This window comes from Musca domestica, unplaced genomic scaffold, assembly GCF_030504385.1.
Source record: "Musca domestica strain aabys unplaced genomic scaffold, Musca_domestica.polishedcontigs.V.1.1 56, whole genome shotgun sequence".
NCBI classification, from domain to species: domain Eukaryota; kingdom Metazoa; phylum Arthropoda; class Insecta; order Diptera; family Muscidae; genus Musca; species Musca domestica.
In genome coordinates this window covers 5,443,751-5,515,839 of record NW_026712356.1, presented here as the reverse complement: position 1 = coordinate 5,515,839, position 72,089 = coordinate 5,443,751, and the positions used below count along the sequence as shown (strand labels likewise).

The window sequence follows — 72,089 nt, the reverse complement described above, 5'->3', positions numbered from 1 at the left end:
TATGTTCGCCCGTCTGTTCATGTTAATATGTAATCACGCTACAGGTCGCAATTACGGCCCGATCCTCACGAAATTGAAAATGGCTTTAGCGTTATGGTCAGAATAGAAGCCTATTGTTTGTGGAGATAATCGCAAAAAACTTGCAGTTGCTCTACATGTCGCAAATATAGACCCATCGATCGGAAGTTAGCATGGAGCTAGAGCTTAGGGCTTGGAAGAAGCTTTCCAATTTGGATGGTTATTGTGTAATAGTAAGTGGATGAAATAGACCATAACACTTGTGTTAAATAAAAGTCAAAATTTCCATTAAACCGTGAATATTTTTATTCCGGCGAAATCACAAATAGACGAAAAGGTCAATTCTGACTGTTACGTAGAAGCCGAAAGCAAATATAGGGTGAGATAAAAAAAAAAACTGCAACCAACTTCAGACTGTTGTCATTTCTAAGTCTCTCGTCTGACAGCTGTTAAAATTATTCCAGTGACAGCTCATTATATTGTTTACAATCGTACAAAAGCATTTGGGTGAACATTTTTCAAAAAAAATAGTTATTCCTGATGGAATTCAAGCGTGATAGTATGATTTCTTTATATTTGTCTAGAAAACCACAAGTGGCTATTGCTACAGCACTCCAGCATTTAAATGTGAATAAATCTTTAGTATCTCGCACCATCGCTCGTTACAGTGATACTGGTAGCGTAGCCCGACGTCAAAAAAGTCGACGGAAAAAACAGCAACATCAGCAAAATGAATCGAAAAATAAAGAAGCGACTTGATCGAAACCTGCGTCGCAGTGGCCGAAAAATGGCTTGTAAGCTGAACATATCGCAATATTTCATTCGGTAAATATTGAAAAATGAGCTCGGGGTAAAGCCATTGAAAATGAAAAAAGGTGCAAGAACTATCACCGCAACAGAAAGAAATAGACTCAAAAGAGCTAAAGAGTTGCTTCGCTTGGCCCATAAGTGGTGAACAGCCGAATTTGGTTTTCTTCGGTGAGAAAACATTCGTCGTCCAGCAATTTGTAAACAAACAAAATGATCGTGTTTACTTGCCAAAGACTTCAACTAAAAATGTGCACCTTCGGTTGGCCACTAGAACTCAAGCGCCGGCCATGGTGATGGTGTGGGCCCCCATAACAGCCGATGGTCGCTCTCCGCTCGTATTAATCAGAATAAATGCCGAATGCTATCGCGAAAATATTCTGGAGGGTGTATGAAAGCCTTTGGCACGCAAACATTTTGGCCGCAGACCTTGAACATTTCATGGTCATGGTGATGGTGTGGCCCGCCAAAACAGCCGATGGTCGCTATCCGCTCGTAGTAATCAGAATAAATGCCGAATATTACAGTGAAAATATTCTGGAGGGTGTATGAAAGCCTTGGGCACGCAAACATTTTGGCCGCAGACTTTGGACATTCCAACAGGATGCTATTTGACATTTTCTGCTATTTCCGACATTTTTTGTTGTCATTCGGGAGGTACCGCTATATGGGGCCTATACGAAGACGTGGACCTACACAGACAATTTTCTGTCTTAGGCTGTAGTATCCGTTACGAACTTCAAATACCAAATTTGAAACAATTCCGGTGAATATTGTATCATCAAATATACCGAATATCGGGAGATACCGTTATATTGGGACTATATCAAAAAGTGGACCTGCATGGTCCATTTTCAATACCAAAAATCCTGCAGACATAATATACATTTGAGAAAAAAATTATTAATCCACTTCAATTCGTTCTGAAGCTAGAGTGATTTCCACAGACGGATGGGTATCGCAAAATCTACATAGAATTTTATGCTGAATATATATACTTTGTGGGGTCTAAAGTGTATATTTCGAGGTGTTACAAAAGGAATGACAAACTTAATATACCCTCCATACTATGGTGGGCGTTTGACTTTGTTGCAGTTTTTTTATCTTACCCTGTATAAAGGTGGATCCACTCAGCTCGGCGAGATAGGAAGTTCCATAAATAACATCTTAAGTTTTGGACCAATATTTCGAGGTGTTATATAATTTTTGGCCCAATCAAACTTATACCCCCAACACAAAGTGCTGTTGGGTGTGAAAACCACACATTTTTTCTATACTACTTGAAATTAGCTGTTGCTCTAGTTTCCTTCTTTTAGAAACCATCACTCACTGCTGTGTAACAATACAACTTAAAATAATTTTACTTAACACATAATTTTCTTTCATTGTTTTTGCCAGAGGCAATAAAAGGCGAATCCACAATTATGATCCTTAGTCACACCATAACAGCAAGGAAAGTACAACACTTGGAGTCTTTAATTTCAACACTTTTTTGTGAACTCATTTAACTTGAAGTTTCCTGCGAATTACTTGAGCGCTGTAAAAGTTCCAGTAATGACCGAGCGACCAAGTTGCCTAAAGGATTGCATGTCGTTGGTTGGCCCGAGTTGTTTTGTTTTGATGATGTTTTGTGGGTCATCTTAACAGCTGTGTTTGGAAGTGTTAAACATTTGTATTTCACCACCACCACTACTAACAACATCAGCAACAAGAGCACCCTGATAATCATAAACATTTATCAGATTTTTATCTTAATTATGTTGCAACATAACAATAAACGCTGAAAAGGGTTCTTTCTTCGGGGTGTCGTCCTTGGCCAATTGTTTCGCAGTAAATGTTTCTGTTTCTGTTGCTGTTTTCCTTTTCACCATCAGAAAAGAAAGGACGATAAATGCCTCAGGACTTCTTATTGTTTACGAAGTGTTTAAAAACAAGGATAAGGATTTCTAACTAATTGAGGTTAAGTGTTAAAAGATAAAGGCGATATTTTTGAGTTTATTTGTCTTTTTTTATTTCTACTGACCCGAAACAGTGCTTTTGAAATATTGAAGGCTTTAACTCATATCTACCGGTATGTCACTACTTGTTTCAGCATATGTGGTGAGTTGAAATACACATGATATTGAAGGACTACTCATGAGAATTGAACGAAACAGAAACATAAACCCACATGGACATGGCAAACCATATTTGTTTGACTCTATTGAAATTGGTGATAGTCAGATCAGATTGAGATATAACTCCCATATATCTTCAACCGATTTAGGGTTAATTGTGCACCAAATTTCCAACATAAGTCCTAATGACCTGAATTTTGATACAATTTGGTTCAGATATAGCTATAGCTCTCATATATATGTTTCATCCGATTAGTGGTTTTAAGTCCCTCACTTGCGTAATATGCACTGCAGAAGAATGATATTTGGTACCGGTCAACATATACTGCTCGAAAATACCTCTGTCATATTTTATCGAGATCGGTGCAAATTAGAGTATAACTCCCATACATATATTTCTCCGATATCAGGTTTATTGGGCACCAAATTGTAAATATCGGCCCAAATTAACTGAATTTTGGCATTTACGACTGAATTCATAATATAAACAAGTAAGCAAAGGCTATAGTCGTTCGGGACCGACCATGTGATACCCTACAACACTACAATATGTTAGAAGGCCCCTTATGTCCACAACCATTTTGGGAGATTTTGCTTTTGAAATTATATCATGGAGGATTGACAAGATATTATCCATAGCATTTTGACCAGCGACATTTGCCCAACATTTATGCACTCCGTCGTGCTGTTAGTTGTTGTGGTCCATTTTACAGCTAAATAGAATCAAATGGTCATCAAAAATTTTTGAATTCTTCCCTGTCCTTAACTCTCTTCTCAGGCGTGTCGAATGGCTTCAATTTTGGGATCAGGAATTTTTTCTGTTTTTGGTTCATTTGAATCCCTAAATATTTCGCGATCATCTTCAAAAGCAAGTGCCCCCTCTGTATCTCCAAATTTAGACTCATCTATATGATTTTCTTGTCTACGATATTTGGCTATATTCGTCAACGAAATCGGCATAAAAAAGCCAGAAATTCGGATATCACCTGTAAGTAATGTTGGTATTTTTCAGACAGAAATAGTGGTCCATTCTACCCAGTGTCCTAAACTCTAACTTCATGCGAGATTTCGTGTCCTTTGGTTTATATTTATGACCTTTATAACAGATGCAAAATCAGGAAAATTTTTAGTTGTTGGTCCATTTCAACCCCTAAATATATTGCGGACATCTTTGAAAACAATAGGTCTAGCCCTTCTGAGCCTAACCCTACCCTTTTCGTGAGGATCGGATGATAATTGCAATATGTATTTAATATCCCCAACCTGTGTTGTAAGGTGAAAAAATATTACAAAATATTATAAGTCAAATTAAAAAAATCGCATGCGATAAAAAATATGAACAACTAAAAATATGTCACAAAATACTACAAAATCTATATTAACATATTTATTGGCATATTTTTCTGCGATTTTTTTAGATTTTATACTTTTATGCAAAGAGGGCATTCTGAATTTGTCATAATCGGTCCAGCCATTCTTGAGATATGAGCATTCTAGCTAACATCCCCTTCCTTTGAATATATACATTGTATATATTTCGCTATATATAACCCATATATTTACTATCGGCTTCTACGTAACGGTCAGAATTGACCTGTTCGTCTATTTGTGATTTCGCCGGGATTAAAAATATTCGCGGTGTAATGCAAAATTTGACTTTTATTTAACACAAATGTTGTGGCCTATTTAACCCACTAAATATTACCCGATGACCATCAAAATTGGAAGGCTTCTGCCCAGCCCTAAGCTGTAGCCCCATGCTAACTTTGGTTTGGTCTATAATTGCAACCTTTAGAGCAACTGCAAAATCAGGATTTTTTTCAGTTTTTGGTCCTTTTTGACCCCTAAATATTATGCGATAATTTCCAAAAGATATAGGGTTCTATTCTGACCCTGGCCCCACCTCCATTCTAAATTTCCTGAAGATTGGGCCATAATTGCGACCTGAAGAGTGATTACAAATTAACATGGACAGAAGGACGGACTGACATACATAGCTAGTCCGACTCAGCTCGGCGAGATAGGAAGATCCATATATACTTTCCTATGTGGGAAATCAATATTTCGAGGTGTTACATAATTTTTGGCCCAATCAAACTTATAATACCCCCAACACATAGTGTTGTAGGGTATAACCAGTACTTCAAATTTGGTGGAAATCGGTTCAGATATAACTATAGCTCTCATATATATGTTTTATCCGATTTGGGGTTTAAAGTCCCTCACAAGCGTAATATGCATTCCACAACAATGACCTTTGGTAGCAGGTATCAAATACAGCTCTGAAATAAGTGTATCAAATTTTGTCGGTTCAGAATTGTGCACCAAATCGCTACTATCAGCCCAAATGGACTGAATTTCAGCATATCCGACAGAATACAATCTAGAAGCAAGTACATTAAATTTGGTGAAAATCGGTTAAGATATAGCTATAGCGCTCTTATATACGTTTCATCTCATTTGGTTTTTAAGTCCCTCAAATTCGTAAAGTGCATTCGACAAGAATGATATTTGTTACAATATATTTTACAGAGCTCGGAAATACATCTGCTAAATGTTATCAAGATCGGTTCAGATTTGGATATAGGTCACATATATATCTTTAACCGATTTCGGGTTAATTGTGCACCAAATGGCCAATATCTCTCAAAAAGTCCTGAATTTTGGTACATCCGACCGAATTCAGTCTAGAAGAAAGTAAATCAAATTTGGAGATTTGGACAGTCAAACTGGTCAAAAAGCTAAGGGTAAAATCTTGGCAGTGCTCTATGACATAATTTCAAAAGCGAAATCTTCCAAAATAAATTTGTACATAAAGGAACTTCTAACATATTGCAGTGTTGTGGGGTATCACATGGTCGGCCCCGCACGACTATAGCCTTTACTGACATGTTTTTTAATATATTTCCTCTATTTTTAATAGCAATCTTATAATAAGTGGAATTCATACACATTAAGCCTTAAACTAGGAACCTTAGAAATCTCTTATAATCTTTAAAAAAATTAAAAATGAGATATGGAGCTCTTAAGGATGACATCCACGGTATGCTCTTTAAGACAAAACAAGTAAAAAAGCTGTAAGTTTGGCCGAGCTGAACTTGGAATACCCCTTCACTATTTAGAACGAATTTGAAATTCTCAAAAACAATAAAATCAGTTAAAAATTCTGTTAAAATCTTATAAATATCGAATGTAGCTGTTATATTAGGGTCTATACGACGACATGGACCTGCATAGGTAATGTTTGTCATAAGTCATTACGATATTCAAAACTTAAAAAAACTTCAAGTACCAAATTTAAAACTTCATATCGAAATACCGAATTCCGGTCTGTTCGTTAAAATCATCAAAATCCCGAATATCCGGAGGTACCGTTATATGGGGGGCTATACCAAAACGTTGACCTACATGGCCCATTTCCAATATCAAAAGTCCTGCAGACATAATATACATTTGAGTAAAATTTTATCAATCTACTTCATTTCGTTCGGACGCTAAAGTGATTTCCAAAGACATACAGACATAAATACAGGGCTAAATCATCTTAGAATTTTACACTGATAATGAACACATATACTTTGTTATGTGAAAAATGACTATTTCGATGAGTTACAAACTGAATGACAAACTTGATATACCCACCATACTATGTATGGGGAGGGTATAAAAAGAATTACCCAACATAATATCGTTATTTAAGAAATACCATCAATTTGTACGACTTTGGATATATGACTCTTTTTTACTCGTTTATATTCTCTTCTCAATGTACTCTTTCCTAGTGAACCATATTTTATCCGTATGATTTTTAAATCAAAAATCTCTTTCAGCGAACTCTCCCCACAATCTCTTAAACATTTTATACTCATGGAAATATGCTCCCCCCAATTTGTGGCTGTAAGAGCCAAAGTATTTTTGTTGTTCAAGAATTTCTCTTACAATTCTCTCTCGTTCCCTTTAACAGCAATTGAAGTTAGTTCTATTTATCCACCCCGGGAGCATGTAATATGTCACAGGTGTTACAAACCACGTGCTATTTATTTACTTTTCTTTTCATGCAGCTTAATTATGCTAAAGCTTCTTGATGAGCATACAATCCGTTGATTTTTGTGTCATGTCTCGTTCCGCTTCGGTGAACACCAACAACAATAACAACAACAGCAACGTAAAGGGGTAATATAAACATTAGAATACAAAAGCAAATCAGTTCGAAAGAATCACTTTTGTAAAGAAGAAAAATAAACAGAGTATCAAATGAACAAATGAAGAAGTACTCGATTGGGAAATCATCAACAATGTATGTACGTTGATAAGCAAATCAATTAAAGCGTGGGGGGAAATATATACAAGCGTTAGTGTGTACATACATATGTATCTACTTGTGTGTTGTACAAATACTGAGAAGTTGTAGTCAATAAATCCGTTTAGCAAACTGTTTGCAAAGAATAAGGACGTTGTTTGTTTTTGCCCATACCAGATTTAGGTTGGCTTCACATGAACTTGACCTACATGGAAGAATTCTGGAAATCAATATTTTCAAATAGGGTATTTTAATTTAAACACACACATACAAATATATGTTCTACATAAATCTTTTCAAGACTTTTCACAATATTTTATCGGAGGAAAAACTGTTAAAAAAGCAAATGAGCGGTAATCAATGTGTTCAGACTATTGTCGTAAATCTATATATATAAAAATCAATTGTTGTTTGTTGGTAACGGAATCAGTTGAAAACGGCTGGACCGATTTGCATATTTTTTTGTACAAACGTTCGTTATACCCCGAGATAGGTTTTAAAAGAAAAAAATATTGACCACGCCTCCTTTTACGCCCACTATTACGATTTATCTAAAATCTTTATATTTGCCAAAATAGTGAAGATATCGGTTTGAGAATTATTACACGAGATGCTGTTGGCTTTCCATCCAACCCTAAGTACTTATTTAGGGGCTGCTGAACGCGTCTACTTTTAAATCTATCTCTCTATATGTAAAAGAAAGTTGTGTTAGTTACTACTCTTATAACATAAAGACCGCCAGTCTGATTTTAACGATTTAGACAAATTCGGAATTGCCTCTTGGCAGAAAAGAACAAAATCCAAAAAAATCGCGTAAAAATTTGAAATTTGAATATTTTCATTTTGACTTTTAAAATGTACAATAGTAATGTTTTATATTGCATATTTTTTTCCATTTTGACTTACTATTTTCGAATGTACATTTGTAGTGTTTTTTGTTTTGTTTTTAGGAATTTTAATATGATGTGTAGGTTTTTTTGGGTAGTATAAAGCGACAACGGATAAAACTGTTATTTGTAGATTTTAGGTATTCATTGGGTAATACGAATAATATTTTTTCAGAAGAGAACAAGATATGAAAATTCTAAAATCGAACATTTTTCAAAGGACCTCTTAAAGTTTGCTGTAAAAAAATCAGCGAACCAGTTGAAGATTCTTTTTCTTTTTTCAATTCTTTCTTTTTTCTATATTGAAGTGTACATATCTTATTGTTTTCAATTCTTAATGAATAATATTAAAAAATGAAATGAGTACGATGTTAAATGGCGATTTTTCATGTATAAAATTGGCATCTAGCTTTCAACTCCAGGACCTTCTGCTGGAAGATGAAAATTACCGAAAAAGCATTATGGGGTTCATTTCAAAAAGTGGACCTGCTTCTTTCATATAGACCCAATGTATTTTGCATTTTGAGTTCTTATTGGACGAATTATACCAATAAGAACTCAAAATGCAAAATACATTGGGACTACAATCAGTGAAATACCGACTATAAAGGACGCAAAATTGTAGAGCGAATTCCTTCCAGAAATTCTTCCTAAACATTCAATATACCTTTAATCACTTTGGCAGGTCATGATATGAGTCATAACCCCCGATAACGGAACAACCCGATTTCAAGTATATTCTACATTTTAACCTTATGTTGATAATTTAATAAAAAAAAACCATCCTTGTAAAAAATGATCAAGTTTTGGTATCACCATCAAATTATTTAAGGTATTTTCGGGGTCTTGGCCACTTCTTCGATTTTTTTGGCTCTTATTTGACATCTTTGTTTCTAGAGGGAAGAAAACCTCTTCTCATAAAATTTTTGTTTTTCGGAAAAGGGCCCATCTCAGTCTATAGGCTACCTGGTGTAAAAAACCCTGGGGTAGAAAACCTTCTTACAGATAATTATCCACATAGGCATTTATTTAAGTATAGTCCCCACATTAGTACACCCAAGTCCACTTTCAAAACCAATGTGTGGTTAGGAAAGAAAATTTGGTATTCTATTGAATTTGTAACCTCCAAGAGAATATTGGTTGGGAACGTAGATTTGGGATGTACGTCTATATGAAATAAACTCCGAAATGTCAATCTGGGACTCATTCAGTCGGAAATTGTAGCAGAAACATGAAAAAAATACGAAATCAAAAAGTAACGCGGGACCGAAAATTTTTATAATCGTCATTGAATTATACTATGATGAAAAATGCGGACTTTATTGGATCTCCACCGCACAATTTAAATGACAAAAAAAATTAATGCCAATCTTATGGCAATGGGAGCAAAAGAGTAATTTTTTGGCTATTCTGACAACATTCTGCTTTCAAGTATGAGGTGGACAAAACTAAATACCACGTAGTACAGGATTTTAAACATTGGAAATACAAATTCCAAATTATGGATCATTTGAATGGAAATGTTAAGCTTTTTACAATACAAAATCGAGCTGAATTTTCACATGGGCCTATTATAGATGTTCTTTATCACATAGGTATTTAACACAAAAATTTATTTCTATTAATCATGGAGTCATTGCTTATAATCAAGTCATTACTTATAATCAAAATTGGAGACATTATAATGAAGTCATTACTTAAAATCAAAATTGTGCCGCTTGCATAAGTGAGATCTTTGATTTATTAGGCTTTAAAAAATTCGCATTAAAGACTAAACGAACGGGCCGGCAACGCGGACCGGGCCAGCTAGTGTATTTATGTTTACAAAGGTTTATAAACTGGCAGAAATCTACTGCTAGGTGCAATAGCTGAAGCAAGAATTTTAAAAATTTTCTTGTAAATCATTATTAGAGCGTAGGTATAAGACTGGCACGTACTAAAATGTGCCGAAAATTCTAAACAAAAAATTGTAGCACTGGTATACGACCAAAGCTTAAGTTCTTAAATTCGTAATTTTCTTCATTTATAATAACTAACAACATAGAACTGAATTTGTTGGGCGTCACGTGAAACATAAAGCTTTTCCAAATAGAACCAGTAAAGAAAGTCTTAAAGTCGGGCGGGGCCGACTTTATGATATACTACACCACTTTGCTGATTTAGTAGAGCTCCGCATAACAATTAAAAGTGTTTATAGGAGAATTCAATCATACACTCTATGATTATAATTATAATTTAAAGTTCAAAGGACATTTGTATCTTTTAAATTCGGACTTGTTTTGCCCATTTGGTGCAAAATTGATTTGAAATTACATAAGTATATATATATGGGAGCTATATCCAAATCGAAACCGATCTCGATAAAACTTGGCAAAGATATTTCTGAGCTGTATTTCATATATTTCCCTGAATATCGTTGTTACGGAGTGCATATTACGGCTGTGGGTAACAAATATGACAAATCGGATGAACAGTATATATGGGAGCTTTAGCTATATCTGAACCGATCTTCTCCAAATTTGGCAAACTACCTTCTAGACTCAATTCGGTCGTATGTGCCAAATTCCATCGCATTTGGGCAAATATTAGACGTTTGGTGCACAATAAAAGGTAAATCGGACGAAGTTATATATGGGAGCTATATCCAAATCTGAACCGATCTCGATAAAATTTAGCAAATGTATTTCTGAGCTGTATTTGATATATTTCCCCAAATATTGTTGTTAGTGCATATTACGGCTGCGAACGACAAAAATAGCAAATCGGACGAAAAATATATATGGGAGCTATAGCTATATCTGAACCGATTTGGATCAAATTTGGTATACTTATTTTCAGGCTTAATTTGGTTGTATGTGCAAAATTCCATACTATTCGGGCTGATATTACACGTTTGGTGCACAATTAAAGGCAAATCGGACGAAGCTATATCCAAATTTTGACCGATTATCTCCGATTTCAATAGGGTTCGTCCTTGGGCCAAACAAATGATTTGTGCCAAATTTCATCTGGATAGGGCAATAAATGCGATCTGTACTTTGTATACAAAAATACATGGACAGACGGATGGACGGACATGCATAAATCGACTCAGAATGTGATTCTATGCAGATCATCTAAAGGAACTATGGGTCTATCTTGTTTCCTTTTGCCTGTTACAAAAAAATGCACAGACATAATACCCTGACCACCTTGTGGTGTAGGGTAAATTTTAATTGAAACACAGCTATTGAAAAATATGAAACTTTATTATACAGGTATAATGAACAATATCGTGCAGATGTCCAGCTTTGCTGGCAAACACCCGATCTTTTACTGAAATTTTCAAAGGCCATCTTGCAGAAATGCTGCGGCATTTCATTAATGCCGTATCCAATTTCCTCTAAGGCTTATTAGTGCAAACCATAGACTTCAAAAAAACTCCACAGAAAAAATATAAAGGTGTTAAATTGCATGATATAGGCGGCCAATTCTGGTGTCCAAAATGCGAAATAGCACGATCGGATTAATTGTTTCTATATCTACAGGGTGAGATGGAAAAACTCCAACCAACTTCAGACTGCTGTCATTTCTAAGCCACTAGTTCAACAGCTGTTAAAGTTATTCCAGTGACAGCTCATGTTATTGTTTACAAACGTACAAAAGCATTTTGATGAGAATTTTTCAGAAAAAAAAATTATTCGTGATTGAATTCAAGAGTGATTTCTTTATATTTGGCTGGATACCCACAAGCGGTTATCGTTAGAGCACTCCAGCATTTAAATTTGAATAAATCGTTTGTGTCTCGTATCATCGCTCGTTACCGTGATACAGGTAGCGTAGCCCGACGTCAAAGAAGTGGACGGAAGAAAACAGCAACATCAGCAGAAATGGTTCGAAACGTAAAGAAGCGACTTGATCGAAACCCGCATCGCAGTGGTCGAAAAATGGATCGTGAACTGAACATATCGCTATATTCCATTCGCAAATTTTGAAAAATGAGCTTACCCCGAACCATTGGAATTGATGAGAAAACATTCTTTATCCAGCAGTTTGTAAACAAACAAAATGATCGTGTTTACTTACCAAAGAGGTCAGCTGAAAATGTGCACCTTCGGTTGGCCACCAGAACTTAAGCGCCGGCCATGGTGATGGTGTGGGCAGCCATAACAGCCGATGGTCGCACTCCGCTTGTATTAATCGACCGTGGCATCTGGAGGGTGTATTGAAGCCTTGGGCATGCAAACATTTTGTCTGCAGACCTTGGACATTCCAACAGGACTCAGCACCATCGCACTAAAGAATGATTTCAAATTTCCAGCTCACAATGGCCACCTAAATCTCCGGATACCAATTAGTTGGACTATTATGTCTGAAGTATTTTGGAAAGCAAGGATGGCACAAAAAATTTCAAAATGTCGATCACCTCAAGCAAGCGCTTCGCCGGGGATGGACCAAAATACCGCAGAGCAACATTCGGATAGCGTGTGACGGCTTCATTGGCCGTTTGTAGGCCATAATTGCTGCCAAAGGTGACCAATTCGAAAATTTGATGCTATTTCCGGCATTTTTTGCTTTCATGCAATAAAATTAAAAAAAAAATGTAACAATTATGGCGTTTAACATTGTTGAAATATTTTTATCTCACCCTGTATATGACATGTTGCGGCTTCTTGAAGGAACCACATGCCCTCCACATTCATTATACCCTAAACCACAAGATGGTCAGGATATTATGTCTTTGTACATTTGTTTGTAACAGGCAAAAGGAAACGAGATAGACCAATAGTTCCTTTTGATAATCTGTATAGAATCACATTCTGAGTCTGAGCATGTCCGTGCGTCCGTCTGTCCATGTATTTTTGTAAACAAAGTACAGTTCGCATTTATTGCCCTATCCAGATGAAATTTTGCACAAATCATTTGTTTGGCCCAAGGACGAACTCTATTGAAATTGGAGATAATCGGTCAAAATTTAGATATAGCTCGTCCGATTTGCCTTTTATTGTGCACCAAACGTGTAATATCAGCCCGAACAGTATGGAATTTTGCACATACAACCAAATTATGCCTGAAAATAAGTATACCAAATTTGATCGAAATCGGTTCAGATATAGCTATATCTCCCATATATATTGTTCATCCGATTTGTTATTTTTGTCCTCCACAGCCGTAATATGCACTCCATAATAAAGATATGCAGGGAAATATATCAAATACAGCTCAGAAATATCTTTGTCAAATTTTATCGAGATCGGTTTCGATTTGGATATAGCTCCCATATATATCTTCATCCGATTTCAAATTAATTATGCACCAAATGGGCAATACAAGTCCGAATTTAAAAAATACAAATACTTTGGCATATTTAGTCCTTTAAACTTTAAATTATAATTATAATTATACTTTCTTTACTGGTTTTTGTTTTTTTTTTTCTTTTTTTTTTTTTAAATTAGACACAATAAAAACTGATTGTTATTTCACAGTACTGTTTTCCGATTTCACGATTGCATTTTATTCGGGACACATTTTATATAATATTTTTACATCCTACAACACTATGTATTGTTTATTGAGCCAAAAATTATATAACAGCTCAAAATATTGATCCTGCACATGGCATGTTAAACATAGATCTTCCTATCTCGCCAATCTGAGCCGATTTACCTATGTGTACGTCCGTCTGTCCATGTTATTTTTAATCACACTACAGATTAAAATTATGGGCCGATCTTCCTGATATTTTACATGAAGGTAGGGTCAAGATGTTCGCAAAATATTTAGAGGCTAAAATGGACGTTATTGCGTTATAGTATTTAGTATGAAAAAAAAAACTGTGATAATTAATTAAATGTGTATTTATTGTAGATCATTTATCCTGAAAATGCAATTCAAGTAATTTGCGAAATATCGATACAAATAAAGGATATTTATAACAATCTGACCTCGATTCAATTAGTTGGAAGACAAAAGGTCGAACAATTTCTTAATAATTTTTTTCATTGCATTTAACGAATAGGTAAAACTAGAATTTTATGGTACTACTGAGGTATCGATCAAATTGATTTAGATATAGCTATAGCTGCCATTAATGTTTCACCTGATTATACCCTACAACACTATGTGTTGGGGGTATGGGTCAGAATAGAAGCCTATTTCTTTTGGAGATGATCGCCAAATGTTTAGGGTTCGAAATGGACCAAATACTGAAAAAATTTCGGATTTTGCAGTAGCTATAGAGGTCGCAATTATAGACCAATCGACGCGGAATTTCGCATGCAGTTAGAGTTTAGGGCGGGGAAGAAGATTAGCAATTTAGGTGGTCATCGGATAATATTTAGCGGGTAAAATAGACCATATCTTTTGTGTTGAAAAAATTAAAAATTTTTCATTAAACCGCGAATATTTTAAACCCCGGCGAAATCACAAAGCCATGACAAGGTTACTTCTGATCTTTACATTGATGTTAACATCCAACAAATCGGATATATAGCAAAATATGTGCGATATATATGTCTATCAAAGAAAATATGCTTGAAAGATCTCTTATATGTCGAGAACGGCCGAACTGAATTCGACGGTTCTCATTAATTCAGAATGGCTTCTTGGCAGGAAAAATCGCATAAAAATATTTTTCTAAAGACGAAAATATTGATTAATATTTTTCAATTTTGTCATATTTTTGGCATATTTATACCCTACAACACTATGTGTTGGGGGTATTATAAGTTTGATTGGGCCAAAAATTATGTAACACCTCGAAATATTGGTTTCCCACATAGGAAAGTATACATGGATCTTCCTAGCTCGCCGAGCTGAGTCGATCTAGCTATGTATGTCCGTCCGTCCGTCTGTCCGTCTGTCCATGTTAATTTGTAATCACTCTACAGGTCGCAATTATGGCCCGATCTTCACGAAATTTAGAATGTAGGTGGGGCTTGGACCAGAATAGAACCCTATTGCTTTTGGAGATGATCGCCAAATGTTTAGGGGTTGAAATGGACCAAATACTGAAAAAATTTCGGATTTTGCAGTAGATATACAGGTCGCAATTATAGACCAATCGAAATTTCGCGTGTAGATAGAGTTTAGGGCGGGGAAGAAACCTACTAATTTGAGTGGTCATCGGATAATATTTAGCGGGTAAAATAGACCATATCTTTTGTGTTGAAAAAAATCAAAATTTTTCATTAAACCGTGAATATTTTAAATCCTGGCGAAATCACAAAGACATCACAAGGTTACTTCTGACCTTTACATTGATGTTATTATCCAACAAATCGGATATATAGCAAAATATGTGCGATATATATGTCTATCAAAGAAGATATGCTTGAAAGATCTCTTATGTGTGGAGAACGGCTGAACTGATTTCGACAGTTCTCATTAATTCAGAATGGCCTCTTGGCAGGAAAGAAAAAACGTCTAAAAAATCGCATAAAAATATCTCTCTAAAGATGAAAATTTTGATTTTGTAAAATTTTCTCATATTTTTTCAATTTTGTCATATTTTTGGCATATTTTCATTTTGAATTAAACATTTGGTAATATTTCTACAGCTAACAAAACTAAGTAGTTAGGATATCAGGATATCATATACAGATCTCATTTATGGCCCGATCCTTACGAAATTTTGCATGGGGATAAGACGAGGGTCAGAATAAAAGCCTATTCTTTTTGGAGATGGTCGCCATATATTTAGGGGTTGAAATGGACCAAAAAACTGCAAAATTGTCGGCAGGTCGTATTTATTGTCCGATCCTCACGCACATTTGAATGGGGGTTACCACACATTGCAAAAGCCAAGCAGTTTCGGATGGCCATCCAAAAATATTCAATGTGTGAAGGAGTTTGCCAACTTTTATAGACAAAATACGAAAATGTCCATTCCAGTGACTTTTTGGAGAATTCACAAATACAGGAAATACGCACTTCCGACTATTTCGTTAACGCTGATTTCGTTGAAGAATATAGTCAAATGTCTGTATCTCATATAGATGCGTTTCAGTCAAAAACCAAAAATAAATGTTAATCTTTTGCCACTTCTGAGAGGTTATAGGTCTTTGGGAAATATTGGTTCCAGATCTAGGAAGACCATTTACATGCAACATCTACCAATAAATTGGAAATGAGCAAATTCGTTTAAGTTGCTATTATTCGAAAATTAGAGAACGGAACCTGATGGTTTTCTTTTATTATTTGTCACAAAACCTTGTGGAATTCTTTCGAGTATCTCGCTTATATAAACTGTATCGTTTATTATAGTGTTGTAGGGTATTCAACGGTCGGCCCGCTCGACTGTAGCCTTTGCTTACTTGTTTTTTATTTAAATTTTCCCAAAGGTCAGAGAGGTCACAGGCAGCAAAAAAATCTTCGTCAAATTCATGACAATGTTCTTTTTAACAACGTTGTCACCAATGCAATAATTAGGAGTGCGTATTTCATTGTTAGCTTAACCCCGTCGGCGTGTAGTTTTATTAAACACTTTTGCAGTAAATTTGCACTTTTTTTAACTTTTGGTTTTTATATTTTTATTTATTTCAAGATCTTATGATTTCTTATTCAAAAAAAAAAAAAAAAAAAAAAATTGTGTTTGAGTATTACAATTAAGCTTTTCTGATATTTTACCTTTAAAGATATAATTATTCTCTTATATTTTAAGTTTTACTTTAACTTTCTTAGTTGAGAGGAGAATAGGAAATGCAAAGTAGGTTTCTAAAAAAATAAATTTCAACTATCAAGACGTACCAAATACAAATCATAGTGTTGCCATTAAGATGTAAATTAATAAAACCGATTTTATGAGTAAGCATTTCTGGTCGCAATAAATATTCTAAGGTCTAAAATTTAAATATGAATGTAACAGAACTGATATTTCAATACAATTCTTGAAAAATTACATGGAATAAGGTGGGAAGACAATATTTTTGTTTTTACAGGGTGAGATAAAAAACTGCAACAAAGTCAAACGCCATGATTTTTACACTTTTTATACCCTACACCACATAGTGGTAAGGGTATTATGTCTTTGTGCATTTGTTTGTAACAGGCAAAAGGAAACGAGATAGACCCATAGTCCCTTTTGATGATCTGCATAGAATCACATTCTGAGTCGATTTATGCATGTCCGTCCGTCCGTCTGTCCATGTATTTTTGTAAGCAAAGTACAGTTCGCATTTATTGCCCTATCCAGATGAAATTTTGTACAAATCATTTGTTTGGCCCAAGGACGAACCCTATTGAAATTGGAGATAATCGGTCAAAATTTAGATATAGCTCCCATATATATCTTCGCCCGATTTGCCTTTTATTGTGCACCAAACGTGTAATATCAGTCCGAATAGTATGGAATTTTGCACGTACGATCAGATTGTACCTCAAAATAATTGACCCAAATTTAATCGAAATCGGTTCAGATATAGCTATAGCTCCCATATATATTGTTCATCCGATTTCTTATTTTTGTCCTCCGCGGCCGTAATATGCACTCTGCAACAAAAATATTTGGGGAAATATATCAAATACAGCTCAGAAATACATTTGCCAAATTTTATCGAGATCGGTTCAGATTTGCATATAGCTCCCATATATAACTTCGTCCGATTTACTTTTCTATTGTGCACCAAACGTCTAATATTTGTCCAAATGGGATGAAATTTGGCACTAACGACCGAATTGAGTCCAGAAGCTGGTATGTCAAATTTGGTAAAGATCGGTTCAGATATAGCTATAGCTCCCATACATATTGTTCATCCGATTTATAGTATTTGTTACCCACAGCCGTAATATGCACTCCGTAACAACGATATTCAGGGAAATATATCAAATTTAGCTCAAAAATATCTTTGCCAAATTTAATCGGGATCGGTTCCGATTTGGATATAGCTCCCATATATATTTTTATCCGATTTCAAATTAATTGTGCACCAAATGGGCAATACAAGTCCGAATTTAAAAGATACACATGCTTCGGCATGTTTAGTCACTTGAACTTTAAATTATAATTATAATCATAGCGTTTATGATTGAATTCTCCCATAAACACCTTTAATTGTTATGCGGAGCCCTACTAAATTAGCAAAGTGGTGTAGGGTATCATAAAGTCGGCCCGCCCGACTTTAAGACTTTTTTACTGGTTTTAATTTTGTTGAATGAAAGCAAAAAATATCGGAAATAGCATCAAATTTTAGAATAAGTTTAGATTTGTTCGTATTGGTCACCTTTGCCACGAATTATGACCTTCAAACGGCCAATGAAAACATCACACGCTGCCCGAATGGTGCTCAGCGGTATTTTGGCCCATTCGCGGCTTTGATACACCCTCCAGAATATTTTCGCGATAATATTCGGCATTTATTCTGATGCCACGGTCGATTAATACGAGCGGAGAGCGACCATCTGCTGTTATGGCGGCCCACGCCATCACCATGGCCAGTGCTTGAGTTCTGGTGGCCAACAGAATGTGCACATTTTCAGCTAACCTTTTTGGGAAGTAAACACGATCCTTTTGTTTGCTTACAAACAGCTGGACAACGAATTTTTTTTCTCATCGGAGAAAACCACTTTCGGCCAAACGAAGCAACTCTTTAGCTCTTTTGTGTCTATTTCTTTCTGTTGCGGTGTAAGTTCTTGCTCCCGAGCTCAGTTTTCAATATTTGCCGAATGGAATATTGCGATATGTTCAGCTCACGGTCACTGCGACCCGGGTTTCGACCAAGTCGCTTCTTTATTTTCGAACCATTTCTGCTGATGTTGTTGTTTTTTTCCGTCCACATACTTGACGTCGGGCTACGCTACCAGTATCACGGTAACAAGCGATGTTACGATACACAAAAGCTGTATTCACATTAAAATGCTGAAGTGCTCTAACAATAGCCACTTGTGGTTTTCTATCCAAATATAAAGAAATCACCCTATCACGCTTGAATTCCATCACGAATAACTGTTTTTCTGGAAAATTCTCACCAAAATGCTTTTGTACGCTTGTAAAAAAGATAATGATCTGTCACAGGAATAATTTTAACAGCTGTCGGACGAGTGGCTTAGAAATGACAAGGGTCTAAAGTTGGTTGCAATTTTTATATCACCCTGTATGCCAAAGAAATAGATGTTATTAATTCTGCTTATAAGTCAAATTTCACAATTCTAATCAATTCGGAATGGTCTCTTGCCAGAAAAGAATAATATCTAAGAAAATCACGGGAAAATATACAAATTAAAAGTGAAATTTTTTGTTCCATTTTTTTTATATTTTTTATCGCATGCGATATTTTCAATTTGACTTGACTAAATTGTAAATTTTCTAAATTTTTGATTTTGATTACATTTTGAGGGTATTATATATATGTCGCAATTTTCGTCCGATTCTCACGAAATTTTGAATGGGGTAAGGTCAGAATTAAAGCCTATTGTTTTTAAGATGTACATTTAGGGGTTTAAATGGAGGCAAAAACCTAAGGGTAACATCTGGGCAGGGCTCTTTGACATTATTTTGAAAAACAAATTTGGACATAAGGGGACTTCGAGCATATTGTAGTGTTGTAGGGTATCGAATGGTCGGCCCTGTACGACTATAGCCTTTGCTTACTAGTTTTTCTATTGATTTTGCTGATATTGAAAATTCGTTTTTGGGATACAGTTAAAAGTTGTTGTGTCAAACATTGTCAACATTAGCCATTTTTTGTACCCGATTTAAAGAATTTTAATAATTTTGACAAAAATTATCATCCAACAAAAATTATACAACACTACATATGTTAAAAGCCCCCTTTTGTCCAAATCCATATTGGAAGATTTCTCTTTTGAAATTAGGATTATGACCTTTATAATGGCTGCAAAATCAGGAAAATTCTTAGTTGTTGGTCCATTTCAACCCCTAATATATTGCTGACATCTTTGAAAACAGTAGACCTAGCCCTTCTGAGCCCAACCCAACTCTTGTGAAAATTTTTGTGAGGATCGGACGATATTTGCAATACCTATATAATATCCCCAACCTGTGTTGTAAGGTGAAAGAATATTACAAAAAATTATAAGTTAAATTGAAAAAATCGCATGCGATAAAAAATATGAAAAAATTAAAAAATGTCACAAAATATTACAAAATCTTTATCAACATCATTATTGGCATATTTTTATGCGATTTTTTTTTGATCTTATACTTTTATGTTAAGAGGGCATTCTGAATTGACAAAATCTGTCGAAATCGGTCTAAATACATTATACATACATTCTAAATACATTGTATATATTTCGCTATATTTATCCGATATAGTTACTATCGGCATCTACGCAACGGTCAGAATTGACCTGTTCGTCTATTTGTGATTTCGCCAGGATTAAAAATATTCGCGGTTTAATGGAAAATTTGACTTTTATTTAACACAAATGTTGTGGCCTATTTCACCCACTAAATATTACCCGATGACCATCAAAATTTGAAGGCTTCTGCCCAGCCATAAGCTCTAGCCCCATGCTAACTTTTATTTTTTTCAGTTTTTGGTCCATTTCAACACCTAAATATTATGCGATCATCCCCAAAAGAAATAGGGTTCTATTCTGACCCTATCCCCACCTCCATTATAAATTTCGTGAAGATCGGGCCATAATTGCGACCTGTATAGTGATTACAAATTAACATGGACAGACGGACGGACGGACATACATAGCTAGATCGACTCAGCTCGGCGAGCTAGGAAGATCCATATATACTTTCCTATGTGGGAAATCAATATTTCGTGGTGTTACATAATTTTTGGCCCAATCAAACTTATAATACCCCCAACACGTAGTGTTGTAGGGTATAATGAAATATGAATACATGAATACGCCCCTCAACTTGTTTACAGCATATCAAAATTATTTCGAGCCACTGTGCCGAAGCCATTTAGAATTTACAAAAGGAATAAAATACCTTCTAAATTATTCATCGTTTAGATATGTTTACAATTAAATGTTTCTTTAGATTTTATTTTATGCTCACGCATAAAGGCGCTCACAGTGAGCTAATTAATTTTTCATTAGTCCTTAAAAGGATATTTCTATTTATGGACTGCGGATGTAATTAAAATATGTTTTGATTTTTCATTTTCAATATTTTAATTATGATAAATTATTCATACTACATAATTACAGTGATATATTAGAAGAAAAAAAAAAAAAAAAAACACAAAATAAAAGCAAACAAATATCTAAATATCAAATATCAAAACTAAAAACTATTAATCATTAAATGCATTGTTTGTTTTTCATTGAAATAAATTATTTACTTAACATAATTAGAGATTTTTAAGGTATAAAATGTTTTATGTCCGCACCAAAGACGTCACATAAAAAGTGACTTGTATCAGCTAAAGTTCAATAAACAAACGCATCGAAATGGGTTTTTGGTACAAACCAAATTGTCCATTCGATGAGAAATTTTCATTTGTGTCGGATTTTTATGTACATCTCATAATTAACGGTTGCTGGCCTACCGATGGTGACCCGAAGAGTTTATCCTATCGCATCTGTAATGCCTTGTATACGCTTTGGAGTTGTCAGGTGATATTCTCTTTGAATTTCACCCTATATGCCGAGTGCATGTATGTCTACGAAAATAGTGCCGATTTGGGAAAAGTTGTTGGAAATATGTGCCTGATTATGATTGCTTTAATGGTAAGCCTACGATTGCTCTATTTCCGTGGTGACATATCTCGGATGAAGCGACTCCTAACCATGTTTGCTGAAAAGATATGGATTGACAGGTGAGTTTATTTGTATGATAGTTAAAAACCAGTAAAGAAAGTCTTAAAGTCGGGCGGGGCCGACTTTATGATACCCTACACCACTTTGCTACAAAGGCATAGAAGTGTAAAGATAGGACAAGACAGGGTCAAGATATGGTAACCCTGTGAAAATAACTCTGTTGTTACGATATCATGACAACATAGTTACCAATGTTGACTGGTTTAAACCGCTAAGGTAATGTGCAAATTTTCGAAAAGGTCCATGGAATAGAATTTGAAACCAAAATTTTGGATTTTCAAATATTTATTTGTTATTTGTTTCTGTAATTGTGGTTTTTATATTAACATGTCTCTGCCATGAGCTGTTACTCTATGTATTGTAGACACAAACCCTTTGCTCAAAATGCATTTTGTCTAGTCTTTACCATTTTAGGTGTTTGTTTGCTAATTTAGTAGAGCTCCACATAACAATTAAAAGTTTTTTTATGGGAGAATACAATCATACACGCTATGATTATAATTATAATTTAAAGTTCAAAGAACTAAATATGCCGAAATTCGGAATTGTATTGGCCATTTGGTGCACAATTAATTTGAAATCGGATAAAAATATATATGGGAGTTATATCCAAATCTGAACCGATCTCTATAAAATTTGGCAAAAATATTTCCGAGCTGTATTTGATATATTTCCCTGAATATCGTTGTTACGGAGTGCTTATAACGGTTGTGGGTAACAAATATAACAAATCGGATGAATAATATAGCTATATCTGAACCGATCTTCACCAAATTTGACACACTACCTTCTAGACTCAATTCGGTCGTAAGTGCCAAATTCCATCCCATTTGGACAAATATTAGACGTTTGATGCACAATAAAACGTAAATCGGACGAAGTTATATATGGGAGCTATATCCAAATCTGAACCGATTTCGATCAAATTTGGCACAAATATTTTCAGGCTTAATTTGGGTGTATTGCAAAATTCCATACAATTCGGGCTGATATTACACGTTTGGTGCACAATAAAAAGCAAATCGGACGAAGATATATGTGGGCGCTATATCTAAATTTTGACCGATTCTCTCCAATTTCAATAGGGTTCGTCCTTGGGCCAAACAAATGATCTGTACAAAATTTTATCTGGATTGTTTACAAAAATACATGGTCAGACAGACGGACGGACGGACATGCATAAATCGACTCAGAATGTGATTCTATGCAGATCATCAAAAGGAACTATTGGTCTATCTCGTTTCCTTTTGCCTGTTACAAACAAATGTACAAAGACATAATACCCTGACCAACTTGTGGTGTAGGGTATAATAATACAGCTACATGTTATTAGATATTTCCAAAATGACTGGGAGTATCGCATTTCCGATTTTTTAAAATATCTGTGCTTCACTGAATTTTTAAAATTGCTTGTTAGTCGGGATACCCTTTACGAGTATGTAACAAATAAAAAAGTCTCAAAGTCGGACGGGACCCTATACGACTTTGAAATTTTATTAGAGCTTCAGATAACAAATAAAGGTTTTTATCCGGAATTTGCGAGAATTTTATGATATCAACTATTATTATAGATATAATTTGAAGTCCAAAGTAACCAGTATATGAGGGGAATATCCTCCTTTGAATCGATATTTAAGGCGTTATGACCATTTAAAAATATTCAATAATAATGGCCATTCAATAGTTATGGCCATTTTAAAATATTCAATAGTTCATGCCTTAAAAAGTGATCACAAATAATAGCTAAAAACGGCGAAAACTCATTATTTAAGGAGTTACGGCCATTTTAAAATATTCAATAATTCATGCCTTTTAAAAGTGATCGCAAATAATAGCTAAAAACACTGAAAACTCAATATTTAAGGAGTTATGACCATTTAAAATATTCTTTAATTCATGCCTGAAAAAGTGATCACAAATAATAGCTAAAAACTCAATATTTAAGGAGCTATGACCATTTTAAAATATTCAATAATTCGTGCCTTATCGATTATCGATTTAATATTTATATTCAAACTTTCCGAGACATTTGTGCCTTTTCCGATCGGGCTTGTATTACCGATTTGGTGCACAAATAACTTGAAATCGGATAAAGATATACATGGGAGCTATATCCAAATCTGATCCGATCTCGATAAAATTTGGCAAAGATATTTCTGAATTTTATTTGATATATTTCCCCGAATATCGTTGTTACAGATTGTATATTACGGCTGTGGAGAACAAATATAACAAATCGGATGAAAAATATATATGAGAGCTATAGCTATATCTAAACCGATTTTCACCAAATCGGCCACACTTATTTCTAGACTCAATTTGGCCATAAGTGCCAAATTCTATACCATTTGCGCTAATTCTACAGGTCTGGAGCCCAATAAAAGGTAAGTCGGACGAAGAAATACAGGGTGAGATGAAAAAACTGCAACCAACTACAGACTACTGTAATTTCTAAGCCACTCGTCCGACAGCTATTAAAATTATTCCAGTGATAGCTCATTATATTGTTTAGCAGCGTACAAAAGCATTTTGCTGAGAATTTTCCAGAAAAAAAAGTTATTCGTGATGGAATTCAAGCGTGCTAGTGTGATATCTTTATATTTGGCTGGAAAACCACAAGCGGCTATTGTTAGAGCACTCCAGCATTTAAATGTGAATAAATCTTTAGTGTCTCGTACCATCGTTCGTTACCGTTGTAATGGTAGCGTTGCCCGACGTCAAGGAAGTGGACGGAAGGAAACAGCAACATCAGCAGAAATGGTTTGAAAAGTAAAGAAGCGACTTGATCGAAACCCCCGTCGCAGTGGCCGAAAAATCGCACGTGAGCTGAACATATCGAAATATTCCATTCGGCAAATATTAAAAAATAAGCTCGGGGTAAAGTCATTGAAATTCCAAAAAGTGCAAGAACTGATACCGCTACAGGAAGAAAATAGACTCAAAAGAGCTAAAAGGTTGATTCGCTTGGTCGAAAGTGGTGAACTGCCGAATTTGGTTTTCTCCGAAGTGAAAACATTCGTTGTCCAGCAGTTTGTATAGAAACAAAATGATCGTGTTTACTTGCCAAAGAGGTCAGCTGAAAATGTGCACCTTCGGTTGCCCATCAGAACCCAAGTGCCGAGCATGGTGATGGTGTGGGCCGCCATAACAGCCAATTGTCGCTCTCCGCTCGTATTAATGGACCGTGGCATTTGAATAAATGCCGAATGTTATAGCGAAAATATTCTAGAGGGTGTATTAAAGCCTTGGGCACGCAAACATTTTAGCCGCAGACCTTGCACATTCCAACAGGACTCAGCACGCGCCACCCAAAAATGGTTACAAAATGAGATTAATCGCTTCATTTCCAGCGCACAATGGCCACCAAAATCTCCGGATACCAATCCGTTGGACTATTGTGTCTGGAGTATTTTGGAAAGCAAGGTTGGCACTAAAAACACCAAAGTGTCGATCAACTTAAGCAAGCGCTTCGGCGGGAATGGGCCAAAATACCCCAAAGCAACGTTCGGGCAGCATGTGACGGTTTCTTGGCCGTTTGATGTTGCCAAAGATGACCAATTCGAACAAATCTAAACTTATTCTAAAATTTTGATGCTATTTCCGATATTTTTAGCTTTCATTCAGTAAAATTTAGAAAAAAACAAGTAAGCAAAGGCTACAGTCGAGCGGGCCGACCGTTGAATACCCTACAACACTATAATAAACCATACAGTTTATATGGGCGAAGTACTCGACAGAATTCCACAAGATATTGAGACAAATAATTAAAGAAAACGTTTTCTAATTTTCGAAAAATAACAACTTAAACTCATTTGCTCATTTCCAATGTATTGGTAGATGTTGCACTTAAATGGTCTTCCTAGATCTGGAACCAATATTTCCCAAAGACCTATAATCTCTCAGAAGTGGCAAAAGATTAACATTTATTATTGGGTTTTGACTGAAACGCATCTATATGAGATACAGACATTTGACTATATTCTTCAAGGAAATAGTCAGAAGTGCGTCTTTCCTGTATTTGTGAATTCTCCAAAAAGTCACTGGAATGGACATTTTCGTATTTTGTCTACAAAAGTTGGCAAACTATTTCACACATTGAATATTTTTGGATGGCCACCCAAAACTATTTGGCTTTTGCAATGTCTGGTAACCCCCATTCAAATGTGCGTGAGGATCGGGCGATAATTACGACCTGCCGACAATTTTGCAGTTTTTTGGTCCATTTCAACCCCTAAATATATGGCGATCATCTCCAAAAAGAGTAGGCTCCTATTCTGACCCTCATCTTATCCCCATGCAAAATTTCGTAAGGATCGGGCCATAAATGCCATCTGTATATGATATCCTGATATCCTAACTACTTACTTTTGTTAGCTGTAGAAATATTACCAAATGTTTAATTCAAAATGAAAATATGCCAAAAATATGACAACATTGAAAAAATATTAGAAAATTTTACAAAATCAATATTTTCATCTTTAGAGAGATATTTTTATGCGATTTTTAGACGTTTTTTCTTTCCTGCCAAGGGGCCATTCTGAATTAATGAGGACTGTCGAAATCAGTTCTGCCGTTCTCGACATATAAGAGATCTTTCAAGCATATCTTCTTTGAAAGACATATATATCGCACATATTTTGCTATATATCCGATTTGATGGATGTTAACATCAATGTAAAGATCAGAAGTAACCTTGTCATGGCTTTATGATTTCGCCGGGATTTAAAATATTCGCGGTTTGATGAAAATTTTTGAATTTTTTCAATAAAAAAGATATGGTCTATTTTACCCGCTAAATATTATCCGATGACCACCCAAATTGGTAGGCTTCTTCCCCTCCCTAAACTCCAGCTACATGCGAAATTCCGCGTCGATTGGTCTATAATTGCGACCTGCAAAATCCGACATTTTTTCAGTATTTGGTCCATTTCAACCCCTAAACATTTGGCGATCATCTCCAAAAGCAATAGGGTTCTATTCTGGTCCAAGCCCCACCTACATTCTAAATTTCGTGAAGATCGGACCATAATTGCGACCTGTAGAGTGATTACAAATTAACATGGACAGACGGACAGACGGACGGATGGACATACATAGCTAGATCGACTCAGCTCGGCGAGCTAGGAAGATCCATATATACTTTCCTATGTGGGAAATCAATATTTCGAGGTGTTACATAAATTCTGGCTCAATCAAACTTATAATACCCCCAACACATAGTGTTGTAGGGTATAATGAACAAATTATGGCGTTTGACTTTGTTGCAGATTTTTTTATCTCACCCTGTAAAGTACTAAATCGTACAATATTTGGTATTGGGTCAAGGGATAAAGCTTAAATTCTGAAATTTGATATTATGATTAATGAAATGCTTCCTATATTTGTAAGAAAGTACTAAATGGTACTAAAATTAGTATTGTGTGAATGGATTGGCCTGGAATACTAAAATTTGATTTTGAGGTCTCTGTTGGTATCCGCAATTGAGATATGGAGGTGGTTTTGGAAGTTGTACTACAAGAGCAAGATATGTGTACTACAAGTTTGGAAGCGTGTATTACAAGTGGACGAAAAGTGCTAAATAGTAATAATATTTTGGACTTTGGTGAACAGATAGTGCTTGAAATCTGAAATTCGGTGTTAGGGTCACTGTTCATGTGTAATCTGGATAAGGGGAGTAGGTTCTGGTAATGCGAACGAAAAGTACTGAATTTTACTATTAGGTAAAGATATAGAGCTGCAATCCCCAAAGTTAATATTGAGGTCTTTGTTGGTATCTGAAATTGAGATATGGAGTTGGTTCTTGGAAATGTCTACTATAATGGTTCGAAAAGTAAAGTAGTTTACAGATTGTGCTAATCTAAAATTTGATATTAGAGTTGCTGTTTATGTGTATCCTGGACAGGGTGAGATAAAAAACTGCAACAAAGTCAAACGCTATAATTTTTACGTTTTCTTAATTTTATTGAATGAAAGCAAAAAAATTCGGAAATGGCATCAAATTTTAGAATAAGTTTAGATTTGTTCTAATTGATCACCTTTACCACCAATTATGGCCTTCAAACGCCCAAGGCTTTAATACTCCCTCCAGAATATTTTCGCGATAATATTCGGCATTTATTCTGATGCCACGATCGATTAATACGAGCGGAGAGCGACTGTTATGGCGGCCCACACCATCACCATGGCCGGCGCTTGAGTTCTGGTGGCCAACCGAAGATGCACTTTTTCAGCTGAATATTCGAAAAGTTCCAAAAAGTTCTAAGTTTAGTATTTGGAGAATAAATAGAGCCGCAATCCTGAAATTTGATATTGAAGTCTCTGCTGGTATCTGGAATTGAAATTTGGTGTGACTTTGCAAATGCCTAACATATTTGTAAAACACTAAATGGTACTAAATTAGGTATAGGGTGAAGGAGTAGGGCTGAAATCCTCACAAAAAAGTCAACACTTTCGAAAAATATGAAATTATTCAAAGTTCGCACATTGCCATATTTCTACCAACATTGGAATAATAGGTCAAATGCTAAGATCATGAATCTGTCAGAATACCGACTGAAACTTTCTAACTTCTTTTTATTGTTTTCATTTTCAGCGAAGCCCATCCCAAGGCATACGAGCGGGCTGTGCGCCGTACCAAACCCACATTTTACATATCCCTATCGCTGTGGATATGTTTGGTACTCTATCTGTTGTTCCCCATAATATTCAACCTAACGCAAGGGAAATCGCCAGATTCTAACGATAAGCCTTTGCCTTTCCCCACTGTGTTTCCCTATGACACCCAGACACATTGGGCTTATATTTTCACCTATATCTTCCTGTCATATGCCGGCTATATTGCTGTGTCTCTCTTCTATGCCATGGATGCCATATTGGCATATTTCATTAGTTTCGTCGTTGGACAATTCGAGATTTTGCACGCTGATATTGCCCGTCTCATACCGGAGTGTCATGCCGAGTGGCTGCGACGATATGGCGCTGGGGCGGCAGAGAATGGCGTAAAATTGAATTATTTACAGGAAATGTATGCGAAACGTTTGCATGGCATAGCCAAGCGACACAAGGATATCATTGCGTAAGAATTTTAAATAAACTATGTATGTACGTATGTGTTCGTTGATTTAATTCAATTTTATTATTCTTAGATTTTGCAAGGAATTGGAGAAGTTCATGTCATTTCCATTATTTGCCAATTATGGCACCTCAACATTTTTAATCTGCTTCGTGGGCTTTCAGTTTATGATAGTAAGTGCTTAATTCGATTTGCTTTGATGTCGGATTTATTTTATTAAAATGTCTTCCAAAATTAAGGCTGGCCTAAAATCCTTTGGCGATTTCATGCGATTCTTTATGTTCTTCATGGCCGTAACCGGGCAATTATTTATAGTATGTAAATTGGGAAATTTACTGATAACCCAGGCAAGTAGGATCACAGGATTTATAATTAAATTTGAATTTAAAATAATCTCTCCTCCGATACAGTCAACCGATACAGCCCACTATTTATTTGCCTGCAATTGGGAAGGTGGTTATTTATCTAAGAATTCGCCACTTCTGTTATATCCGGATATTATGGAACTGCAGGAATTGAATCGGAATCTGCCACTTTGGAAAGATTTGAGTTACATTCCAGCGAATCGTAATTTTAAACTGAAATTAATGTTCATGATAATGCGTAGTAATCGGCCTGTTCAGCTGAGTGTCATGCAGTTTACGGTCTTGTCCCTGCAAAGTTTTAATAAGGTATTAAGAATTTTTGATTATTAGTATATGAATATATTTTGAATTGTTTCTGATGTTTCAGGTGGTGTCCAATTCTTTGTCGTATTTTGCGCTTTTAAAATCATTTTTGGATAAATAAAAAAATCGTTTAGAATGAGATCATTGGGAGTAAAAAATTTAAAAGAAAATGAAATAAATAAATTTACAGTTAGCATTTTCTTTACATTTGCTATTGGTATAAAGTCCTAAAATAGTGTTTCTGCAGATTTTTATACCCGAAATCATAGGAATTCTAAACCACGCAAACAAATCAAGTATCATACATTGTAAATGCACTTCTTGGACAAAATTACTGCGTATTTTTATTTTTAAGAATACATTGAATATTTTTTTTGATCAGAAATCGGAAATTTTAAGAAACCATCATTATGAATTATATAAAATATTTTAAGAAATATTAGTTAATAGGTATTAATAAGTTTTAGTAATTTTGTACCACACTGGGATATTAACATGTTAATCAAATCTACCGAAGTGACAATAACCCCGTTTTTATACCCTTCACCATAGTATGGAGGGTATATTACGTTTGTCATTCCGTTTGTAACACCTCGAAATATACATCTTAGACTCCACAAAGTATATATATTCTTGATCAGCATAAAATTCTATGTCGATTTGGTGTCCTGTCCGTGTATCCGTCTGTGAAAATCATTCTAGCTTTCGAACGAAATGAAAAAGGTTGATTAAATTTTACTCAAATGTATATTATGTCTGCAGGACTTTTGGTATTGAAAATGGGTATGGGTAAAAATGTGGGTCCACGCCTTCGCATAGCCCCCATATAAAGGTACCTCCCGATATTCGGTATTTTAATGATTTTAGCATTTTAATTCACCGGAATTGTTTCAAATTTGGTATTTGAAGTACGTAACGGATACTACAGCCTAAGACAGAAAATTGCCTGTGCTGGTCCACGTCTTCGTATTTGAAGCTCGTAATAGATACTACAACCTATGACAGAAAACTTTCTTATATTCGGCATTTTGATGATTTTAGCTACATAATTCATCGAAATTGTTTCATATTTGGTATTTGAAATTCGTAATGGATAGTACAGCCTAAGAGGGAAAACTGTATGTACAGGTCCATTGAAGTTCGTATTTGAAGTGCGTAATGGATACTACAGTCTATGTCAGAAAATTGCCTGTGCAAGTTTACGTCTTCGTATAGCCATATAACGGCACCTCCCTATATTCGGTATTTTGATGATTTTAGCGAAATTATTCACCGAATTTTTTATACCCTCCACCTTGGAAAGGAGGGTATATTAACATTGTCATTCCGTTTGTAACATCCTTAAATATTCGTCTTAGACCCCATAAAGTATATATATTCATAATCAGCATAAAATTCTAAGTCGATTTAATGATGTCCGTCTGTCTGTCTGTTGAAATCACGATACAGCCCACATTATTTGACGTAGAGCGCCAAAATTTAGCAGAGCTATTTGCATTGTGTCTAGGATGGTTGGTATTGAAAATGAGATATATCGGTCCACGTTCTGGTATAGTCCCCATATAACGGTACCTCCCGATATTCGGTATTTTGAGGATTTATGCTACATTTTTTTTACGGATTTGTCTGGAAATTGGTATTGGTATAGGTCTACGTTGTGGTATAGCCCCCTTATAAAGGTACCTCCCGATATTCGGTATTTTAGTTTTTTTTGCCACATTTTTCCACGGATTTGTCTGAAAATTGGTATTTGTTGGTCATAATGGGGTATAAATGGTTCCAGCTTCGGTGGCGAAACATTGCATGCATGGGTCCATGATTTGATATAGCCCCCATATAACGTTACCTCCCGATATTCGGTATTTTGATGATTTATGCCACATTTTTTCACGGATTTGTCTGGAAATTGGTATTTGTAGGTCATAACGGGTCCCTGAGCGTGTGGCAAAACATTGCATGTATAGGTCCACTTTGTGGTATAGCCCCCATATAAAGGTACCTCCCGATATTCGGTATTTTAGTTTTTTTTGCCACATTTTTTCACTGATTTGTCTAAAAATTGGTATTTGTGGGTCATAATGGGTCCTAGTTCGTGTGGCGAAACATTGTAATTACAGGTCCACGTTTTGGTGTAGCCCCCATATAACGGTACCTCCCGGTATTCGGCATTTTAATGGTTTTTGGCACATTTCTTTAAATGTCTCTTTTACCTAAAGGTGGAGGGTATTAAAAGTTTGGCCCGGCCGAACTTAATGTTTTTATACCCTACAACACTATGTGTTGGGGGTATTATAAGTTTGATTGGGCCAGAATTTATGTAACACCTCGAAATATTGGTTTCCCATATAGGAAAGTATATATGGATCTTCCTAGCTCGCCGAGCTGAGTCGATCTAGCTATGTATGTCCGTCCGTCCGTCTGTCCGTCTGTCCATGTTAATTTGTAATCACTCTACAGGTCGCAATTATGGCCCGATCTTCACGAAATTTAGAATGTAGGTGGGGTTAAGGTCAGAATAGAACCCTATTTCTTTTGGAGATGATAGCCAAATGTTTAGGGGTTAAAATGGACCAAATACTGAAAAAATTCCTGATTTTGCAGTTGCTCTACAGGTCGCAATTATAGACCAATCGACGCGGAATTCCGCATGTGGCTAGAGTTTAGGGCGGGGAAGAAGCCTACCAATTTGGGTGGTCATCGGATAATATTTATCGGGTAAAATAGACCATATCTTTTGTGTTGAAAAATTCAACATTTTTCATTAAACCGTGAATATTTTAAATCCCGGCGAAATCAAAAGCCATGACAAGGTTACTTCTGATCTTTACATTGATGTCAACATCCATCAAATCGGATATATAGCAAAATATGTGCGATATATATGTCTATCAAAGAAGATATGCTTGAAAGATCTGTTATATGTCGAGAACGGCTGAACTGATTTCGACAGTTCTCATAAATTCAAAATGGCCTCTTGGCAGAAAAGAAAAAAACGTCTAAAAAATTGCATAAAAATATCTCTCTAAAGATGAAAATATTGATTTTGTAATATTTTCTCATATTTTTTCAATTTTGTCATATTTTTGGCATATTTTCATTTTGAATTAAACATTTGGTAATATTTCTACAGCTAACAAAACTAAGTAGTTAGGATATCAGGATATCATATACAGATCGCATTAATGGCCCGATCCTTATGAAATTTTGCATGGGGATAAGATGAGAGTCAGAATAGAAGCCTACTCTTTTTGGAGATAATCGCTATATATTTAGGGGTTGAAATGGACAAAAAAAAAACTGCAAAATTGTCAGCAGGTCGTAATTATTGCCCGATAATCACGCACATTTGAATGGGGGTTACGGGCATTGCAAAAAGCCAAGCAGTTTTGGATGGCCATCCAAAAATATTCAATGTGTGAAATAGTTTGCCAACTTTTGTAGACAAAATACGAAAATGTCCATTCCAGTGACTTTTTGGAGAATTCACAAATGCAGGAAAGACACAATTCTGAATATTTCGTTAACCCTGATTTCGTTGAAGAATATAGTCAAATGTCTGTATCTCATATAGATGCGTTTCGGTCAAAAACCAATAATAAATGTTAATCTTTTGCCACCTCTGAGAGATTATAGGTCTTTGGGAAATATTGGTTCCAGATCTAGGAAGACCATTTACGTGCAACATCTACCAATAAATTGGAAATTAGCAAATTAGTTTAAGTTGCTATTATTCGAAAATTAGAGAATGAAACCTGATGGTTTTCTTTTATTATTTGTCACAATATCTTTTGGAATTCTTTCGAGTATCTCGCCTATATAAACTGTATCGTTTATTGTAGTGTTGTAGGGTATTCAACGGTCGGCCCCGCTCGACTGTAGCCTTTGCTTACTTGTTTTACTTGTTTCCTTCAAGATTCGCATTTGAATATTGTAGTGACCTGTATTTTGGCACATCAGACCGAATTAATTCTAGAAGCAAGTACACCAAAATCGGTGTAGATATAGCTATAGCTCACATATATATGTTTCATCTGATTTTGTGTTTAAGTCCCTCACATTCGTTTAAGTCTCTCACTCCACAAGAATGATATTTAGTACTAGATAACAGATACAGTCCAACAATACCTGTATTAAATTTTATCAAGATCGGTTCAGATTCCGATTTGGCTCCCATATATATCTTCGACCGATTTCACGTTTATTGTACACCTTATGGCTAATCGATTTCTGAAAATCGGTTCTATAGCTTTCATATATATGTTTCATCCGATTTGGTATTTAAGTCCCCTACATTCGTAATATGCACCCCACAACAATGATATTTGATACCGGACTTCAGATGCAGTTCGAAAATACCTTTGCCAAATTGTATTGAGATCGGCTGAGATTTGGGTATAGCTCCCGATTTCAGATATACAGGGTGAGATGAAAAAACTGCAACAAACTTTAGAGTGCCGTTCATTTGTAAGCCACTCGTCCGACAGCTGTTAAAAATATTCCAGTGACAGCTCATTATATTTTGGTGAGAATATTTTGGTGAGAATTTTCCAGAAATTTTATTCGTGAAGGAATTCAAGCGTGATAGTGTGATTTCTTTATACTTGCTGATACAAATCCGTTGGACTATTGTGTCTGGAATATTTTGGAAAGCAAGGTTGGCACTAAAAAATACCATAGTGTCGATCCGGGAATAAGCCAAAATAACGCAGAGCAACATTCGGGCAGCGTGTGACGGTTTCATTGGCCTTTTGAAGGCCATAATTCGTGCCAAAGGTGACCAATACGAACAAATCTGAATTTATTCTAAAATTTGATGCTATTTCCGAAAATTTTTGCTTTTTTCAAATAAATTAAAAAAAAGTAAAAATCGTGGCGTTTGACTTTGTTGCAGTTTTTTTATCTCACCCTGTATTAGTACTTTTCGACCAATTATTGTACGCATTTCCGAAACCACGATTAGTTGTCCAGGCCACACATGAACAGCGGCTCTAATACCAGGTTTTAGATTTCAAGCAATATCTTTTCACCCAAGACTATTTAGTACTTTTCGTGCACTTGTAGCACCCATTTTCAGAACTATCACCTCTTTATCACAAACCTATCAACAACAGGGACCCCAATAGTAAATGTCAACATTTCAGCTTCATCCGTTCACCCTAAACCAAATTGTTCCAAATTTAGTACAGTTCGCACACTTAGTACACATTTTCCAAAACCACCTTCCAGTATTCTAGCTCATTCCGTTTGTTCGATGTAAAGTATAGATTTTTTTAGTGCATGTTAGTACTTTTCGTACTCTTTGAGTACGAATTTCCAAAAACCCAGCCTTATCACACGTTTACGCACCATGACTAGCCCTCGTGCAAAATATCAAGATTATAGTTTCCAGATCTGCTGTCTAAAATTGTTATTTCGTGGGCTATACATGTCCTCAGTAGCCATAATGAACTAAAATTTTCAATATTTGTAATAACGCATTTTATCAACCAGTAGGTGAAGGAGTATTGACAGAAAATATTAGTGAATTATTGGATTGCATGCAATAAAGTTTTGTTTTAAAAAGTATGAATTAAAGTATGTAATTTTTAATTTTGAATGAATTGTCGGAATGTTGTGTCTAGACGAAAATCTATCACAACACACCTGTCAAATTATTAAAAAAAAAATGTGATAAACAAACATTGTGTGTGGATGGCAAAGACCACATTTTCATTAGTCAAATAAAAATGGCCATACTGTATAAACCTCGCTGTGCCGAAGATGTGAATTTCGTGTTGCCCCTTAAAGTTCGTACTTTCTTAATGATAAATGGCTGTTGGCCAATGGAGGATAATGCCAATAATACAAATGGCATGTGGAACAGGCTTCTAAAGTTCTTGTATCAGCTTTGGTTTATTTTCGGGGTCGTGTGTTTGTTTTACATCGTCTGTGTCGGTTGGGTGTATATAGTGGCAAATTTTTCCGATGTTAAGAAAGTTGTGGAAGCCATCAGCACATCGACCATTGGTATAAACGTGCTTATACGGATGATATATCTACGTTGCAGATTTTCAAAATTCAAACATGTTTTAGAAAAATTTACCAATAAAATTTGGATAAATAAGTATGAATTTTAAATCATTTTTTTTTTTTTTGTAATTTCATTTTTTTATTTTTCAGAGTAACACATCCGCTAATTTTTAAACGCTGCATCAAGCGGACAGTACCAACATTTTATCTGTCAATAACATTGTGGATGGTATTGTTCATCTACTGTGCTCTACCCATTTTCGTGTTGATAACAACAGATCAAACCATCCATTCAAATGATAAAACCTTTCCATATCCCATGATATTTCCATATGATCCACAAAAACCAATAAATTACATACTCACATACATGACATCGATATATACTGGAGCGATCACAGTGACCCTATTTTATGCCACTGATGCCATATTAGCGATTTTCATTAGCTTCCTATGTGGACAATTTGAAATATTACATGGAAATATTGCACGTCTAATACCTGAGTGTCATGCTGAATTTTTAGCCAACTATCGAGGAGAATCTACAGGATCAAAGAAGAATGATTTTATTTTTTTACATAACCTATATGTTAAACGATTACATGAATTGGCCACAGCTCATGATGAACTTATCAGGTTAGTTGGAATTACTGGAAATGGGATAAATTTTAAAAATTGTTTCATTTTTCTTTAAGATTTTCTATGGATTTAGAAAAGTTGTTTTCATTTCAACTTATGGTGAATGTGGTGACCTCAACATTTCAAATATGCACCAATTTGTTTCAGTTTATCGTGGTGAGTATAAAAATCGTTTTTTCAGAAACGATCAGAGATAGTGTATCTTAATTGTAGATTTTCCAGGGAAACTTCATAGGGAATACAAGAAAAGAAAAATTCTCAGTCACTACCAACTATTCTCATGGATTCTTTAACAAATTTAATTATGGACTATTTGCCATTATAATTGAGATTTTTTTTTGTGAAAATTTGAAAGGAGTTGTAAGTTGTTCGTTTGTATTTTTTTATATTTTCAGGACTATTAGCTACCATATTCTTGCACTTTTCAAAAAGGTAGGGACAATTGCGACTATAATCGTGAATTTTTGACATATTTGATTATACATTTTTAAAATTATATTTTTTTGGTGACTATCAACGACAATAATAGTGATTTTTAAATAATATTTAGGACCACCAGTTACTAAAATTTTGGATTGTTTTAAAAATGTGTGGGGACAATAAACGACTTTTATTGAGAAATTTGCCAATAATTTTTTCGAGATATTTTTAGTGACCTTCAGCGACAATAGACATGGTCTTTAGAATATATTCATTTATTTTTATGCCCTCCACCTTAGTATAGAGGGTATACTAAGTTTGTCATTCCGTTTGTAATACCTCGAAACACAAATTTTAGACTCCACAAAGTATACTATAACAGTCCGTCCGTCTAATTGTATTATTATATTAGATAAAATTACTCAAATGTGTGTTTGGTCTGCAGGACTTTTGGTATTGAAAATGGGCTGTGTAGGTCCCTATATTCGCTATTTTGATGATTTTACCCACATTGTTTTAATTTTCGTAACGAAGTTTCGTATTGTGTATTACAACTGTAAATATTGGAATATTTTTACGGCCATGACAAAAATTACCTATGCAGGTCACGACCCCAATAAAACATAAACTCACAATAATCGGTATTTTCAAGATTTAAAATAACCTTAAACGGCTTAAATTTCAATATTCGTACCAAATACTTAATTTCTAACAAAGACCATAAACATGATGTTGTAAATATTAAAAACTACTTTTTAAAATATTTTTAAGTGACTATCAAGGACTATATTCTTCTATCACAAATCATGGAGATTAATTGAAAAATAAAATTCGTCTTTCGGAATAAATGTTTTTAAACCATTATAGAACACTAAATTCTACATCAGTACCGAAAATTTTAAAGTCATACCTTGTTTAGTTTTTTAATTTAAGTGATCATTTTAAAATTGAAACATCGAATACAGGTTGTTATCAGTGTTTTTGAATAAAAACGTTATAAAAATAATGATATCAAAATATTTTAAAAATTAATTCAAAATATTACCATATTTTCGCCATATCCGAGAAGTACATATAGTTTTTAAAAAATAATATCGAGTAGGTCTTAAAATTTTAATTTTGTATTTTAGTATGGAATGTTAAATTTCATAATCAACAAAAAACTCATGCCGTTTCTTGCCGTTTTTGTTTAATTTATAAAATAGTGAAAATAGTCAACTGATTCTGCGCTGAATGTACTTTGATCTAGTTCTATGTTTTATTTGTTTTTTTATTTTTTTGCTCTTTATTTAATAAATTTCTCTTATGTTTTTATCCTGTTATTAGCTGGAATTCTAAAGTATGTATAAAAATAGTTCAGTCTCTTTAAAAAATCAGTGGCGAGGTTACTTGCTTCACACTCCATTTTGACTGATGATCGAATTTAAGCCAATGAGAGAGATTTAAGGGATTTTTAAATGTCAGTCACATATATTTTTTCTAAATATATTAATAAGGTTTTAGTCTATTTCAGATAGTAAGGTTTAATTGCCAGCCAATTTTGTATACACATTTTTTTATAATTATTCCTTTCTCATAAAAATATGTAGTCTTTTTGTCCTCAGATTTTAGAAGGTTTTACAAAGGGCAAATTATTTTTTCTGGGTTTACTCAAATTGTGGATTTATATATACAATTTTTGTAATTTTTTCATCCACCCATCCTAAAATTTGGAAGTGCCGTTATATATGGTCAATACTAATTGTGGATTTATCTTTACAAATTTTAGCAGGGAGTGATTTTGTCCGCTCAGAACTCAAAAAGTCAAGATGGGTTTGAAATTGCGGCCGAAACCTTAAAAATACCAAAAATCAGGAAGTAACGCTATATGGGTGCCTTACCGAAACGTGGACCGTTATGTCCCATTTTTAATGCCAAACATATTAGAGGTAAAAAAACGAATTAAGATAGGAATAGGAATTTTGCACAGATCTGTCTTTTGTCTGCAGGCAGGTCAAGTTCGAAGATGGAAAATCCACACAATAAACTACTAAACTACCCACAAGGAACTCCCTTGTGAGTAGTTTATCCCGTGGAAGAGAATTATATATATAGGTCTACTATATTGTATATTCCGCATACAACGGTATCCTCCGGTTTTGGGTATTGTGATGATTTTTGCCACATTTTTCAACTGAATTGTCTGAAAATTCAAACAAGGCAGCTGCGATACTCAAACAAGGAGTTTCGTGTGAGTACTTTCCCCCCCTGGAAGAGAATTGTCTATATAGGTCCACAATATCGTATATCTCCCATATGTCGGCACCTGCCGATACTCGGTATTTTTTGGATTTTAACAGAATTTTCAATAGATTTTTTTTAAAAATTGCCTTATTCGTCCCAAATGGTGGAAGGTATTCAAAGTTCGGCCTTGACGAACTTACTGCTTTTTTGGTTGTTTAAATATTTTTTATACCCTCCACTATTCTATTGTAGACTATAATCGTAGATTAGATTCTATACCCTCTATACCATTCTATTATAGACTACAATCGTAAAAGTATAAATATATGCTTGATATTTATATTTTTTTATATTTTTTAGTTACCATCAAAGAACATAATCTTCTATAAAAAAATATAGACTATATAATTTTTATACCTTGTAACACTATCATGTAACACATCGAAATATTGGTTTCCCACATAGGAAATATATATATCGACCCTCCTATCTCGTCGAGCTGTACATTTTGTAATCACGCGACAGGTGCAATTATTCTCACGAAATTGAAAATGGAGGTGGGGGGATAGGGTGAGAATAGAGGCCTATTGTTTTTAGAGATGATAGCAAAATATTTAGGGGTTGAAATGGACCAAAAACAGAAAAAATCAATCGACGCAAATTTTTGCATGGCGTTAGAGTTGGGCAGAAGACTTCCAATTTGGAAGGACAACATTATAAACTATAACTTTTATGTCCAAAAATACGAGAATATCCACTAAACGCGAATATTTTTAAACCCGGCGAAATCAAAAATACACTAAAAGGTAACCATTAGGGTGATGCTGATAGCCAAGATATCGGATATGTAGCAAAATATATACAATATATATGTAAAATTAATTGATCTTAGTTATTCCGCTTATAAGTCAAAAACCGATGGACTGATTTTCACAATTCTCATCAATTCGGAACGGTCTCCTGCCACAGAATTATAAAATTTTAGATATGCCAATAAAAATTTTAATATTTATACCCTACAACACTATGTGTTGGGAGTATAATAAGTTTGATTGGGCCAAAAATTATGTAAGACCTCGAAATATTGGTTTCCCACATAGGAAAGTATATATGGATCTTCTTATCTTGTCGAGCTGAGTCGATCTAGCTATGTATGTCCGTCTGTCCATGTTAATTTGTTATCAGGTCAGGTCACAATTATGGCCCGATCTTCACGAAATTTAGAATGGAGGTGGGGGTAGGGCCAGAATAGAACCCTATTGCTTTTGTAGATGATCGCATAATATTTAGGTTGAAATGGACCAAAAACTGAAAAAATTCCTGATTTTGCAGTTGCTCTACAGGTCGGAATTATAGACCAATCGACGCGGAAGTTAGCATGGGGATAGAGATTAGGACTGGGCAGAAGCCTTCCAATTTTGATGGTCGTCGGATAATATTTAGTGGGTATAAAGTCAAATTTTCTATTAAACCGCGAATATTTTTAATTCCGGCGAAATGACGATCTCATGAATGGCTACACCGATTTCAACAAATTTTATCAATTCAGAATGCCCTATTAACATAAAAGTATAAAATCTAAAAAATCGCATAATAGATGCTAATAATGATGTTAATATAAATTTATTAATACTTTGTGATTTTTTTTTTAATTTTTCATATTTTTTATCGCTTCCGATAATTCCAATTTGACTTATAATATTGAAGTGTATATTTTGTAATATTTTTCACCTTACAACACAGGTTGGGGTTATTATATATAGATTGAAATTATCCTCACGAAAAATGCGAAATGAAAGATGTCCGCGATATATTTAGGGGTTGAAATGGACCAACAACTAAAAATGTTCCTCAGATTTTGCAGCCGTTATATAAGTTACAAATAGAAGCCAATAAACAGGAAATCTCGTATGAAGTTAGAGTTTGGCCAGCTGGTAGAATGGACCACTACTTTTGTGTATAAAAATACCAACATTAAATACAGGCGATATCCGAAATACACAAAAGGCGAAATTCTGGCTTTTTTATTCTTTTTTTTCGTTGATGAATAAAGCCAAATATCGTAGACAAGCAAATCATATAGATGAGTTTAAATGTGGTGATACAGAGGGGCCTCTTGATTTTGGAGTTGATCGCAACATATTTAGGGGTTCAAATGAACCAAAAACAGAAAAAATTTACTGCTCACACAATTGAAGAGAGTTAAGAATAGGGAAGAATTCTAGAAGTTCGAGAGATACTGGAAAGACTTGTCCTTTTCGTTCATGACCCAAGCGTTATGTAACAATGACGATTTTTCTGTGAGAATACTATGGTAGTATTAGTTATGTTTTGAAATCTGCAAGTACATAGAAGGTTTTTTTCGTAAAAGTAAAAAAGGAGCTTTTGATTACCTTAGTTCAATTTCGACTAATAATTTAAACTTGTTCATTTTACGCTCCTTTGTTTTGTTACGAAGAAGTCAGCCGATGACTTAAGCCAGTAAAAAACATGTTCTATGTTTTCTCACCTTTCGAGCGTTAATATTGGACTTAAGGCTTTAACAATATTTTTCTTAAGGCTTAAGACTTAAGGCTTTAACAATATTTTTCCATAACATCAGCATCTTTAACTGTTTTCCTACAGATTTTTAAATATTTAGTTTCAATGGACCTCTTTACGACTCTCAGACTGCAATGTAGTCCGTACCGTACCTTTTATTATTTCATTTGAAATGTATATCTTTAAAATTAATTTACACTGTATTCACATTTCTTCTTTTTCATCTCTCTCTCTCTCTCTCTCTCTCTCTTTGTGATATATGTACGGCCACTTAACCAAAAAAACAGGCAGGTCGCAATTCATTGAGTGACTTTTTACGTTTCTTCCTGTTCTTCTTCTCGGTGACGGGACAATTGTATGTAATGTGCGAACTTGGAACCATACTGATTACTCGGGTAAATTCAAGCTGAATGCGTCTTTTATTATTGATAAAATAATAAAATTTTAATTATTTCACTACAATAAACTTTAATATTTTTGCAGTCGACGGATACAGCAAATTATTTATTCTCTTGTAATTGGGAGGGTGGGATATTATCGCAACACTCACCGTTGCTACGGCAAGTGGATTATATCACTTTAGATTCATTGAATACGAAGTTACCGGCATGGAGAACCTTGCAATATTATCCAACAAATCGGGACTTTAGAATGAAATTAAAATTAATGATTATGCGTAGCCAACGTCCTGCACATTTGACTGCCATGAAGTTTACGGTGTCCTCATTGGAAAGTTTTACCAGGGTAAGTAATTCATGCACTTTGTTTGGTTTTAAATAATTTACTAAAATTTGTGAGTGTTTTTCCTCATTGCAGATTCTATCTACTTCAATGTCATACTTTACCCTTTTGAACTCCTTTTTGGATTAACAAAAATAAAGTTATATCCCTATATATATTAAATCAAATATAAGAACGAAATGAATATTACTTTGTGCTGATTAATGCTTATAAAATTTTAAAAGATGTTTTACTTACTTGAATTGATTTGTGAAACATTCGATCACCTATCTAAGAGGAAAAAATAATTTTTTTCTTCAACAAAAAAAACAAAAAAAATAAATTTATTTATAAATAAATAATGATAAATAAATAAATAAAATAAAAAAAAATAATAAAATAAAGTACAGGGTGAGATGAAAAAACTGCAACCAACTTCAGACTGCTGTCATTTCTAAACCACTCGTTCGAAAGCTGTTAAAATTCTTCCAGTGACAGCTCATTATATTGTTTACATGCGTATAAAAGCATTTTGGTGAGACTTTTCCAGAAAAAAAAACAACAAGTGGCTATCGTTAGAGCACTTCAGCAATTAAATGTGAATAAATCTTTTTTGTATCGTACCATCGCTCGTAATCGGGATACTGGTAGCGTAGCCCGACGTCAAGAAAGTGGACGGAAGAAAACAGCAACATCAGCAGAAATGGTTCGAAAAGTAAAGAAGCGACTTGATCGAAACCCGCGTCGCAGTGGCTGAAAAATGGCTCGTGAGCTGAACATATCGCAACATTCCATTCGGCAAATATTGAAAAATAAACCCGCGTCGCAGTGGCTGAAAAATGGCTCTTGAGCTGAACATATCGCAGTATTCCATTCGGCATATATTGAAAAATGAGCTCGGGGTAAAGCCATTGAAAGTCCAAAAAGTGCAAGAATTTAAACCGCAACGGAAAGAAAATAGACTCAAAAGAGCTAAAGAGTTGCTTCGCTTGGCCGAAAGTGGTGAACTGCCGAATTTGGTTTTCTCCGATCTCCGATGAGAAAACATTCTTTGTCCAGCAGTTTTTTAACAAATAAAATGATCGTGTTTACCAAAGAGATCAGCTGAAAATGTGCACCTTCGGTTGGCCATCAGAACTCAAGCGCCGGCCATGGTGATGGTGTGGGCCGCCATAATAGCCTCTCTCTCTCCGCTCGTATTAAGCGACCGTGACATCAGAATAAATGCCGAATATTAAAGCGAAAATATTCTGGAGGGTGCCTTGAGGCACGCACACATTGTAGCCGCAGACCTTGCACCATCGCATTTAGCATGCGCCAACCAAGAATGGTTCCAAAATGAGGTTCTTCGCTTCATTTCCAGCGCACAATGGCCACCAAAATCTTCGCATGGACTATTCTGACTGGAGTATTTTGGAAAGCAAGGTTGGTACAAAAAAATACCAAAGTGTCGATCACGCAAGCGCTTCGCCGAAAATGGGCCAAAATACCGCAGAGCAACATTCGGGCAGCCTGTGACGGTTTCATTGACCGTTTAAAGGCCATAATACATGCCAAACGTGACCAATTCAAACAAATCTAAAATTATTCTAAAATTTGATGCTATTTATACCCTACAACACTATGTGTTGGGGGTATTATAAGTTTGATTGGGCCAAAAATTATGTAACACATAGAAAAGTATATATATGGATCTTCCTATCTCGCCTAGCTGAGTCGATCTAGCTATGTATGTCCGTCCATATGTCTGTCCGTCTGTCCATGTTAATTTATAATCACTCTACAGGTCGCAATTATGGCTCGATCTTCACGAAATTGAAAATGGAGGTGGGGTTAATGTCAGAATATAACCCTATTTCTTTTGGAGATGATTGCATAATATTTAGGGGTTGAAATGGACCAAAAACTGATGTCCGTCTGTCTGTCTGTCTGTCTGTTGTAATCATGCTATCTTTCGAACAAATTGAGATAGAAGGCTAACATTTTGCACACATGTATATTTTGCCAATAGGCAGGTTAAGTTCGTAATGGGTCATGTAGGTCCAAGTTATCATATAGCCCCCATATAACGGTACCCCCGATATTCGGTATTTTGATGATTTTAGCGACATTATTTACCGGAATCGTTTTAAATTTGGTATTTGAAGTTCGTAATGGATACTACATCTTAAGTCAAAAAATGAGCCATCTAGGTCCACGTCTTCATATAGGCCCCATATAACGGTACCCCCCGATATTCGGTATTTTGATGATTTTAGCAAAAATATTTACCGGAACTATTTCAAATTTGGTACTTGAATTTCGTAATAAATACTACAGCTCTTGCCTGATAATTGTCTGTGCAGGTCCACGTCTTCGTATAGCCCCCATATAACGGTACCCCCTATATTCGGTATTTTGATGATTTTAGCTACATTATAAACAGATTTTTCTTCAAGCTTCGCATTTCAATATTGTAATAACTTATGACAAAAGTTGCCTATGCAGGTCCACGTCGTCTTATAGGTATTCGGTATTTTTAAGATTTTAACAGAATTTTAAACGGATTTTATAATTTTTTTTTTTTTTTTGGAAATTGCCAAATTTGTACCAAATGGTGGAGGGTATTAAAAGTTTGGCCCGGCCGAACTTACAGCTTTTTTACTTGTTTTTTCATAACAATTAATGTCGCATGGGTGTAATAAAACCAAGAGATATTACAGACACATATATCCACGTTTATGGCCAACGTTGGGTCAGTAAGCTTTACACCATCATTGGATTTATTTTATTCTAATTGAATTATACATAATTCCTTAGAAATACATTTATTCATTCGAGGGGTTTAATGTATTTAATATAAATTAAATATATATTTTTTGACCACCACCACCCTGTGATCAGAGTATTATGTCTTTGTGCTTTTGTTTGTAACATGGAGAGGGAATCCAAATAGATTTATGGTTTCTTTTAATGATCTGCATATAATCACATTCTGAATCGATTCATGTATGTCCATTCGTCCGTCTGTCCATATATTTATGTGAACAAATGCAGGTCGCATTTATTGTCCGATCGAGATGAAATTTTACACGAATTAAATAATCGGTCATAAATTATATGTTCCTCCCATGTATATCTTTGTCCGAAATCGGATGGAATTTCGCACACACGACCAGATTGAGCCTACTAGCGAGTATGTCAAATTTGGAAATCGGTTCATGTATAGCTATAGCTCCCATATATATATTGCTCATCCAATTTGTTGTTTTGTCCTTGTTATTTTTGCACTCCGTAACAGCGATATTCGGGGAAATATAGCTCATATATTTGATCCCCTCTATCAGATACGAGATAGAAATAACTCTGCTAATTTTTATATATATCTGTTCAGATTTGGATAACGCTCCCATATACATCTTCTTTCGATTTCACGTTTATTGTGCCTAAAAAGTGTCATATCAGCTCAAATAAGAAGGATTTTTTGAATATGAGTTTAATCCATCAAATTAAGTGGAAATCGATTAAGTGGAGGATATACCACCATATAGTAGTTCCTTTCAACTTTAAATTATATGTATGCGCTTCAAAGCCATAATACATAATACGCATTCAAAAGCGATCACAAATTCCCTATAATAACGGTTTTCGTTATGGGTAGCTCTACTACATATACAAATTGGTGTAGGATATCATAAAGTCGGCCCGGTATACTTTGTGCCTTTCCTTTCTGTTTTTTTTTTTTTTCAAATTTAGGAAAATAATTTTTTCTTGGAGGACTGACCCGAATGTCCTATATATATCAGAGGCGTCTGATATATATAGGTATTTGGAAATTCAAAATAAAACAAAGAAGTGGTCACTTGCTAGTCTTAAAATATTTTTTTATGATCCGTCAATGTCGTGGGATTTTTTTTTTTAATATTACTTAAGATCTATGAAAGTTCTGGATTTTTTAAATATATTTCTCAAGATCTATGTAAGGTCCGGATTTTTTCCAAAAACCACATTTGCAGCTCTAAATATACTGTAGCTCAGAAATAAATCGAACAGTGTTGGCATTTTTATTCACAAGAGTTATTTTTAGAATAACTCCTGGGGAGAATATCCCAGACAAAAAACCAGTAAAGAAAGTCCTAAAGTCGGGCGGGGCCGATTTTATGATACCCTACACCACTTTGCTAATAGAGTTGAGCTCCACTTAATAATTAAAAGTTTTTATGGGAGAATTCAAACATACACGCTATGATTATAATTATAATTTAAAATTCAAAGGACTAAATATGCCGAAGCATTTGTATCTTTTAAATTCGGACTTGTATTGCCCATTTGGTACGAAATTAATTTGAAATCGGATAAAAATATATATGGGAACAATATCCAAATCTGAACCGATCTCGATAAAATTTGGCAAAGATATTTCTGAGGTGTATTTGATATATTTCCCTGAATATCGTTGTTACGGAGTGCATATTACGGCTGTGGGTAACAAATACTACAAATCGGATGAACAATATATATGGGAGCTATAACTATATCTGAACCGATCTTCACCAAATTTGGCATACTACCTTCTAGACTAAATTCGGTCGTATGTGCCAAATTCCATCCCATTTGGACAAATATTAGACGTTTGGTGCACAATAAAAGGTAAAACGGACGAAGTTATATATGGGAGCTATATCCAAATCTGAACCGATCTCGATAAAATTTAGTAAAGGTATTTCTGAGCTGCATTTGATATATTTCCCCAAATGTGGTTGTTACAGAGTGCATATTACGGCTGCGGAGGACAAAAATAACAAATCGGATGAACAATATATATGGGAGCTATAGCTATATCTGACCCGATTTCGATGCATACTTATTTTCAGGCCTAATTTGGTTGTATGTGCAAAATTCCGTACTATTCGGGCTAATATTACACGTTTGGTGCACAATAAAAGGCAAATCGGACGAAGATATATATGGGAGCTATATCTAAATTTTTACCGATTATCTCCAATTTCAATAGAGTTCGTCCTAACCTAACAAATGTTGTTTGCAAAATTTCATCTTAATCGGATAATAAATGCGACCTGCATTTTGTTCAAAAGAATACATGGACAGACGGACGGACGGACGGACGGACAGACGGACTGACATGCATAAATCAACTCAGAAAGTGATTCTATGAAGATCATCAAAATGAACTATGGGTCTATCTCGTTTTCTTTTGCCTGTTACAAACAAATACACAAAGACATAATACCCTGACCACCTTGTGGTGTAGGGTATAACAAGGTGGCTCTTTCCGAAACCTAGGTATTCTCTGCCTTATCCCCTGGTAAACATTTCCAGCTTTCTCTACTAATAAACAAACCTTGTTTTTATGAAAACAATAATAATGGGATAAAGCCTGACTATTTTGCAACAAGAAAATAAAAAAATAAATCTTTAAAAATATACCTTAAAAATGTGAATTATTTCATAATACTATTATGGGGTCATGATCCTACCCCCCAATTCTCTTATCTACCTTTGATGTACATGACGTTCAACTCTGAATGGCGGCCACACTCAAACACCTTGTCGATATTTATACCCTACAACACTATGTGTTGGGGGTATTATAAGTTTGATTGGGCCAGAATTTATGTAACACCTCGAAATATTGGTTTCCCATATAGGAAAGTATATATGGATCTTCCTAGCTCGCCGAGCTGAGTCGATCTAGCTATGTATGTCCGTCCGTCCGTCTGTCCGTCTGTCCATGTTAATTTGTAATCACTCTACAGGTCGCAATTATGGCCCGATCTTCACGAAATTTAGAATGGAGGTGGGGTTAAGATCAGAATAGAACCCTATTTCTTTTGAAGATGATCGCATAATATTTAGGGGTTGAAATGGACCAAATACTGAAAAAATGTCGGATTTTGCAGTAGCTATAGAGGTCGCAATTATAGACTAATCGACGCGCATGTAGCTAGAGTTTAGGGCGGGGAAGAAGCCTACTAATTTGGGTGGTCATCGGATAATATTTAGCGGGTAAAATAGACCATATATTTTTTGTTGAAAAAATTCAAAATTTTTCATTAAACCGCGAATATTTTAAATCCCGGCGAAATCACAAAGCCATGACAAGGTTACTTCTGATCTTTACATTGATGTTAAGATCCAACAAATCGGATATATAGCAAAATATGTGCGATATATATGTCTATCAAAGAAGATATGCTTGAAAGATCTCATATATGTCGAGAACGGCTGAACTGATTTCGACAGTTCTCATTAATTCAGAATGGCCTCTTGGCAGGAAACAAAAAACTTCTAAAAAATCGCATAAAAATATCTCTCTAAAGATGAAAATATTGATTTTGTAACATTTTCTCATATTTTTTCAATTTTTGTTATATTTTCATTTTGAATTAAACATTTGGCAATATTTTTACAGCTAACAAAACTAAGTAGTTAGGATATCAGGATATCATATACAGATCGCATTTATGGCTCGATTCTTACGAAATTTGGCATGGGGATAAGATGAGGGTCTGAATAGAAGCTTACTCTTTTTGGAGATGATCGTCATATATTTAGGGGTTGAAATGGACCAAAAAAACTGCAAAATTGTCAGCAGGTCGTAATTATCGCCCGATCCTCACGCACATTTGAATGGAGTAAATGGGACATTGCAAAAGCCAAGCAGTTTTGGATGGCCATCCAAAAATATTCGATGTGTGAAGGAGTTTGCCAACTTTTATAGACAAAATACGAAAATGTCCATTCCAGGAATTTTTGGAGAATTCGCAAATACAGGAAAGACGCACTTCTGACTATTTCGTTAACGCTGATTTCGTTGAAGAATATAGTCAAATGTCTGTATCTCATATAGATGCGTTTCAGTCAAGAACCAATAATAAATGTTAATTTTTTGCCACTTCTGAGAGATTATAGGTCTTTGGGAAATATTAGTTCCAGATCTAGGAAGACCATTTAAGTGCAACATCTACCAAAAAATTGGAAATGAGCAAATTAGTTTAAGTTGATATTATTCGAAAATTAGAGAACGAAACCTGATGGTTTTCTTTTATTATTTGTCACAATATCTTGTGGAATTCTTTCGAGTACTTCGCCCATATAAACTGTATCGTTTATTATAGTGTTGTAGGGTATTCAACGGTCGGCCCCGCTCGACTGTAGCCTTTGCTTACTTGTTTTAATTTGGTATTGTGTGAAGGCGTAGTTTCGAAATCGTATGTAGGATTTTTTGTATGTAGGATTTAAATATGGAACGGTTTTAGAAATGAGAACTAAGATTATACGAAAAGTATAAAATGGTACTAAATTTGGCATTGAGTGAATGTACAATACTAAAATCCAGTGTCTGATGGTGGTGATGCGGGATTGTACGGAATGTACTAAATGGTTCAAATTTTGGATCACTTTTGGATGGAAAGATGTAGATTGTTTTCGATATACATACTAAATGTTACTAAATTTGGTATTGCATGAAAATTGAAATTTGATATTGAAGTACCTGTTGGTTTCTAGGGTTTGCAAATTGTGACGTGGAAATAGTTTTGGATATAAAAAAAAACATGTGTGTTCATTGTGAAATAGTGTTACTAATATTCTTCTCGGTAAACTTCAAAATAAAAGATTATGAAGAATTTTTTGTGTAAAGGGTAAACATTTTCCTAATATATTTTCCGATAATGAAAAACTTGAATAATATATGAAAACTTGAAAGTCTAACAATTTAGTACAATGTAGCTGTGTAACCATATGGCTGAGGGTATAAAAAAAATCATAAATTACATATAAAGCGAGCGGAGCTAAAAACTAAGTGCACAATTTTTATATCGAAATATTCATGTAAATTTTGGTCGGATTTATGCTTGTCCGTCTGTCAGGTCACATTATGTTGCGATGACATAGATTATTTGCTTGGCTGAAGGTAGAACTCTAATTGTGATCTTTAGAGCAACTGAAAAATTAGTAAATTTTTATTTTGTGGTCCATTTCAACCCCTTAATATTGTCTACAAAACCATAGGCTTTTTCTAACCCTAACCCAACCTCAAATTCGTGAATATATTTTCTTCTATTTTCGATATCTTTCAGCATCAAAAATATTTCTGATTGAATATAAAATTTTGATTTGCTTTCATATGAAAGTTATGTCTGTTTCACCTGCTAAAAATCATACAACGAGCATCCAAAATGGTGGGTTTCAGCCTTGCCCAAATTGCTAGATCTGAAACCTTTTTGGCCTTATCAATATTGTAGTACTCTCACGACATAGTATTGTAGGCTAAAAAAGAGAAGTAGAAGAATATTCAGAGAAACAATTGTTTTCAAAAATATTTCTACATTAATATCATTGTTCATCGTAGGCCCACATGGCGTATACGCTTCGTCGTTAATTAAGACATGTAACTTATACGTGGATGACACTAATGCAAAAGCATTTGTTGTAGTGAAAAGAGAATGGTAAAATGCATTAAGAGAGTATGCTAGTATGCTGCATATCAATACGCATGCCCGAGAACAAATAACGTTGTTTCATGCTCATGTTTGTTCTTAGCATTTTATCCATTGTTTTTATTAAATTTTGTCCTTATCCCAAAGTAAACATGTACTTGGCCATTACGATAGAGCACGTGATTTCATAAAAGGAAATGAAAATATTTTATCATAGCAAAAACACAAAACCCGCAACATTTTCGGAGGTTGAAGTGAAAAAAGAAGCAATTCACTCATCCGTTACACACCATAGCCACATGACAAGTGGCACAGTGGAGTAAACATTTTTGTTCATATCCACACAGTTGTACATATTTACATGAATAATGTAAAGTTTTAAAAAAATACTGTGCAAATTCTTTTTAATGACGATAGTCCTTGAGAGGTATTTCAAAGCTTTGCCATAGGTCAAATTTTGAAAATGAAGCCATGTTGCATATATTTACTGTACGCACCGTCTCTTCCTTTCCATGCCAGATGTATGTTACAAATCATAAACAGTAATCATCACCTTAGGTTTTGCCAGCAGTAAATTCAGTGAAAATTGAAATTTACTTTGTTGTTAAAAACAAATATTGGAAGTCTTTAAGTGCCTTTGACAAGAACAATTAAAATCAAAAATTAAAAAAAATATATTATTTTTTTCTTGGAAGGGCCAACGCATGCATATTTAAACATGTAAGCTATAGTCGTGCGGAGCCGTTAAACACTACAATATGTTGAAAGCCCCCCTTATGTCATAGAGCCCTATCCAGATATTGTTTTTGACCAAGGCCATTTGCCTTATATTTACGTGTTGTTAGAAATTCTAAACAATTTCACTCGAAAGTTGTGGCCCATTGGAACCACTAAATGTCTAAAATGTCTTAAAAAACAATAGGCTTTAATTCTGACCCTAACCCTACCACATGCAAAATTTTGTGAGGATCGGACGATAATTGCGACCTGTATATTATACCCTAAAAATATAGTGCTGCTGGGTGTAGGAAACATTAGAAGATGTACAATCAGAAAATGTGTGAATCAAATTGAAAAAATTGCATGCGATAATATGTATTACAAAAATTAAAAAAAATGAACAGAACATATTCACTTTTTTATTGGCATATTTTTACGCGACTTTCTTAGATTTTATCCTTTTCTGATAAGAGACCATTCCGAATTGATAACAATTGTGAAAATCAGTACAGCGGTTATAAATAAGCGGAATAAATAAGATCTACTTCGTTTGCATATATATTGAACCTATTTTGCTACGTAACCCATATCTTGGCTATCAGCATCACTGTTATGGTCAGAAGTGACCCTATAATGTATTTGTGATTTGGCCAGGATTAGCGGTTTATTTTTTTTTACATAAAAGTAATAATTTATTTAACCCGCTAAATATTGGCCGTAGGCTTCTGCCTCCTTGCAATATTCTGCGTCGATTGGCTTATAATTGTGGTCTGTAGAGCAACAGCAAAATCAGGAGAAATTTCTGATTTGGTCCATTTCAACCCCTAAATATTTTGCGATCATCTCCAAAAACAATAATAAAACTATTCTGACCCTAATCCCATCTTCATTTTCAATTTCGTGAGGATCGGGCCATAATTTCAACCTGTAGCGTAATTACAAATTAACATGAACAGACAGACGGACGAACATACATAACTGGAACGACTCAGCCCGGCGAGATAGGAAGATCCATATACTGTTTCCCATGTCGGGGACCAAAATTTCGAGCTGTTACATAATTTTTGGCCAATCAAACTTATAATACTCCCAAAACAAATAATATTCATTCCTAAAAAGACAGAAGTAACATATGAAAGTAACATATGGAGAGATCGAAGCCCTCAAAGCTATAAAGCCAAGTATCATTTATACGAGAGTCACCCTTGACTGCAAGAAAGTCCTCCCAACAAGGGTGTTAGTTGGGTTCCAGAACATAGCAATGCAATGGGGATTAAAGTGGCTGCTGAATAAGTTCGGATCCCAGTCGCTTGATATACCGAGAGAGACTGTTAAACCACCAAATAAGATATTATGTTAGCTGCTTCAAAAACCCTCTCATTGAGGAAGCTGGAAGAAGGTGGCACTCGAAGACCGGTTGCAATCTCCCATGTTTGTATCTTCCGATTGTAAGTTGACAAGTTGGGTCTTTGACATTTTAAACCAGTAAAGAAAGGCGGGGCCGACTTTATGATACCCTACACCACTTTGCTAATTTCGTAGAGCTCCGCCTAACAATTAAAAGTTTTCATGGGAGAATTCAATAATACACGCTATTATTATAATTATAATTTAAAGCTCAAAAGACTAAATATGACGAAGTATTTGTATCTTTTAAATTCGGACTTGTATTACCCATTTGATATATATGGGAGCTATATCCAAATCTGAACCGATGTTGATAAAATTTGGCAAATATATTTCTGAGCCGTATTTCATATATGTCCCCGAATATCGTTGTTACGGAGTGCATATTACGGCTGTGGGTACAATATATATGGGATGAACATTATATATGGGAGCTATATCTGAACCGATCTTCTTGACATACTAGCTTCTAGACTCAATTCGGTCGTAAGTGCCAAATTTCATCCTATTTGGCCAAATATTAGACGTTTGGTGCACAATATAAGGTAAATCGGACGAAGTTATATATGGGAGATATATCCAAATCTAAACCGATCTCGATAAAATTTAGCAAAGGTATATCTGAGCTATATTTGATATATTTCCCAAATTTTGTTGTTGCAGAGTGCATATTATGGCTGCGGAGGACTAAAATAACAAATCGGATAAAAAATATATATTGGAGCTATAGCTATATCTGAACCGATTTCGATCAAATTTGACATACTTATTTTCAGGCCTAATTTGGTTGCATGTGCAAAATTCCATATTATTCGGGTTGATATTACACATTTGGTGCAAAATAAAAGTCAAATCGTACGAAGATATATGTAGGAGCTATATCTAAATTTTGACCGATTATCTCCAATTTCAATAGGCTTCGTCCTTGGGCCAAACAAATGATTTGTTTAAAATTTCATCTGGGTCGGGTAATAAATTCGAACTGTAGTTTGTTCACAAAAATAGATGGACAGACGGAGGGACGGACAGACGGACGGACATGCATAAATCGACTCAGAATGTGATTCTATGCAGGTCATCAAAAGGAACTGTGGATCTATCTCGTTTCTTTTTGCCTGTTACAAACAAATGCTCAAAAACATAATGCCCTGATCACCTTGTGGTGTAGGGTATAAAAAGTATACATTTAAAGTATAAATTTATGAGGACCCCATTGATTTTTTTTCGACTGTACTAACTGAGAAGAAATTTCATCACAACACACTTATCTCGGTAAGTACAAACGAATTTTGGAATAATGTCAAAAGATTATTCGATGATTTTTTTTCTAAGCGGATGTGCGTATGTACACACGTTCACACTTCTATCCTTATGTATATCTATATACAAAAGAGTGTATGTTTCTCAGTCAGGCAGTCAGTTTAACTTTAGCTATGTTACGCAAAGCTATCAAGTGAAAAATTGAACATAGTCGAGTTTACTTACTTTCTGACTTATAGGATTTAGTTTGTAGGATTGTAAGGGGTCGTCGGGTGGTATAAGTGGCAATATTGAGAAACGAGAAAATAAAAACATAAGCCAATGAAGACACAACAGCAAATGGATCATTGAGATTTCCTGACAAAGAATAGGAACAAGTGCCAGCTGTTGAATCGCTGTTCACTTGAATTGTCTTCAGATATGAAAAAAAGCTTTAAAGTGTGAATTTAAACTGAATCAGATTCGGTTAGGAAAAATGTATTTCTAATGTTCTTAGGATGATATGAAATGAATATTACTAGTTTTGTGCAACTTTGTTTTAGAATCGCATATAGTTATCCGGACTGACCTCTTCAAACCTGTAAATATAATGAAGTATGTCCTGCAGCATATCAAAAACTGGACACTACTTTTCTAATACCAAAACCTGGTTTTGGCAATTAATTTTGAGGGGTTTTGTTTTACACATTAAAATTTCAAAAAAAAAAAAAAAAACAAGTAAGCAAAGGCTATAGTCGTGAGGGGCCGACCATGTTATACCCTACAACACTACAATATGTGAGAAGCCCCCTCATGTCCAAATCCATTTCGGAAGATTTCGCTTTTGAAATTATGTCACGGAGCACTGCCCAGATATTACCCTCAGCATTTTGGCCAGGGACATTTTCCCAATTTTTATGAACTCCGTCGTGCTGTTAGTTTTTGTGGTCCATTTTACAGCTATATATAATCCAATGGTCATCCAAAATGCCAGAATTCTTCCCAGTGCTTAACTATCTTATCAGGCGTATCGATTGGCTTCAATTTTGTGATCAGGATTTTTTTTCTGTTTAAATATTTTGCGATCATCTCCAAAAGCAAGAGGCCCCTCTGTGTCTCCAAATTTATACTCATCTATATGATTTGCTTGTCTGCGATATTTGGCAATATTCGTCAACGAAATCAAGATAAAAAAATCCAAAAGTTCGCCTATTGTGTATTTCGGATATCGCCTGTAAGTAATGTTGGTATTTTTTCACACAAAAGTAGTGGTCCTTCTACCTGCTGTCTTAAATTCTAACTTCATGCAAGATTTTGTGTCATTTGGTTTCTATTTGTGACCTTTATAACGGCTGCAAAATCAGGAACATTTTGATTTGCTGGTCCATTTCAACCCTTAAATATATTGCGGAAATCTTTGAAAACAATAGGCTTAGCCCTTCTGAGCCTAACCCTACATTTGTGAAAAATTTCGTGAGGATCGGACGATAATTGCAATCTGTATATAAATAATAACCCCAGCCTGTGTTGTAAAGTGCAAAAATATTACAAAATATACACTTCAATATTATAAGTCAAATTGAAACAATCGCATGCGATAAAAAATATGAAAAAATAAAAATATGCCACAAAATACTACAAAATCTATATTAACATCATTATTTGCATCTTTTTATGAGATTTTTTTTTGATTCTAAATTCTAAATTAACAAAGTTTGTTAAAATCGCTCCAGACATTCTGGAGATATAAGCATTCTAGCTAACATCCCCTTCCTTTGTATATAAACATTGTATATATTTCGCTATATATATCCGATATTTTAACTATTGGCATCTACGTATCGGTCAGAATTGACCTGTTCGTCTATTTGTGATTTCGCCGGCATTAAAAATATTCACGGTTTAATGAAAAATTTGACTTTTATTTATCACAAATGCTATGGTCTATTTCACCCACTAAATATTACCCGATGACCATCAAAATTGGAAGGCTTCTGCCCAGCCCAAAGCCCTAGCGCCATGCTAACTCCCTCTTCGATTGGTCTATAATTGCGACCTGTAGAGCAACTGCAAAATCATGAAATTTTCCAGTTTTTGGTCCATTTAAACCAAATATTAATTCAAATATTATGCGATCATCCTCTAAAGCAATAGGGTTCTATTCTGGCCCTACCCCCACCTCCATTCTAAATTTCGTGAAGATCGGGCCATAATTGCGACCTGTAGAGTGATTACAAATTAACATGGACAGACGGACAGACGGACGGACGGACATACATAGCTAGATCGACTCAGCTCGGCGAGATAGGAAGATCCATATATACTTTCCTATGTGGGAAACCAATATTTCGAGGTGTTACATAATTTTTGGCCCAATCAAACTTATAATACGCCAATACATAGTGTTGTAGGGTATAAAAACATGCATTGAAATTTCTTGTAATGAGGAGCGGCCCACAATTTCTAACCATACATTTTTCTTAATACCTACCTACTGACAACTCCCTTGCGATATAGGTCTCCTATTCGTAATATTTTAAGATTTTTTTAGAATTTCAGCCGCAATTTCCAAAAGAGATTAGGTCATATATTTTGCAAGTTATCTTTAGAATGAATGTTTTCGAATAGCTCTTATTTAAGGCTTTCTTCAGATATTTGTAAGGGAAAACTAATAGAATGACCTAATGCAATTTAAAGCAATCACAGTAAATTTCAAAGATTTTGATGCCAACCATACCATGCTAAATGTTCATTCTGGGACCACACTTGAATCAAATCAAAACTTTGTCATAATTTAAATTCATGTCAAAATGTAAAAAAAAATATAAATTTAAAGCATAATCACTAAAATTTGATAATTTCACGCACCCTCTATCCCCCTGTGTTAGTGAATTTTTGCAAAGTTCACGGCATAATACTCAAAAACAACTATTGTCAATTATTAATTGACTTTTCTATACTTGTGCTAGCAATTGCATGTTCGTGACATAAATAATTAATGGCAAAGTGTTGTGCTGTTTGATGGCGGACAGTTTTATTGAAATTTCACACAAAATGTTTGCTGAGAACAGGTGAAAAGTAAACAAGTGCACAATGTGTGGGCAAATAAAAATGTATATCAGGCTGCAAGAGAAATAATCGAAAATACAGGGTGAGATGAAAAAAACTGCAACCAACTTCAGACTGCTGTAATTTCTACTCCACAGTCCGACAGCTGTTAAAAATATTCTAGTGGTAGCTATTGTATTGTTTACAGGCGTACAAAAGCATTTTGGTGAGAATTTTCCAGATAAAAGGTTATTCGTGATGGAATTCAAGCGTGTGACTTCTTTATATTTGGCTGGAAACCCACAATTAGCTATCGTTAGAGCACTCAAGCATTTAAATGTGAATAAATCTTTTGTGTCTTGAACCATCGCTCGTTACCGTGATACTGGTAGCGTAGCCCGACGTCAAGGAAGTGGACGGAAAAAAGAAAACAGCAGAAATGGTTCGAAAAGTAAGAAAGCGACTTGATCGAAACCCGTGTAGCAGTGGCCGAAAAAATGGCTCTTGAGCTGAACATATCGCAACATTCCATTCGACAAATATTGAAAAATGAGCTCGTGGTAAATCCATTAAAATTCCAAAAAGTGCAAGAACATACACCGCAACCGAAGGAAAATAGACTCAAAAGAGCTAAAGAGTTGCTTCGCTTGGCCTAAAGTGGTGAACTGCCGGATTTGATTTTCTCCGATGAGAAAACATTCGTTGTCCAGCAGTTTGTAAACAAACAAAATTATCGTGTTCACTTGCCGAAGAGGTCAGCGGAAAATGTGCACCTTCGGTGGGCCAACAGAACTCAAGCGCCGGTATAAATCGACAGTGGCATCAGAATAAATACACTCTGTGACAACAATATTTAGGGAAATATATCAAATACCTTTGCTAAATTTTGTCTATATCGGGCCAGATTTAGATATATGTAGCTCCCATATATAATTTCGTCCGATTTGCCTTTTATTCCACACCAAACGAGTGATATTAGCCCATATGGGATGGAATTTTGCACATTTGGAGTTTAGAAGCTAGTAGAAGCTAGCTAGTTATATTTGGGGAAAACCGGATCAGATATTGCTAAAGATCATATATATACTGTTCATCCGATTTGTTGTATTTGTTCCCCACAGCCGTAATATGCACCCCGTAACAACGTTATTCAGGGAAATATATCAAATACAGCTCAGAAATATATTTGCCAAATTTTATCGAGATCGGTTAAGATTTGGATATAGCCCCATATATATCCTTATCCGATTTTAAGTTAATAGTGCATCAAATGGGCAATACAAGCCCGTATTGATAAGATACAAATACAAATAATTATAATTATAGATTGTATGATTTAATTCTCCCATTAAAACTTTTAATTGTTATGTGAAGCTCTACTAAATATGCAAAGTAGTGTAGGTAATCATAATTCGGCCCAGCCCGACTTTAAGACTTTCTTTACTGGTATATATATATATATATATATATATATATATATATATATATATATATATATATATATTTTTTTTTTTTTTTTTTTTTTTTTTTTTTTCAGTTATCATGCCCAAACTTATAAGTGAGATCAATGAAAAATATTTACTTAAGGTATGTTAATGTCCTCAAGAATATTCTTCCTCTAAAAAAATTTATATACAGTTCAAGAAAAATTTTAAGGTCAAGTTCAGGTTCGGTGATGCATATTATAATTCGTTTAATAAACAAAATACAAAGTATATTGCCCATTAAAAATTCATAATAGCAATTTCTGACAAATCTGTTATTTTATTGCCAAGTTATTGACACTGTTTGCATTAGATTTCCTTTTATACCAAACAACAAATCATGGTTTTTACTGCCTTCGCCACCTTTGCCAATAGAAATATGTAGGTACGTAAATAAATGAAATTTAAAATTTCCAACACGTATACAATTTAGACAATTGTATTCTACTTCATCTACTTCTTCTCTTTCTTTCCATTCAATGACTGTGTAAATACATTTTAAAAGCCAGTGTGGTATGCGGCAACAGCGGCTTGGGTTGAGTTGGGTAGATTTGCGGCAACGAGGAGAATGAACTTCAGGATACTTCCAGTCCATGCTGTACTGTGCTGGTAGTGGTTACCACCACTCACACGGAACAACGAAGTCCACTTGTGCTACGTGCCACATCTACACGGCAATCAAAGTTTAGAGAACTTCATAACAAATATAATTAAATTAAACGTAGATCTTAGACGACATAAACTATAATTTTAAACGACGATGCTTTTGCTGCAGTGAAGTTTTCGCAAAATTGAAAATAAATTGAATAAAATGATAGACAGAGAGACACTTTATTCTATGCAATATTTCTATGGCAAATGTTTATTTTGAAATAAATGAAAATTAGGATTTGGGGATTGTGAAAGGTTTAAACTTTATAGGTTAAAAATTGGAATTACTGCTCGATGGTTAAATCCTAGTATCGAAAAGGGACAGAATAAAATAGTTGACATTGGCACAGGTTTTGGTAGATAGATACTATTGAAGGCTGTTTACTGCATATATTATTATTATACCCTACAACACTATGTGTTGGGGGTATTATAGGTTTAATTTGGTCAAAAATTATGTAACACCTCGAAATATTGGTTTCCCACATAGGAACGTGTATATGAATTTTCCTATCTCGCCGAGCTGAGTCGATCTAGCTATGTATGTCCGTCTGTCCATGTTAATTTGTAATCACTCCACAGTCGCAATTTTGGTCCGATCTTCAGGAAATGTAGAATGGAGGTGGGGCTAGGGCCATAATAAAAGGCTATTGCTTTTGGAGATGATCGCACAATATTTAGGGGTTGAAATGGACCAAAAAAATTTCCTGATTTTGCAGTTGCTCTACAGGCCACAATTATAGACCAATTGATGCGGAATTTGGCATGGGGCTAGAGCTTAAGGCTGGGCAAAAGTCTTCCAATGTTGATGGTCATCGGATAATATTTAGTAGGTGAAATAGATCAAAACATTTGTGTTAAATAAAAGTCAAATATTACATTAATACGCAAATATTTTAAATCTCAGCGAAATCACAAATAGACGAAAAGGTCAATTCTGACCGTTACATAGATGCCGATAGTAAATATATCGGATATATATCGAAATATATACAATGTGTATATACAGTGGAGGTGATGTTACCGGGAAGTCGGTCACGCACTATAGCCTTTGTGTTTATAATTACTATTATTTTTATATCCTCCGCCATAGTGTGGAGGGTATATTAAGTTTGTCATTCCGTTTGTAATACCTCGAAATATACATTTCAGACCCCACAAAGCATATGTATTTTTGATCAGAATAAAATTCTATGGCGATTTAGCGATGTCCGTCCGTCTGTCTGACTGTGGAAGTCACTCTAGCTTCCAAACGAAATGAATAAGTTGATAAAATTTTACTGAAATGTGTATTATGTCTGTAGGACTTTTAGTATTGAAAATGGGTCATGTAGGTCTACGTTTTGGTACAGCCCCCATATAACGGTACCTCCCGATATTCGGTATTTTGACGATTTTAGCGACATTATTCACCAAAAATGTTTCAAATTTGGTATTTGAAGTTCGTAATGGATACTGCAGTCTTTGACAGGAGATTATCTGTGCAGGTTCACGCCTTCGTATAGCCTCCAGATAACGGTACCTACATTTGGCATTTTTAAGTTTTTAACATAATTTTTAACGGATTTGCTATCGTAAAAGATCGTCTCTGCCGAACTTTCAGCTTTTTTTACTTATTTGTTTTTTCAAGTTTTGCAATTGAATATTGCATTGGTTTATGAGAAAAGTTGCCTATGCAGGTCCATGTTGTCGTATAGACCCTAATATAACGGCTACATTCGGTATTTTCAAGATTTTAAAAGAATTTTAAACGGATTTTATTTTTTGGAAAATTGGCAAATTGGTTCCAAATGGTGGAGGGTATTCAAAGATCGGCCCGGCCGAACTTACAGCTTTTACTTTCTATTATTAATTATTATTGTTACTATTTTTATTATTATTATTATTAGTTATTATTATTATTATTATTATTATTATTATTATTATAATTATTATTATTAGTATTATTATTATTATTATTATTATTATTATTATATTATTATTATTATTTATTATTATTATTATTATTATTATTATTATTATTATTATTATTATTATTATTGTTATTATTATTATTATTATTATTATTATTATTATTATTATTATTACTATTTTTATTTTATTAATATTATTATCATTATTATTATTATTGTTATTATTATTAGTGGTTATTATTATTATTATTATTATTATTATTAGTATGATTATTAATATTATTATTATTATTAATTATTATTTTATTATTATTATTATTATTATTATTATTATTATTATTATTATTATTATTATTATTATATTATTATTATTATTATTATTATTATTATTATTATTATTATTATTATATTATTATTATTATTATTATTATTATTATTATTATTATATTATTATTATTATTGTTATTGTTATTATAATTTTTATTATTTTTATTCACACATTTAATTTTAGTTCATTTTAAAGAATTATATTTCTAATAATTTTTCCTACTTTTCCTATACCCATATGCTTTGATTCATTAAAGCCATATTCAATGGATTTAAGAAGAATTCCCATTTCCCCACTTTTCTTTTCTTTCAGAAAATTTTTAGCTCTATTAGCAAGACACCAAACTTTTTCATTTCATGTTTTTTTTTTTTTTTTTTTGAGTTTCTTCGCTTTCTGCCTCAACAGAATTCTTCGAAAGCAAATAGAAAACGCCAAAGGTGAAACAGAAACTTTTTTCCATTTGCAATGAAATAGATGCTAAACAATAGATGGTCAACATTGTAGCGAAAGCCATTTATCAGACTATGAATATGCGGTCATAAAGAAAACTATGGAATATGAAACTGGGCCACCATAAATGAGAAAAAATTTGAAATATTTTGGCAGTTGTTATAGTTCAGTGGTTTTTATTGAGCTATAAAGTAAGCAAGCTCACGAGAGTTATTTCCGTTCTGTTCTCTACTTCTGTTCGTGGAGTGAATATAGTAGGCTAGTTTTAGAAAAAAGAAAAATAAATAAATAAAAATAAAAAGTACCAAATATGGACCAAATCGGTTCTTCCACAAATACCTATAATTTGTAGATAGATTTGCATGGTTGATGCTGTACGTACCATAATAGTTTTCTGCCAGTTTCAAACTGCAAAATCGGTCGGGCCGACTACCTACAGTATACAGGGGGGATGAAAAAACTGCAAGCAATTTCAGACTGCTGTCATTTCTACGCAACTCCTCCGACAGCTGTTAAAATTATTTCAATGACAGCTCATTATATTGTTTACAAACGTTCAAAAGCATTTTGGTGAGTATTTTCCAGAAAAAAAGTTATTCGTGATGGAATTCAAGCGTGATAGTGTGGTTTCTTTATATTTGGCTGGAAACCCACAAGTGGCTATCGTTAGAGCACTCCAGCATTTAAATGTGAATAAATCTTTTGTATCTCGTACCATCGCTCGTTACCATGATACTGGTAGCGTACCCCGACGTTAAGTAAGTGGACGGAAGAAAACAGCAACATCAGCAGAAATGGTTCGAAAAGTAATGAAGCGAATTGATCGAAACCCGCGTCGCAGTGGCCGAAAAATGGCTGAACATATCGTAAATATTGAAAAACAGAAATAAATTAGACTCAAAAGAGCTATACAGTTGGCCGAAAGTGGTGAACTGCAGAATTTGGTTTTTTTCCGGTGAGAAAACATTCGTTATTTAGCCGTTTGTAAACAAAAAAAATGATTGTGTTTATTTGCCAAAGAGGCCAGCTGAAAATGTGCACCCTCGGTTAGCCACCAAAACTTAAGCGCTGGCCATGGTGATTGTATGGGCCGCCATAACGGCAGATGGTCGCTCTTCGCTCGTATTAATCGACATTGGAATCAGAATAAATGCCGAATATTATCGCGAAAATATTCTTATTTTGGCCGCAGACCGTGGACTTTCCAACAGAACTCAGCACCATCGCACTCAGCACGAGCCAGCCAAGAATGGTTACAAAATGAGGTTCCTCGCTTCATTTCCAGTGCACAATGGCCACCAAAATCTCGGGATACCAATCCGTTGGACTTTGTGTCTGGAGTATTTTAGAAAACAATGTTGGCACTAAGAAATACCAAAGTGTCGATCACCTCAAGCAAACGCTTCGCCGGGAATGGACCAAAATACCCCAGCGCAACATTCGGGCAGCGTGTGACGGTTTCATTGGCCGTTTGAAGGCCATTTCGTCAATTCGTGCCAAAGGTGATCAATTCGAAACAATCTAAACATATTCTAAAACCTGGTGCTATTTTCAATATTTAAAAAAAAAAATTAAAAAGTAAAAATTATGGCGTTTGACTTTGTTGCAGTTCTTTTATCCCACCCTGTAGAGGATATAATAACTTTGTCCTCCCGTTTGTAAATCTTCGGAATATTCATTTGAGACCACACAAAGTATATATCAAGAGATCAGCGTAAAATTCTAAGTCTATTTAGCGATAGCGATCTGTCGAATATTTTCTCTGTAGGCAGGTTAAGTTCGTAAATGGGTCATGTTGGTCTACGTTTTCGGGTACCACCACCATACCACATATTCGGTATTTAAGTTTTTAAAACTCAATGGTTTTAAATGTGGAATTTATAGTTCATAATGGATTTTATGGATTCCTGTGACGGAACATTATCTATACACGTCCACGTTTTCGTATAATCCCCATATACTTGGATCTCCCGATATTCGGTATTCTGACCATTTAGATCACATTTTCTAATATACTGTGCGAGATAAAAAAAAAAAACTGCAAAAAAGTCAAACGCCACAATTTTTACATTTTTTTTAAATTTTATTGAATGAAAGCAAAAACTTTTGGAAGTAGCATCAAATTTTGGAATAAGTTTAGAATTATGGCCTTCAAACGACCAATGAAACCGTCACACGCTGCCCAAATGTTGCTCTGCGGTATTTTGGCCCATTCCCGGTGAAGCGCTTGCTTGAGGTGATCGACACTGTGGTATTTTTTAGTGCCAACCTTGTTTTCTTATCAAATAAAAAAAATCGGCAGTTCATCACTTTTGGTCAAGCGAAACAACACTTTAGCTCGTTTGAGTCTATTTTCTTTCTGTTGAGATGTAAGTTCTTGCATTCTTTGGTATTTCAACGGCTTTACCCCGAACTCATTTTTCAATATTTGCCGAATGAAACATTGCAATATGTTCACCTCACGAGCCATTTTTCGGCCACTGCGACGCGGGTTTCGATCAAGTGGCTTCTTTACTTTTCGAACCATTTCTGCTGATGTTGCTGTTTTCTTCCGCCCACTTCCTTGATATCGGGCTACACTACCAGTATCACGGTAACGAGCGATGTTACGAGACACAAAAGATTTATTCACATTTAAATGCTGGAGTGCTCTAACGATAGCCACTTGTGGTTTTTCAGCCAAATATAAAGAAATCACACAATCACGCTTGAATTCCATCACGACTAATTTTTTTTCTGGAAAATTAATATAATGAATTGTCACTGGTATAACTTTAACAGCTGTCGGACGAGTGACTTAGAAATGACAGCAATCTTAAGTTGGTTGCAGTTTTTTCATCTCACCCTATAAATGTTTTAAGTTCGGTACTTAGAGATAGTAAAGGGTTCCACCTCTTGAGGCAGATATAGGTTCATGGTTTCTTATAGTCTCCATATAAATGTACCTGCCTGAGAAAAAAATCTCGAAATCTCTTAGTAAATTAGGAACGAAAAATTTTAAATAAGAATTATTAAAAGGAATCGATAAACCAAATGGTTAAAAATTATTACAAATTCTGTTGGAAATAAGGGACCTATATTTTTGGAGCACAGAATATCTGGATGTATCGAATGGGGAATCTAGAACATTTTGAACTTTTGCAGGTATTGTACATATAGTATTTGGAGAAACTGAACCAAATATAAACTAATTTGACTGAAAATTGTCGGAAACCTCTAAATAAATTATATTCTTAATTTATCTTTATTTCGTCAACAAACAACTCCAATGCCCATAATGTAGAAACAATACTCATCTGTAACGTAATCACAAACTATGCCATCACAGCCATGTAATTAGTCGATCATAGATGAAAAATCAATTGAATTGCCTCCAAAACATGATTACATTGTTGCAATTTCCTGTCGACAGAATTTGCAGGTGTTGTCGCTTGCGGCTCAGCGATGCGGTCGAAACAATTTTAATTCAATTGGGAGACTGAAAAACATTATATTTTGCATAGAAAATTGCTACGACAATTCAATTTATTTTCATTTATTATTATTGGTAATTTTTGAAAAACAAAAACGTAATTAACTGGCGAATTATGTGTGTGAAAATGAATTTGAACATTGAATTGGATACAAAATGATTAGAAATAAAGTAATTTTGAAATTGAAGCAGTGTAAGATTGTATGACATCCAGTCATGCTTTTGTATGTGAACAATTTTACTCAGATATGTGTTTGGTCTGCAGGACTTTTGGCATCGAAAATGGAATATATAGGACCAAGGTTATGGGTTTTTGGGTTATTTTAATCACAATTTTAAACCCAATTTGCTGTAAATTGGGGGTACGCTTTTCCAGTATGTAAGAAGTATATATGGATCTTCCTATCATGCCGACCAGAGTCGATCTAGCTATATATGTCCGTCCGTCCGCCTGTCCATTTTAATTTGTAATCACTCTACAGGTCGCAATTATGGCCTGATCCAAAAAAATGCTTTTTGGGTTGGGTTATGGTCAGAATAGAAGCCTATTTATTTTGGAGATGATCGCATAATATTTAGTGGTTGAAATGGACCAAAAACTGAAAAATTTGTTGCTTTACAGGTCACAATTATAAACCAATGGACGCGAAAATGGGGCTAGCATGGGACTAGAGCTTAGAACTGGGCAGAAGCCTTCTAATTTGGACGGTCATATTGTAGTATTTAATGGGTGAAATAGACCACAACATTTATGTCAAAAAATACGAAAATTCGAAAATATTCGTGATTTATATTTTTAATCCCGGCCAAATCACAAATACATTAATAGCCAAGATATCGGATATGCAACAAAATAGGTACACTATGTATGTAAAATATATAGATTTCATTATTCTCATCAATTCGGAATGGTCTCTTTCCAAAAAAGGATAATATCTAAGAAATTCGTGAAAAAATATGACAATGAAAAATTGAATATATTTTCTTACATTTTTTAATATTTTTGTCATATATTTCTTTGCATGCGATTTTTTCATTTTGACTTACAATTTTGAATTGTTTATTTTCTTAAGTTTTTCTACACCCTGCAACACTATGTATTGAGAGTATTACATACAGGTCGCAATTATCGTGCGATGCTAACGAAATTTTGCATGGGGTTAGGGTTAGGGATAGGGTCAGAATTAAGGGCTATTGTATTTGAAGATGTACATTTAGGGGTTCAAATATACAAAAAAAAAAAAAAACTGAATTTGCAGTAGCTCTAAAGGTCACAATTAAAAACCAATCGACACGAAATTTTGCATGAGAAGACAGTTAAATACAGCGAAAAAATCTAGCGTTTTGGATGACCATTGGATTGTATTGAGCTGTAAATAGGACCACAACTTTCATGTGAAATTGGTTTGAATACCTCATAACAAGACGGAGGGCGTAAATATTCTGGAAATGCCCCCCGCCAACAAGCTAAGCATATGGTCCTATGACATCATATCAAAAACGAAATGGATTTGGACATAAGGACAACATATTGTAGTGTTGTAGGGTATCACATGGTCGACCCCCACGACCATAGCCTTTGAGTACTTATTAAGTATGTTTTATACAATCGGTCGCGGGTTATTGAAAATATTCTCTCGCGCAGTGTAATACAAACTACAGTTTCTAATATTTTTTTCCTATAAAAATTTTCCAATTATTGGCCAAAATATGTGCTTTCGTTCTTAAAGTTACGAGTATAGAAACTCAACCTCCCCAAACTCATTTTAAATTTGCTTTTTTTCTTTGTCCACGCCCAACATTTGGCAAAATGTCCAATGTCAAAATGCACACAGCTGTCACATGTTTCAACAATTTAAATTCAAAATCTACAGCACGTTTTGCATTTAAATTTTTCTCAATTTGTCTTTATGTCAACTCTTATCACTGTCTCTTTTGTTTTTTGTTTCGAATCGAAATGACCAATCAATTTATATTTCTTGGCTTTTGCTTTACTTGTTGACATTGTTTTTATGGCTGCAAGCAAAAGAAAAGAAAAACAGGGTAAGTAATTGGCTTGGTTTACGAAATCAATATTTTCTTTGTTATTTTCCAAAATTTGTATGTATGGCCACGGGTAACATTTTTGATTTGAGGTTTTGCAGGGAGGATACGGGGAGGATTTGCATATATAGCTGTTGCAGGGTGTAAACTCAATAATATAAATATATTGATAAAATTTAAAATTTAATATGGAATTAACAGACCTTTAAAATTGTGACAGACGGATTGAAAAGGCATGATGGATTTCAAATTCTTAAAAAACATTTGTTTGGAAGGCATGTATGTGAATTCTATTAGGTATTTAATTCGACCTCTATTTTGAATTAAAAATTATCTATTGCATGTTACAAAAAAATTATTGAATACATGATGAATTTCAATATTTCTGTTAGAAAATAATACTTTTTCCAACTCGGTGATGTGATATGGATATTAAATTATGTTCAATCTTATTGCTTCAACTTCAAATTATTACAAAATAACAATATTTTTCAATATTTTCATTTCAGCTTTTGCTAAAATGAGGATTTATTGAAATTACTTACAAAACTTAATACCAATTTCACACAATTCTCGGATGTTTAATAAATTCCAAGATAAATGACAATAATGGCCAAAGTTCAGTTAATGGTTAAGGCAAGACTGCACTAACAACTTGACAATTCATTACCAGCCGCCACAAGGGTAAAAAGTTAAGTTCAGCACATTATGTGGAAGCAATGCCAAACCGCAATAATTGTCAACGTACAACCTAACCTTAACTGCAAGTAATGATATTAATGTCGGTGGTTTTACTTGAGTTAATAACAAGTTTATTATCGGATTTATTTATAGCTATATATAATAGTTTAGATTAAAGATAAATAAATAGTACAAAGTGTGAAAATAAAGGGCTAGGCTTAACAACGAAAGGACTTCAATTGAAATTAAATGTTATAAGATTGCGATGTAAGAAAACGTGAACATATATGGAAAATGTTTTGCCACAGGAGTTGGAATCCGTTACAAACCCTAAGTACCGAATTTTAAAAGTTTGAATTGCAAGTGTGGCTTATATCGTCCAAACACCAAATGTCAGGAGGTACTGTTATATGGGGGCTATACGAAAGTCGGTCCACGTTTTCGTCCATTTATGAACTCAACCTGCCTATTTTTGTGCCATCTTTATGCCTTTGATATTTCGTGTATAATTCTTAGCTATAATCACTAAGACCTTAAAATGTATACATATTTTTAATCCTAGTAAAATTCTGTGGCCATTTACACATATCCCATATCTAGCCCACCCTTTTTGCAGTAACTCCAAATTTCAGGTGTTTTGCGGTTCTTTAGTGAGAACGTCAACTCTGTACAAGAAGAAATCGAAGGGAGTATCTGATTTGATTCAAACTTCGCATAATCTTATATCAGACGTAGATTCAAAAATCGACGGATATCTGACCTAAAAGTCCGGGTCCAAGACCCGGGTTAGATCCGGATTTACTATACCGATATTGATGAAAATACCTATTCATGATGTGATCATGTTATGCTGTTAGGTTTTCGCAAAGGCTATAGGCGTGCGGGGCCGATCATACCCTACAACACTATAATATGTTCGAAGTTCCCTTATGCCCTTATGTCTGAATTTGTTTTTTTTTTTTAATAATTTCAAAGAGCCCTGCCCAAATGTTACCCTTAGGTTTTTGAGCCGGGGAATTTGGCCAGTATTTACGCACTCTATCGTGTTGTTAGGTATTCAAAACAATTTCACACGAAAGTTGTGGTCCATTTTACAGCTAAATATAATCCAATGGTCATTCAAAACTATAGACTTCTTGCATGCGAAATTCCGTGGCGATTGATTTCAATTGTGGAGCGACTACAAAATTAGAAAAATTTAAATTTAATCAGTCCATTATTACCCTTCAATGTACATCTTAAGAACAATAGGCTTTAATTCTGACCCTAACCCTACCGCCATGCAAAATTTCATGAGGATCAAAAAAATTTTGTGATTGTATGTGTTTTGACATAAAAAAATATTGCAAGTGTTTTTTTTTTGCCTCTCTTTACAGAGTGAGAAATAATTTGTTATCTTTAAATTTTCAATTTAAAATTTTCTGTTTCCAAAACAACTTCGTTGGTAAAAAATTAATATTGTGACAGACAAATCGGAGATTTATTTGTAGAATTATTTCAATTATGATTCATTTTAATATTAAAAAAAATATAAGTTGACATTTTCAGAAATTTTATATATATATTTTGATGTTATTTTTATTTAATAATTTCGGACATAACATGCTAACCATCTAAGCTGACCCTTTAAAAAGTAATACCGATTTCAACAGGCTGGCATACACAAATAGTCGTATAGTCATTTTATGCTGATCAGAAACTCATTTCCTGCGTTGGGTTCCAAAAGATTATTTGTATGAATTACAAACAGAATGATAAACATCGCACCTTGCTATTTTTCCTAAAATTGACTAAGACTGTACATGTCATTTAATAGAAATCGGGGGATATGAAAATGTCGACTAATTTAGAAGGACAATTAATTTGTCGGTCAATATGAAATGAATTCCTACTCCTAACATGTGAATCCTTATACAAATTCTGTCAATAATAAATCAATCAAATATATACATCTTAACAGTTGTAATTTTTATAATTTCGGAAATATTTGTTTCAAATATGTAGTAAGATATATTTATATCATCCAATGTTTCTTACGGTGTATTCATAAAAATATCCGACAGCACCTTCCTCATCGACTGCTCGAATAAAACTAAATATTCTCCCAAAACCAATTTGGCAGAAAATTCAAAACAATTTATTTTTTACAATTGTGTTGGTGAACACACAGATATCCCAAGGGATACTCCTTGCCTAGCCTTGGTTTAGAGGCAGGAGGTATGAAGGGGGTGAAACTATGAACACAACCTTCGGTAATCTGAAATTATTCTTTGTGTTTAAATTCGTAACCCTCAAATCAAGATGGCTGCTTAAAATTGTAAGTCACATTGAAAAAAATATGAAAATTAAATTAATAAAAAAATATGACAAAATATATTGGTATATTTTACCCGATTTTCTTAGATTTTACTCTTTTCTGGCAAAAGACCATTCCAAATTGATGGGAAATGTGAAAATCGGCCCAGCGGCTCTGAGCTTATAAGCAGAATAGATAAGATATATTTCTTTTACATATATATTGTACCAATTTTGCTATATATACGATTTCTTAGCTATCAGCATCACTTTAATGGTCAGAAGTGACCTTTGTGACTTTTTAATTTGTCTGGGATTAAAAATATTCACGGTTTAGCGGAAATTTTCGTATTTGTTTACATACAAGTTAGGGTCTATTTTAGCTCTATTTTAGTCGATTGGTTCATAATTTTGGTCTATAGAGCAACTGCAAAATCAGGAAAATTTTGCAATCATCTCCATAAACAATAGGCATCTATTCTGGCCCTAACCCCACCTCCATTTTCAATTTCGTGAGGATCAGACCATAATTGCGACCTGTAGCGTGATTACAAATTAACACGGACAGACGGTCGGACGTATATACATAGCTAGATCGACTCAGCTCGGCGAGATAGGAAGATCCATATATAGTTTTTTATAGGGGGACCAATATTTCGAGGTGTTACATAATTTTCGGCTCAATCAAACTTATAATACCCTCAACACATAATGTTGTATGGTTTAATTATTGATTTTTTGGATGCGATTTTTTATAAAACCCTCAAAGAGTCAAATCTCTGGATTTGAAGAAGATAATAACATATTTTTGTTCTCTTCCAGAACCTGCAAGAATATACAAGTTTTGCAATTTTCTCCGATATCATAAACGGAAACACGGGTATGGTAGTAAAAAGTTTTACATTCTTGCAGTTCTGCGACAGACCCTTTGTCAACTATGATATGGCATATATTTCATATACTCCCTAAATTATGCCTTTTTCGATTTTTTGGGGGATTTTTGTTTTTAAATATTTGAGTCCAAAATCGCTTTCAAATGATACCTGCCCATATGTCTGGGTCTTGGACCACGATTTTCGTAGACGGTTTCATTGGCCCGTTGAAGGTGACCAATTCGAACAAATCTAAACTTATTCTAAAATATGATGAAATTTCCGACATTTTTTGGTTTCATTCAATAAAATTTAAAAAAATGTAAAAATTATGACGTTTGACTTTGTTGCAGTTTTATTATCTCACCCTGTATTTCAATCACTATATTTTATTCGATGACCATTCAAATTGGAAGACTTCTGTCCCACCAGCACGATCAACTTCAAAATCAGGGAATTTTTCTGTGTTTGATCCCTTTGAACCCTTTACTATTTTGCGATTATCTCTCCCAACAATGGACTTATATTCTAATCTTACCCCTAACTTCATACCGAATTTCGTGCGAATCTGACCATAATTGCGACCTGTTGTACGGGATCTATTTAATATCTTTTATGCTGACCTAAAAGTGCTATACTTACTTGGAATTGACCACCCAAAGCCGTTGCACTGAATTTTGTTCATATTGCAATGGACTGTTATCTCTTTAATATGCATACCTTTTAAATAATTTTTGTAAAAGGGCGCATCCTCCAAGATTCTTACAATTGCTCAGAAAATAAAAATAAAATAAGAAAAAGTCCTCTGCAAGAAATAATTTCTTCCTTAAGTCATGCTGAAAATATCATGGCCAAAATCAACCCGTTTAAGATGCAATGCCCCAGCATTCATTTTCATT

General features: G+C 34.5%; 2 protein-coding genes across 2 annotated transcripts; both read left to right on the top strand.

The window, feature by feature from the left end:
* Positions 1-21,485: 21,485 nt before the first annotated feature.
* LOC109613808 (odorant receptor 13a-like) lies at positions 21,486-29,621 on the top strand. Its single transcript, XM_059128618.1, has 5 exons — positions 21,486-21,853; positions 28,447-28,929; positions 29,000-29,099; positions 29,166-29,273; positions 29,337-29,621. The coding sequence occupies exons 1-5, from the start codon at positions 21,486-21,488 to the stop codon at positions 29,619-29,621; spliced, it is 1,344 nt and encodes a 447-aa protein (XP_058984601.1).
* Positions 29,622-35,276: 5,655 nt separating this feature from the next.
* On the top strand, positions 35,277-42,296 carry LOC109613807 (odorant receptor 13a-like). The gene is made up of 5 exons (XM_059128617.1): positions 35,277-35,697; positions 35,754-36,239; positions 36,299-36,398; positions 41,910-42,170; positions 42,243-42,296. Exons 1-5 carry the CDS (start codon positions 35,321-35,323, stop codon positions 42,294-42,296), a joined length of 1,278 nt encoding a protein of 425 aa, XP_058984600.1. The 5' UTR covers positions 35,277-35,320.
* Positions 42,297-72,089: the final 29,793 nt, after the last annotated feature.

What these genes read in the sequence shown, in the direction of transcription:
- LOC109613808 (XM_059128618.1), top strand. Translation starts at nt 21,486, where the DNA reads ATGGGTTTTTGGTACAAACCAAATTGTCCATTCGATGAGAAATTTTCA. An exon ending in CGACACAAGGATATCATTGC is followed by an intron (nt 28,930 to 28,999) that starts GTAAGAATTTTA and finishes TATTATTCTTAG; the next exon opens with ATTTTGCAAGGAATTGGAGA. An exon ending in GAAATTTACTGATAACCCAG is followed by an intron (nt 29,274 to 29,336) that starts GCAAGTAGGATC and finishes CCTCCGATACAG; the next exon opens with TCAACCGATACAGCCCACTA.
- LOC109613807 (XM_059128617.1), top strand. Translation starts at nt 35,321, where the DNA reads ATGGCCATACTGTATAAACCTCGCTGTGCCGAAGATGTGAATTTCGTG. An exon ending in ATTTGTTTCAGTTTATCGTG is followed by an intron (nt 36,399 to 41,909) that starts GTGAGTATAAAA and finishes ATATTTTTGCAG; the next exon opens with TCGACGGATACAGCAAATTA. An exon ending in CATTGGAAAGTTTTACCAGG is followed by an intron (nt 42,171 to 42,242) that starts GTAAGTAATTCA and finishes TCCTCATTGCAG; the next exon opens with ATTCTATCTACTTCAATGTC.